The sequence below is a fragment of the Macaca nemestrina genome, chromosome 8 (genome assembly GCF_043159975.1).
Source record: "Macaca nemestrina isolate mMacNem1 chromosome 8, mMacNem.hap1, whole genome shotgun sequence".
NCBI lineage: Eukaryota > Metazoa > Chordata > Mammalia > Primates > Cercopithecidae > Macaca > Macaca nemestrina.
This window is the reverse complement of record NC_092132.1, coordinates 24,347,719-24,419,807: the sequence shown is the minus strand read 5'-3', so window position 1 is coordinate 24,419,807 and position 72,089 is coordinate 24,347,719. Positions and strand designations below refer to the sequence as shown.

Below are 72,089 nucleotides of genomic sequence, written 5' to 3'. Positions count from 1 at the left end.
ACTTGGCTCTCATTTCTCTCTTGTCTGCTGCAATTTAAGATGTGCCTTTGTTCTTCCTTTGCCTTCTGCCATGATTGTGAGGGCCCCCAGCCATGCTGAACTGTGGGGAAAAGAGAGATCAGACTGTTACTGTGTCTATATAGAAAGAAGTAGACATAAGAGACTCCATTTTGTTCTGTATTTGAGATGATGTTAATCTGTCACCCTACCCCCAACCCTGTCCTTGCAAGAGACATGTACTGTGGTGACTCAAGGTTTAATGGATTTGGGGCTGTGCAGGGTGTGCTTTGTTAAACAAGTGCCTGAAGGCAGCTTGCTGGTTAAAAGTCATCACCATTCTCTTAATCTCAAGTACCCAGGAACACGTACACTGGGGAAGTTCACAGGGACCTCTGCCTAGGAAAGCTAGGTATTGTCCAAGGTTTCTCCCCATGTGATAGTCTGAACTATGGCCCCATGGGAAGGGAAAGACCTGATCATCCCCCAGCCCGACACCCGTGAAGGGTCTGTGCTGAGGAGGACTAGTATAAGAGGAAAGAAGGCCTCTGGGCAGTTGAGATAGAGAAAGGCATCTGTCTCCTGCCCATCCCTGGGCAATGGAATATCTCAGTGTAAAACCCAATTGTATGTTCTATTTACTGAGATGGGAGAAAACCGTCTTAGGGCTGAAGGTGGGATGTGCTAGCTGTTGGGGTCCGCGTGTTTCCTAAACAAAGGAATGAACACACAAGACAACACAAGACAAGACAAACATGGCAGCCGCCTCGAATGGCGCGCTCTGCTTTATTTTATACAGTCGTTTGTGGAATGTTGCCAAGTCACAAGACACATTGTTGTTTTTCTGACCTTTCCCTGACTTTCTGGATTTTCAAGATGTTTACACATAAACAAACCCCCAGGGTCTGCTGTTTGCAGCTGGCTCCTTTGTCCTCCCTGTTTACAGGGAAGGAACGCCCTGCTTCGTTTGCAAGAGCAGGACTTATCGGAACATCTCCTTTGCGAACACGTAGTCCTCTACACTAGCAGCAATGCTGCTCTTTATGCACTAAAAAGGTTTATGGAGATGTTTGCATATGCATATCAAGGCACAGCACTTTTCCTTAAACTTATTCATGTCACAGAGATCTTTATTCATATGTCTTACTGCTGACCTTCTCCCTACTAGGATCCTATTATCCTGCCACTTCCCTTTTCTAAGATGGTAAAGATAATGATCAATAAATACTGAGGGAACTCAGAGACCATGCTGGTGCAGGTCCTCTGTATGCTGAGCGCAGGTTCCCTGGGCCCATTTTTTCCTTTCTCTACACTTTGTCTCTGTGTCTCATTTCTTTTCTCAAGTCTCTTTCCACCTAACGAGAAATGCCCACAGGTGTGGAGGGGCAGGCCACCCCTTCACTGAACTGTGAGTCAGTTAAACCTCTTTCTTTCATAAATTACCCAGTTTTAGGTATGTCTTTATTAGCAGCATGAGAATGGACTAATACAAGAGCTCCCACTGGGAAAACCTGGAATAATTTAAAAACAAATAGTGACTACAATGTTTTGAAACATGTTAAATATACAAAATCCACAAGTTCATTTGAAGGTTGTGTGGTCACTAACTCACTATTCTGAAAACAGACGAAAGAATCAGGCATTAATCTGGCTTTTGTTGTTTTCAGATAAACAATTGATGAGGAAAATTGTTCTTTGTTAAAGAGTTCCAGCTAATAAATACTGGAGGGCTGATAGAATTAGGAAATACCCGTTTTGCTAACTGTAATGAAATAATGGATCCAGGAGACGATCATCGATGGCTGCTAAAACCGTGAAGGACTGAATGACAAACTCTACAAGGAAGGGATCAGATAGATATCACCAAAACCCACCATTCAGTGCTAATGTCAATAAACATACACAGTCAGGAATCCTGGGACTCTAGATATGCTATATAGGTAGTGTATTCAATACCTATGATAGATTCTTATTACACACACAGATACATCCTTTGGACCTGACTACATGTTTATATTAAGTGGTAATAGAATAGTAAATTAAACAATATGACAAAAGACAAATCAACAAAGAATTTAGGACAATCTACAAGTCAAATAACTCATCTTGACTTGCAAACAGATGACATAAAAATCTTGGGTGGAAGTAGGAGAAAGGGAACTCTCGTGGATCACAAGAGTTTTAGGAGACTACCAACCAAATGCAGTGGATGAAGCTTATTGCATCTCGATTTAATCAAACCAACTGTAAAAATGCATTTTTGAGCCAGTAAGGTACATTTGAATGTGGCCTATTTATGAGATGATTTTATATATTAATTATTAATCTTATGTGTGATAATGACATGATCATTGTTTTTCTGTAACAACCTCTTACCTATTGAAGACACATAATCAAGTATCTAGACTTGAAAAGATGTGATATCTGGGAGATGTTTTAAAAAATATGAGGGATAGACAAAATAAAACTGGCAGGCTCTTGAAAATTGCTGAAGTTGGAGATGGGTAATGCGAGTTATCTTCTGGTGTTCTTTTGTGTATAAACTGAAAATAAGCAAAACACCTGTGTTTCTAACACATAGCAGATCTTAATGAATGTCAGAGCTCTTATCTTTTTATTTTTAACCCAAATTCTGTTTTCAAGGTCAAACTTTCTCCCTGGCTTATGTTTATGAGCATGGGTAAACCACTCGCAGCCTGGTTTGGGTGGCCATGGGAAGGAAGGAGAAAAAAGTGTTTTTAAAGGAGAAGAGTGGGACAAAACGAGGAAAACGTGCCTGGGCATGCCAAGATGATCTTTGTTATTTTTCTATTTTGCTGGCCCAGATCACTGGCTGTCTTCACAAATGTATGCAGTGTCTTCATGTAAATTAGAAATAGACTTGCCAGGATGTGTGGTGAAGAAGAGGATTTTGTAGGATTTTAACTCCTCCTTATCCAGAAAACTGGTTAAGACACATAAACAACACAGACACATGAAGTGTGGGCCCAGGCCCTGTTGTCAGGTGCAAAGAAAAACAGACCTTTGAGATTTTTGAGTGGCTGAGAGACATAGCTCACCCTTCATACACACCCTTCTTACATACCCCTGACTCTGTTTTCTACCTCTAGAGGAAGAGGCTGTTGGAGATTTCCACATTCTTTATCCCTTTTATTATTATTATTATTTGGTAAAACAAGAGGATAAATAGCAACAGAAGTTTTGTTGAAGGAATCTATCATTTTTCCATAAGTTAGTGCCTGAAATACATCAATAAGATTCCAGGAATGTGGGCCTGGTGTTGGGGGATTGTGTTGGGGATTGGAGAGCAGGGGTGGAGAGTGCTTGGCCTTTTTGCAGACATGAGTGCAAGGGGCAAACTGGGAGTTATTTCTAATCAGGAGAAAAGGGTTCCTGGAGTATAGGTTGACTTTAAGTTCATTGTCTGCGGGTATATCCCAGGCTTGGCCTGGAGTTGGAAGTAGCTGCTGTGTGATGCTCAAAATGAAAATAAACAGCAGGCGGCTCAAATATACTATGAGGGAGACAGTGTAGTAGGACAAAAATGGATTTCTCCACTGTAAATACAGAAAGGAGCATGCCCAATTATTGTGGGTATAGGTAGGGAGTAGTTGTAGAATTACTGGGTTGATTTTGGGAGGGGGTAAGACACATATTTTCCCACCATCTACTTTCTGATCCTTTATATCAGCTGAGCAGGATGGGAAACTGTCCCTTGTGTGTGCAGGGGCAGGGGCCTGGGCTGACCTCAGCATGTGTCAGTGAGTCGTTTCCCACCTTACCATGTCTGCAGCCATGGAGGAGTATCTTCCCTTGGAACTGGCAGTCCTCCACCACTTAGTAGTTATGGGATCTTGGGCATGTTATTCAATCTCTCTGAGCCTTAGTTTCCTTAGACAGGAACTATGGACTGAGGATGATAAATAGGGTTCTTGGCAGTGCCAAGTGAGATAATATAATTCAAGTGCTTAGCACATCAAATGCCTGGAGGAGCTGTCCTCAGTGCCAGAAACAACCTGTGGATCTTAGTTCATTCAAAAAGGAGAAGGAGCCTGGAGCTGTGTAGCTGTTTCTATGGAGGCTTTATTTGCATGCTCCTCTCTCTCTCAGAGGGACAACTACAATTAGTCAATTACAGCAGAATGTTGGCTAAGAGAATTCAACCCAACTGAGTAGAAGTGAATGTTGTAAAAGTGTTCTTCCATTGCCGTATCACAGCCTTTTGATTGTTCAAGCGTTATTGGAAGTTAAAAATACTGGGGCAAATACGCTGTTGCAATGGATCATGCTGATTTGATTTAAGGTAAGTGAGGTAATGATTTTAGGTAACTCACTAATTCATTTTGCTCAAGGCATTTCACCAAACTTTGACAAAAATAGCTTCATGAAACAAGACTTAAGTTTGCTCACCTTACATGGAGCCAAGCATCATGTCACAATAGGGGAAGGAGGCATTTTCAATAGTAACACTTGAACTTAAATAAAATACTTTAAGAACTCCTATTGTTCCATTTTTTTTTGGAATCGTCACACACTGAATACCCAGAGGCATTTTTTTCCCAGAGAACAGAAGGGTCTATACGAAAACAAGCTATCTTATGGGGAACGGTAGGAGAAAATTAAAATTTAGGTCTATTGAAACACTATTCCAGGAGCCTGACTCACCTTTCATCATACAGACTGCTTTACTTTCCCAAGTGCTGCTCTAGTCCGCCTAAAAAACTGAGTCATGACGACACAGTCACTTGCCATTGCTGCCATCTAATGGTGTTGGGTCATATCACAGGACAAAGTTAAGACCTAGATGGTTTGCTATTCCCTGGAATACCAGTGCTCTTACAGGTAGACTAGGTTTACATTAAGAGGAGGAGGAGACTGATTATATGGTGTGATTTTAGGGGTGAGAGGAAAGCTGGCCATTTCCTCCACTGCTGATATGGTCTGGCTCTGTGAACCCACCAAAATCTCATGTTGAACTGTAATCCCCACATGTTAAGAGAGGGACCTTATGGGAGGTGATTAAATGATGGGTGCAGTTACTCCATGCTGTTCTCATGATAGTGAGTTCTCATAAGGTCTTATGGTTTTATAAGGGGCTCTTCCCCCTTTGCTCTGCAATTCTCTCTCCTGCCACCTTGTGAAGAAGGACATGTTTGCTTCCCCTTCCACCATGACTGTAAGTTTCCTGAGGTCTCCCCAGCCCTGCAGAACTGTGAGTCAATTAAACCTCTTTCCTTTGTAAATCACCCAGTCTTGGGTATTTCCTTATAGCAGTGTAAAAATGAACTAATACAATTACCATTATCTTTGAGAAGAATAACTCCAAGTCAGTGTTATTCTAAATGTCATCTAAGCACGCGTGTCAGCTGAAGAGAGTTTCTTTAATGTTGGAAGACTAGGGTGAGAGCAACACCATGTCCTGAGGAAACGACCTTGAGAGTTCTGTGTGACACCAGAAATGTGTAAAATGACAATGAATTGTCACTCAGGGATGTGGATGATGCTGAATATAGATAACATTCTTCTGAGTTGCACATTTATTATTTATTATTTATTTGGGACAGAGTCTCGCTCTGTCGCCCAGGCTGGAGTGCAATGGCGCAATCTCGGCTCACTGCAAGCTCCGCCTCCCGGGTTCACGCCATTCTCCTGCCTCAGGTGCCCGCCACCGCACCCGGCTAATTTTTGTGTGTATTTTTACTAGAGACGCGGTTTCACCGTGTTAGCCAGGATGGTCCCATCTCCTGACCTCATGATCCGCCCGCCTCAGCCTCCTAAAGTGCTGGGATTACAGGCGTGAGCCACCGTGCTCGGCCAGCACTTTGATTTTTAGGGCTCTTTAACATGTGTCACATCATCAATTTGGCCACTAGATGGGAATTAGGATATCCTGGTAGGATTGAGGGGTCGTGGGAAGCCTAAACTACAAATAAGCAAATTAGTAATTAAAGACTATTTATAACCATGATTAATTATAATGGATAACCAATTCTGTGCTTCAAAATTTTGCATACTTTCCTTGTGGTTTATTGTTAAATAGCTGCATAACGTTGATTGCAGAATATTTTGGTTATGATGTTGAAATAGCTGAATTGTTTGATAAACTTACTCAAAACACTTGAGTTTTTCGATCTGAAAGCAAACTTAATGGAACACAGTTAATGTGTTTCTTCTGCCCACCATTTTAACAATTATAGCACATACTAAATAGCTGGTATGTACAAAGTACTATTCTAGGATCTTTGGATATCTTTTTAAATATAAAAGATGATATAGTCTGAGTTATTCTGAGAAATTGTCAAGTGACGTGATGTGTTCCTTTGGAAATCCAGAGAACGGTTTCCATTCAAAAGCATAGTATCCATCTCCTTAGGTTTAATCCGATGTTTAGGAATTAGATCCTGGACTGAATATTTGAGTAATTCCCTTCATTCCATGCTGTAGGTTCTTACTGAAAACTATAATGCCAAAAAGAGAGTTTTTACTTTTAACTTAAAGGATATTTGTGATAGCAGAAACGCTACCTGCCACAGGAGCACATTTCCACCCTTGGCTGATCAGTAGTTTTACAGCTTCCCTGAGCAGGTCCTGCATAATTAATAGGGAGCTGGCATCTAAACTCTGTCTAATGGCAAACTAGTCAACAGTGGGTGATCTACTGACGAGGGGATGTGTGTGTTTTGTTTTGAGCAGGTCGGTTGTAGAATTAGGAATTAGCAGCTAAAATGACCTTTGCCGCCTTTTATGCATTGGGCAGGACAAGTCCTGTAGTCATTTTCCTAAAAGCATTATCAAGTAAGGACAAGGTGTTTAAGCAGCTATTAGAGGGACTTCAGCAGTATCAAAGGTTCAAAATTAACTACTGACAATGTAGTCTTGGTTGGCAAGAGAGAGCTAGGACAGTGAAGAGAAGGCATTGATCAAGGGATTCAAAGAATAATATATCTGTGTTTTTAAAGTCTTCTATGGAGATACCGTCTCACAGTATTTATGGCTAAGGGACAGAAACATTATCCTAGTTACAAGGTCCTTTACTGGGAAAAAGGGCAGGGTAGATGCTGTCCTTGAAATTCTCAAGAGCAAATTGCATGATATGAATTTGTGTACATTTGAGTGTGGTTAGATTCGGAAAAAAAAATCCTTTCAGTATACGCTATCACAAATCACCAACATTCATCTCTGGGAATCCAGAGTATAACAAATGCTTTAAGAAATGTCAAGAGGTGTGAGAGGAAAATTTTCCCCTATTGTGCCATGTGTGTTCATCCCAAGAATAAAAGAGCCTGAATGGATTATCCAATGACCGTTTACTAACCTGCCGTTTCACTAGCACCTATCATGTGCTAGAAACTTTGTATAATCTCTCTAATTCTCAAAACAATATGTACCTCATTTTTTTTTTTTTTACTATGAAGACAAGAAAACTCAGAACGATTACATATATTGGGTGGGAACATGAATGTATAAGTTGCAGAGTCATTTATTCAAGGAGATCACATCAGTTTTCTGCATTTATTGTCACTAATTGGGCAGAAATCCAGTTGCTACCCCCAACCACCAAATAACCACAATATACATTCTTTAAATTAAACCTATGCCTTCTTCTAAAAGAAACTCAAATTATGTTTTCCCAGAGTACTGCTGATGTTGGGGTAAAGCAGATATTTTCTTCAGATGGTATTCTGTGCCTTTTGTAGGCATTTGCGCAAGACTACAAAGAGCAGTATCATTAATCATGCAAGTTGTTCCCATCTGTAAAGTGTCAATGAATTACGTTCTTCAGAGTGCAAGTGAGAACGGCCATCTCTGGCATTATGTATTGTGAACAGCTCTAAATTAGTGTGAAACCACCTACTCTCAGTAATCATGACAGTGTCAGGAAGTAATGGGGCATTTAATTGAAAACAGCAGACAGTATCCAGATCTTTGATAATTGCTTTTGGAAAATATTATATAATTTGGACAGGGGGAACGTTCTATTTCATAACTATTTTATTAGGCTTGTGTAAAAATGATTTTTGCACCTTTTTGATTCTAGGAGAATAAAAGAAGTAAGTGGCCCAGATACTCTGCTAAGCAAGAAAAAATGCCCAAGGTTAAAATGCTGGGCTGCATACGAAAACATAAATTATAGCCAACCTTTTATATCTTAACATCAATTTCCCCAAGGTATTTTATTGTTTATATTTGGTGTGTGCTAAGTATTTATAAATGCATTAAAGTTATGAACCATTTTTATTCAACTTGTTTGGCTGAACATCTTTAATCAGTATTTTCACTCCATATATGTAAATAAAAACACCACGTGTTCAAATAGACACTCCAAACGTATCTGAAAAAGTTTGCTCTTTTAAACAGCGTAAAGCATTCTTCCATAGTTCCCTTCTCCAATTCTCTTTTTTTTTTTTTGAGATGGAGTCTCATTCTTGTCACCCAGGCTGGAGTGCAATGGCACAATTTCTGGCTCACTGCAACCTCCACCTCCTTGGTTCAAGCAATTCTCCTGTCTCAGCCTCTCGAGTAGCTGAGATTACAGATGCCCGCCACTGTGCCTGGCTAATTTTTGTGTTTTTAGTAGAGGCAGTGTTTCACCATGTTAGCCAGGCTGGTCTTGAACTCCTGACATCAGGTGATCTGCCTGCCTCGGCCTCCCAAAGTGCTGGGATTACAGGCGTGAGCCACCATGTCCAGCCCCCTTCTCCAATTCTTGCTAACCAAATTTGCTTAATAGATATATTCTTTCTTATGATCCAAAGGCAAATGTCTTCTCCAAGTTTGGTGAGTTATTATGAATTCTGCATCAATGTAGAACAACTTGAAGCTTTACTGTATTAATTAATGTATTTGTAACAAGCACATACTGGGTATGTAGTTATGTGTGTATGCAAATGGCATATTTTTAGGTATGCGTTTGTAACATATATGTATTATATATTAAATACATAATACATATATGTATATGTGCATACACAGGTTGTTCTGTGTAGTACCTATTGAATTTTTAATTTATTATTCTTTTACTGGTAGAAGTTTTTTCCCATTGAAAAGTGGTGTTTTATAAACATGAAGTTAAAAACAATCCTGAGATGTATTGACTAGGAATTCATGAAGGTAAAATTCAAAAATTTATTTCCTAGTTTCTACCAAGTAAGTATGATTCTAATACTAGAATTACTGGGTTTTAATATTGGGAAATATGTAAATAATTACAATTTTCAATTTTTACCAAGGTGGTTGGTAAAATAATAATTTATTTAGAACACTATTTATAGAACACTAGAACTTATTCCTATCTAACTGTAATTTTGTATCTGTTAATTAACTTCTCCGTATCTCCCTGCTTCCCAGCCTCTAGTAACTATATCCTAATCTCTGCTTTTATGAGACCAAATTTTTTAGCTTCCACATATGAATGAGAACATGTGGTATTTGTCTTTCTGTACCTGGCTCATTTCACTTAACATGATCTTCTCCAGGCTCATCCATGTTGCTGTGAATAACAGGATTTTTTCTTTTAATGGCTGAATAGTATTTCACTGTGTGTGTGTGTATATATATACACATATATATGTATATATGTGTGTGTATGTAGGTATATACATATATGTACACACACACACACCCCCCACATTTCTTTTGCTGGACATTTCAGTTAATTTCATATCTTGGCTATTGCAAATAGTGCTGCAATTAACATAGGAGAGTAGATATATTTTTGACATATCAATTTCCTTTCCTTTGAATATATACTCAGTAGTGGGATTGCTGGGTCAGATGGTAGTTCAATTTGTAGGTTTTTGAGGAACCTCCATACTGTTTTCCATAGTGGCTACATTAATTTGCATTACCAACAGTGTATAAGGATTTCCTTTTCTCTGCATACTCATTAGAATTTGTTATTTTTTTTTGTCCTTTTTTAGTAATAGCCATTCTAACAGGAGTAAGATGGTATCTCATTTTGGCTTACTTTACATTTCCCTGATGATGAGTAGTGTTGAGCATTTTTTCATGTTGACCATTTGTATGTCTTCTTTTGAGAAATGTCTATTCAGGCTGGGAGTGGTGGCTCACGCCTGTAATCCCAGAACTTTGGAAGGCCGAGGTGGGCAGATCACCTGAGGTTAGGAGTTTAAGACCAGCCTGGCCAACATGGTGAAACCTGTCTCTACTAAAAGATACAAAAATTAGCTGGGCATAGTGGCCTGTGCCTGTAATCCCAGCTACTTGGGAGGCTGAGGGAGGAGGTTGCAGTGAGCTGAGGTCGCACCACTGCACTCCAGCTTGGGCAACAGAATGAGACTCTCAAAAAAAAAAAAAAAAAAAAAAAAATTTCAGATGATTGCCTATTTTTATTATATTGTATTTTTTATTTTTTGAGATGGAGAATCGTTCTGCCACCCAGGCTGGAGTGCAGTGGCGTGTTCTCGGCTCACTGCAAACTCTGCCTCCTGGGTTCAAGTGATTCTCTTGCCTCAGCCTCCCAAGTAGCTGGGATTACAGTTATATGCCATGATGCCCAGGTAATTTTTGTATTTTTAGATGAGACGGGATTTCACCATGTTAGCCAGGCTGGTCTTGAACTCCTGACCTCAAGTGATCCTCCTGCCTCGGCCTCCCCAAATATTGGGATTACAGGCATGAGCCACCACACCCAACCCATTGCCCAATTTTAAATCACATTATTTATTTTCATTTTTTTGGCTGTTGAATTGAGTTTTGTATATATTCTGGATATTAATCCCTTGTCAGATGAATAGTTTGCAAATATTTTCTCTCATTCAGCAAGTTGTCTTTTCACTCTGTTGGTTGTTTTCTTTTCTGTGCAGAAACTTTACAATTTTATGTCATTGTATTCGTGTATTTTTTTTTCTTTTGTTGCCTGTGCTTTTGAAGTCTCATCCATAAAGTATTTGCCTTGACAAATGCCTTAAGGCCTTTATTCTATATTTTGTTCTTGTAGTTTCCTAGTTTTGAGTCTGACATTTAAATATTTCATTCATTTTGAGTTGATTTTTGTACTTGTGAGGGATAGGGGTCTAGTTTAATTCTTCAGCATACAAATATACTGTTTCATACTATTTGTTCATAGACTCTTCTTTCCCCAGTATATATTCTTGGTGTCTTTGTCAAAAATCAGTTGGCTGTAAATACGTGGATTTATTTCTGAGTTCTCCATTCTGTTATGTTGGTGTATATATCAGTTTTCATGCCAATACTAGATTGTATTGGTTACTTTAGCTTTGTAGTATATTTTGAAGTCAAATGATGCGATGCCTCCAGCTTTGCTCTTTTTGCTCAGGATTGCCTTGGCTATTCGGGGTCTTTTGTGGTACCATTATAATTTTAGGAGTTTGTTTTTTTTTTTTTCCCCCCCCCCGTGAGAATGTCATTGCTATTTTGAAAGAGATTGCATTAAATCTGTGGATCATGTTGGGTAGTATGATCATTTTTACAATATTCTTCCAATCTATTCACATTGATGTCTTTCCATTTTTTGTGTCCTCTTCAGTTTCTTTCATCAGTGGTTTATAGTTTTTATTGTAGAACTCTTTCACCTTTTTGGTTAAATTATCCCCATGTATTTTGTTTTATTTTTTGTAGCTATTGTAAATGTGATTGCTTTCTCAATTCCCTTTTTCAGAGAGTTCGCTATTGGTGTATAGAAATGCTACTAATTTCTGTATATTGATTTTGTATCCTGTAACTTGACTGAATTTGTTTTTCAGTTCTAATGTTTTTTGTTTTGGTGGAGTCTTTGTGTCTTTCTCTACATAAAATTCTGTTACCTGCAAACAGGGATAATTTGACTCCCTCCTTTCTCATCTGGATGCTGGTTCTTTCTCCTGATTGCTTTGGCTAGGACTTCTAGTACTATGTTGAGTAAGAGTTGTGAAAGTGGGCATCCTTATCTTGTTCTTGTTCTTAGAGAAAAAAGCTATTTTCCCCATTCAGCATGACATTGGCTATGGATATGTCATATATGACTTTTGTTGTGCTGAGGTATGTTCCCTCTATACTTACATGGTTGAGAGCTTTTATCATGAAGAAATGCTGAATTTTATGAAGTGCTTTTTCTGCATCTATTGAGATTATCATATAGTTTTTGTCCTTCATTCTGTTGTTATGGTATATCATGTTTATTAGTTATATAGTATCTATTTTGTTTAGATCTAAAATTGAGGATCTATTGATTTGACAAAAGATTTGAGTGTTGGTTGTTCAGTGGGGAAAACACTTGAGGGGATAAGCTAGATTTCTCATGACTCGGTCATATTAATCATAACTATTTTATGCAAGAGAAGTTATTGGTTCCCTTGTTATGCAATATGCTATGACCTTATATTCTAAACCATAAAACAAAGTACATTGAATGACATTGGATTGTTGTTCTGTTTCAAGTGCCAGGGACAGTCTAAGATATAGAACTTGAACCCCAAAATGTTGATTGTAGACAATATAATGGTTAATGATAGGAAGGACAAATACATTTAATCCATGTCGACTCTATTCAGTTGGTAGTAGTTGCAGTGTGGAGGGGAATTCTGAAACTATACCTGGGCTACCCAGACAAATGTTATCTGTCACAGAAAATGGGTGGTGAATGTATAGCACAATTTTAACACTGTTTCTGGGTAATTATATTTTATAAAGAAAATTCTAAAGTTACCAAAGCATCTTTTGACCTATTACTAAAAGATCAAATTTATGTTATAAGGAAGTAAGCTATATTTTTTAAATTGAATAGGTGTTTTAAATTATGTAAGCTTAACAACAATAATAAAATTTTATTAGTGTCACACGATGTTTTGTACCCTTAAATTTCAACCACTTGAATTGCTTAAATGAATTACTTTAGGAAATAATCAGATCATAATGTTTTCATTATTGTCAGTTGTCAGTGCCTTACAAATAAATTACACAAATGTATGACATTTTCAACTCTGAAAAATGCATGAGAATGGCTGAGCATGTGGTCTATGAACTCAACTGGTTGTTGAAAACAAGTTTGTCTCTTTAAGGCAAGAGGGTTTTTTTTGTTTGTTTGTTTTGTTTTTAGTGTGTGACACAACTTTCATACTTAGTAAATTGAGGTGATATATATTTGATGCTAAAATAACTTGTCTGCTCAATGAAAGAAAATCTGACAGGTTTTATGGGAGAATCATAACCACTAAAATAGTAAAAATTTTACACTTGATCCAGGTTTTCTGACACATAGGTAAAGATGTCATCGATCCATGATAGCAACATGTTTGAACAAAGAATGAAAACTCCATTTTGATAATTTATCTTATAGGTACATGATTTAAACAGACCAGCCTGGAGAGCAAAAGGCATAAGTGGGCAACCAATCATATTTTGAAAGGCTCAAAGAGTATCCCCTACATCAGTTTGTTTCAAGGCATTTAGATTAAGACCAACTGTAAAAAGTACATTTTTACATCATAACACAGAGCATACACGGTGCTCACACACGCATGCACACAACTGAAACAAGGATTAACTTAAAAATATGTATCCTTACTGTATTAATTCATTCTTACACTACTAACAAAGACATACCTGAGACTGCGTAATTTATAAAGAAAAAGAGGTTTAATGAATTCACAATTCCACATGGCTGGGGAGGCCTCACATTCATGGCAGAAGGCGAAGGAGGAGCAAAGGCATATGTCTTACGTGGTGGTAGGTGAGTGTGTGCAGGGGAACTGCCCTTTATAAAACCGCCAGATCTCATGAGACTTATTCAATATCACTAAAACAGCATGGGAAAGACCCACCCCCTGATTCAATTACTTCCCACTAGGTCCCTCCCATGATGCATTGGAATTATGGGAGCTACAATAAAAGATGAGATTTGTGTGGGGACACAGCAAACCATATCACGAGGGATTTACTTAAAAATACTTATTCTGGGCTGGGCGCAGCAGCTCATGCCTGTAATCCCAGCATTCTGGGAGGCCGAGGTGGGCAGATCACCTGAGGTCAGGAGTTCAAGACCAGCCTGGCCAAATGGCGAAAGCGCATCTCTACTAAAAATAAAAAAAATTAGCCAGGCGTGGTGGTGTGTGCGTGTTATCCCAGCTGCCCAGGAGGCTGAGGCAGGAGAATCACTGGAACCCGGGAGGCAGAGGCTGCAGTGAGCCGAAATCGTGCCACTGCATTCCATTCCAGCCTGGGCGACAGAGCAAGACTCCATCTGAAAAAAAAAAAAAACAAAAAAAACTCAACATTATTCTGTCTGGGTGCAATGGCTCATGCCTGTAATCCTAGCACTTTGGGAGGCCAAGGTGGGTGGATCACCTGAGGTCAGGAGTTTGAAACCAGCCTGGCCAACATGGTGAAACCCCATCTCTACTAAAGACAAACAAGCAAATTAGCCGGGCATGGTGCACCTGTAATTCCAGCTACTTGGGAGGCTGAGGCAGGAGAATCACTTGAACCTGGGAGGTGGAGGTTGCAGTGAGTCGAGATTGCACCACTGCACCTCAGCCTGGGTGACAGAGCAAGACTGCATCTCAAAACAAAACAAAACAAAACAACAACAACAAAAAAAACAAAACAGAAAACTTATTCTTACTGTGTGTTATTGGCTCTAGTGTTTCCTGTTTTAATCCATTCCATGTTTCAAAAGAAGTCGATTACAGTGGACTACATGGATTTCACATCTCCATAATGAGTTGCTATCGTGGATGGAAAAACAACTGGATCAGGCAATTTGAAATCTTTACAGTGACCACTTGTTTTGGCAGCATATATGTGCAGTTTTGGTTTAACTGTCAAACTTGAATTGTAGCATGATTAAATCAAGTACTTCTGAGTGAGAGTTAAGCAGAGTGGGAAGAAATGGAGGCATGAGTTTGGGTTTTGGCTTCAGACACTTGCTTTGCATGCATTCTAATTGAGGGCTAGTTTTGCATCCTGGCAAAGAGTATAGATTCTGTAGTCAGACTGCCTTTGTCTAATTTCTGGCTCACAGTTAGTTGTGTTCATGAACATGGACAAGCTACTCAACTTTGTTGAGCCTCAGTTTCATCTATAAAATGAAAATAATGTTACCCTTTTTTGACATTGTGAGGTTTTAAGACGTACAGAGTAAGCGTTCAATAAATGTTAGCTATTATTGAAAATCCCATAAAAATGAAACAGGAAGAGTGTTCAAATATCTGTCTACATGTTCACGTGGTCAAACTGACATAGGTGTTGGCTACAGCTGCTGTACATCTGTCATGTGGCTGGCCCTGTGCAAAGCATTCTATGTGCATTTAACCTTTGCAACGTTGGATAATGCATTATTTGTCTCATTTTGTAGATGAAGAAATTGAAGCTTAGGGAGCTTAAATAACAGAGTTGGTAAATGGCAGAGCTGGGATTCTGGCTCAGGTGTGTCTGATTTCAGAGCCTAAGCACCTCGTTTATTAGCTGCCTTTGGTTCTACCTTCCCCCATAACCACATGACTCACTCCCTTGCTTATTTCATGTCTCTGCCTAGTTTTCACTAATTTATCCACCCTGTAGAAAACAGCAGTCCCTTCTCTCATCCCTACACTTCCTATCTGCCACACTGCTTTATTTAGCATTATAACACCTTATATCATACGGCACTTTATAATTACTTGCCTCTTGATCATTTATCTCTCACTGGAACAAAAGCTCCAAAAGGCCAATGCCCTTGTATTGTTCACTGCTGTGTCTCCAGCACCCAAACTGGTATCTCGCAGCTTCACAAAACAGGTAAGTGATTTGAGTTCACTCAGTCAAAGAACAACATTTGTTTGACTATAGGAGTAAATTACAATTTGTTTTTATATCATATGTATGGAATGATCTATGTGGTACACAGACCAAGCAAATATTGGTAGTCCTTCACAGAACACATTTTATTCACATATTTCAACAAGAACTGTGTACAAATACTTATTAATGCAAGTTTTTATCTATATTACACATATTCAAAAATGTCCCAATGAAGTTCTGATGCATTTTCTTTACAGATACATGTTTTGATAATAGCTTTATTTATATATAATTTATTTACCATAGAATTCACCCCTTGAAAGTGAATATTCCAATGACTTTTACTACATTCATGAGCTTTGCAACCATGGAAACCATCGATTTTTTTTTTTTTTAAAATTTTTGAGATGGAGTTTCACTCTTGTCATCCAGGCTGGAGTGCAGTGGTGTGATCTTGGCTCACTGCAACCTCCACCTCCCAGGTTCAAGCTATTCTCCTGCTTCTGCCTCCCGAGTAGTTGGGATTATAGGCGTGTGCCACCATGCCCGGCTAAATTTTTCATTTTTAGTAGACATGGGGTTTCACCACATTGGCCATGCTGGTTGGTCTCGAACTCCTGACCTCAGGTGATCCGCCCACCTTGGCCTCCCAAGCAGCCATCAATTTTAAGACCTCTTTATCACCCCCAATAGCAATCCTGTATCAATTAGCCATCATCCCCACCATTCACTCCCAAACCTCAAGCCTAGGAAATCATTAATCTAATTTCTTTCTCATGGATTTTCCTATTTAGACATTTGATATGAATGGAATCATGCAACACACACACACACACACACACACACACACACATGCACGCACACACACACATGCACGCACACACACACACATACATGCACGCACACACCCATAGTGGTATCTGGGGTATGTAACATATGCTCTATAAATATTCACATTCAAATAAATACACTAGTTAATTTAGATCAATCAAACAAGCCACAGAAAACTTAAGATTAAGACAGCCTCACAATTTCATTGCCTTTAGATTTATTCTGAATGTTTTCATGTGTGTCTCATATTTGTGATGTTTTGAAGACATTCTATGAACCATTATTTCCACTAAGAATTGGGGAACCTGCATTCCATAGATTGGGTCTGTTCCTCTACTTAATTTCACTTGGTCCATTGGAAAAGTACCAAGAAAGTGATATTGCTGTTTACAATTATTGCATAGTTGAGAAAATGAAATAAGGTGTCAGAAGCCTTCAGCTGCAGTATCCTTACCTTCCACAAGATGGTGCTCCTACTCTATAGAAGTCACTGTATCGCTCCAGGTTCTGTGATGCTTGTTTTTCTGGGTTTGACTTTTTAATTTGATTGTGCTTGTCTCTGCCTTTTCCTTAGAATTTTTGGTGTTTGTTTCTATCTCTTTCTACTTTTCTTTTTTTCTTTTATATTTAAACCTTTACCTGGGCAGTTTATTATATAGAACAAAGTAGACGTCTTTACTGTTTAACAAAATAAGGTTGAGTTTTAGGTTCCTTGATGTTATCTTTAAAATCTAATGAATGCACAATAATGTAGACTATATACTTATTTCTCTAAGGAAAATCAAATATGTAAAAGTTGTTTCTGAGGTCACTCATGTGGCTGTTGACTATTCTTTTCCCTCGTTAGATTAATTTTGTAAGATTTTTTTATTGTAGTTTTTAAAGACAGGGTTTTACTCTGTTGCCCAGGCTGTAGTGCAGTGGTGTGATCATGGCTCACTGCAGCTGCAAACTCCGGGGCTCAAGTGATCCTCCTACCTCAACTTCCCAAAGTGCTGAGATTACAGGCATGAATCATGGTGCCCAGCCCTATTTTGTAAGATTTTTACAGTTGTGGCTGGGCGCAGTGACTCACGCCCATAATTTCAGCACTTTGGGAGGCTGAGGTAGGCAGATCACCCGAGGTCAGGAGTTCAAGACCAGCCTGGCCAAGATGGTGAAACCCCGTCTCCACTAAAAATACAAAAATTGGGTGGGCATGGTGGTGGGCACCTGTAATCTGAACTATTCAGGAGGCTGAAGCAGAGAATTGCTTGAACCTGGGAGGCGGAGGTTGCAGTGAGCTGAGATTGTGTCACTGCACTCCAGCCTGGGAGGCAGAGTGAGACTCTGTCTCAAAAAAAAAACAAAAAAACAAAAAACAAAAAACAAACAAACAAAAACTTGTGAGGCTTGGAAGTATTAAATTGTTTCTGAGGTCATTCATGTGGCTAATGACTATTTTTCCCTCTTTTAAGGTTAATTTTGTAAGACTTATAGGAGTTTTAAAGCTTGGAGATACGAAGTGATTTGGCACAAACAGTACAGGTTGCTGGAAGAACCAGGAATTAAATTTACATCAGCTTGCTTTAAGTCTACCTCACGTTTACTCTGCCTTGCTCACATCCTGCTTCTTGATTCTCTGAATCAATCCTGCTATTAAAGGAAGTTTAAAAAGTCAGTTAGTTTAACAGGCAGAAGTAGATGCTTTCGGACAATTGACAAGAGAACAAGTAAATACGGGTCGGCTGATGTGGTAGGCCACACGTTTGGTATCGTAATGTCCGTCTTTTTTTTTTTTTTCCCCGGCATCCCTTCTTTTTGGGAAATGCTTCCTACCTCTCTACTTGATTACAGTAGAACCAGTAGGACCATCAATCTTGTGGCTTGATCTTCAGTTCATGAATGTATGAATGTGTGCGTGACTCAGACTGACCAAGTAGAGAAACTCCTCCCTGGAGGAAGGGATTGACTTGAGGGCACGCAGCCTGCATGGAGAGCCTCATACAGTGCTTTATGGGGCTCAGGGAGCAGTGGGGGCAGAGGTCGATATTAATAGTGGTATTAATATTGGCTGTTGGGACTGTGAACTCTCAGGACCACGTGTAACAATTTTCTTGCTAGTATTAATTGGGTGCAAAGAAAAAATAACATTATTTTTTGCTACCTGCTGCCCTCTCTGATCCATTGACTCTCACTTTCCTGTCCTGTGATAATATCTTAGGAAAATCCTATGACTACAAAGTCACTTTCAATGTCAAAAATGTCTCATTTCAGGGATTGAAAAATCTAGTGTGGTCCAAGTCAAAACTTTGATCTCAGATCCTCATTAGATTTTCTTCCCTCCGCCAAGGTCAGGTCTGAGCTGCAGTTCACGATCATGTGACCATGAAGAGGTGGGCCCTCCCATCTCACCGTACTGCTTTCCAGTTCTCCTTTTTCTTCCAGGGTATTGGGCCAAGGAGAAGAGGATGGGGAGGAGAGGGAGGGTGTCACCTATTTGGTGCTGTCTCAATCTGACTTCAGTATTTTCTGTCGTGGCAGGTGTTCAAATGTAGGTTTTGGAGGGGTAGAGGGGCGTTGGTGGGTTTATCGGAGACTTTCCCTAGGGGATGTTCACCTGGATCTCATTCAGGGGGTTCCTCCTTCTTGCCCTTGTTCTTTTGGTTCCAGCACCTCTCTCAGGACTTTCCAGGGGGCTAATAATTTCTGAATAGCTTTGGTTAAAGTAAAATGTGTACTTCTGGGTTAAAGGTTCTCCTCACCATTTTCAAATCTCTTCCCCACTTTATGCTGTTTGACAGAATTTAAAATCACTGTTCTGTTGAAATGTGTAGATGAGGTAGGTTTTAGGGAATGCTGTAATTTTTTTCTGAGTTTCCGTATATGACACAACTGATTAGACCTTGATGTTATTTTATAGTTGATGGTACAAAACATGAATTCTGACTTTCTTCGTGCGTGTGTGTGTGTGTGTGTTGTCCTATCGGTTCAGACTCAGAGAACCTTGACATCAAAGTAGGTTGTTTTTTAGCCCATGTGCAGCCACTATAATCCTATTATAGCATGATTTAATTGCATGGAATACTTTAAACGGTGGGTGAAATCACTGTTATGATTTTCATTATTATACAGAAAGTCTGACAAGGAGTAGTTCTCCTATAGCAGATGATGTGAGTCCTGTTTCTAGTACTGGAGTCATAAAAGACTCTCTAGTCCAACTGTTTGCCTTATGTTCAAGTTTCATTTCTGGGCTTAAACATTTTTCTTAAGGTGGACCTACATTAAAATAACAAAATGGGTTAAGCAGGATAATCCAGTAATCTGGTTACCTGAAATTAGAAGTCTGGAAATATTTTCCACTAAGATAACTGATTATCAGGCAGGCTATTTTTGAGTCACTGTGACTCGGCCTGACTGACTCTTTTTATTCCTGAACTCTGTTGACTGCCCTCCTAATGGATGCCAGTGACTTGCCTTTGGCATGTCACCTGCGCCAGCATGAGCTGCCATTCAAATGGTTCTGTGCTCTGACAAGCAGCACTCCATGAATTGCCAGCTGGATAATTCACAAGGTGCTGCCGTGTGCAAGCCAATACCAGCACCTGGAGGCCTTTATAGATGCTGCCACTAAATGCATGAAGAAATCTCAAGTAAAAGTTGCACTTTTTAATTTTAATGCATGTATGTAAACCTGCAACATTAACTACCTCTTTGGTTTGAAACTGCAGATGTAACCAATATTTCTTTGCCTAAATTATGCCCCATACGCTTTGGGGGAAGGGAGACCCAGTCATTAAAGATAAAATATCAAGTCATATAAAATGTCATGTAACAGTAAACTGCAGGCTTCACTGCAATTGCTTGGAACATGGGATGTTTTGCCTTCCTAACTGTGTTAAACCCGGAGGCTTGGCGTGAGTGTATCAGAAATCAGGGGTGCAATATCCATGATTATAACTTGGAGATGAGATAAATCCTGACTTGGAAACTATTCAGCAATCTGGTTGGTTCCATTCAGTTCAAAGCAGTTCAATTCAGTTCGGTTCAATTCACCTTACTCATTTTCATAAATGTTTTGGACACACTGTATGTACTGGGCACTGAGAGGATACAAGGAAGCAAAGAGCTGCAACCTGCCTCTGCTAATGCAGTGCTGGTGCTCTGAATCTACTCCTCTCCATTCGTCTCCACCCTGCCCTGCACACTGGAGGCCTGGTTTATGTGGACCCATCACTGTTCTTCTGCTGTTGGCTTTGGATTGACTCAGGCCATGGAAGCCACCAACAGGAGATACCAGTGGGTAAGAGAGAGAGCTTGGAGTATTTATTCCCCTAACTCCCTCCCGAACTGCAGGCTCATGTCTCGTTTGCATCTGGCCAGTTGTCTTTCTCCATCCAGCTCTGTCTCTGGGTAGATCCTGACTACCCACGGCTCCCTTCTCTTGCCCTTTACACCTAAGGTGTGGTGAGTGCTCCCTGGTGTCCCTGTCCCCAGGATGCTACCCCGGCCTTGTTGCCTTCCTTAAGTTCTGCTCACTCTTTTGAAAATACTCTTTTTTTAATGTAACTCTTTCAGATTATTCAGTTTGCCTGTACCCATCAGTGCCTTGCAGAGGAGCCCAAGAGATACCCAGAAGTAAGCTTCCATATGAATTAATTCATTCATTTATAGTTAAGTGCTTATTATGGATCAAGTGACTAGGTGCTAGGTCCTGGGGGTATACCCCTCTGTAAATATGAAAGATACAATCCAGCTTTCAGTGAAAGCATTGCCTTTTAGAGTGCACGGAAATTAGTGATTGCAAAATGGTAGTGAGTGCAGGGCAGGTGATGTTAGGGTATGTGACAGCTTGCCTTGTGTTCGGACGGGGGTCCTGTGAGTGTAGCTTGAATCGAAATAGAAAGCAGGAGGGGGGTGTGAATTAGGTAAGGATGTGACAGCGCTGGGGTGGTAGAGAGTGCGGTGGGAAGAAGGAAGCACCTCCGTGGAGACCTTAGGGTAAGCAGGAATGGGGCCCCTTGGAGGGGAGTGAACATTCAGTCTGGCTAGAACTGGAGAGGATGCAACAGGGAGATGGAGGTAGAGGATGTGGTGAAGAGAGGCCAGATGCCAATCTCGTATCCCCTGTGGGCAGGTCTGGAGCTTATTGTAAGGGGATGGGAAATCATTGACAACAGGTCTTTAAACAATTGGATGTGTGTTTTAGGAGTCTGCTGGCTTGCAGGGTCGAGATTGATTGGGGTTGGGGGATTGGGAGGCAGGGAGCTAAGAGGTTCTTTGAGTAATCCAGGCAGAAGATAATGTTGGCCAGAGTTCACAGTGATAGGAATTAAGAGAAGCAGATGTGTCAAGAGGGATTTAGTTGCCTTCTCTTTATTCTTTCTTAGCTACCCACATGAGATTGTTAAGTTCAGTCTAAAGCTGCCTCCTTTCATATTTTAAGCTCAGCCTAAAAGTTTCTCTGTACATAGTGAACTATAACTTAACGGAGTTGTAAACAGACTGTAACCTACTATTATGCCAATCACTGAGTTTTGGTCAACGGGGGTCAGTTGTTCAAACAGCATTCTAATAAAGTAAATCAGAACTGTAGCCAACTGGAGGTTTCTGTACCTCACTTCTATTTCCTGTAGGCCTCTTTCCTTTTTCTGTCTATAAATCTTCCACCACGTGGCTGTGCTGGAGTCCCTCTGTGCCTACCAGATCTGGCTCGAGAGGCTGCCCCATTGAAAACTCGTTTTTTGCCCAGTTAAACTCTTGTTAAATTTAACCTGGGTATGGTTTTCCTTTTAACGTGGTCATCTCCAGAGGTCTTTTTCCAGAGCGACATAGTTGCTTGGGTAGAAATTCCAGCAGCAAAAGGCTCCGAGGGAACATCAGAGTGGTGGGAGAGAGGCAGGGATGTGGGGGAGATGGATGTACCGCTGAGTCTTGCTAACAGGAGCCCTGGGGAGGAGTCCTACAGGGCCCGCTGAGCCTCTGGAGCACCACGTAGGGCACCACTGCCCCCTAGTGTTCCCAGGGAAAAAGTACCTAACAACCAAGTGAGGCTGGGAAGCCCAAGTCTTGGTGCTTCCTTCTGCTCTCCTCTCTTTTTTGTTTGGACGGAGTCTCGCTCTGTTGACCAGGCTGGAGTGCAGTGGCAAGATCTTGGCTCACTGTAAGCTCCGCCTCTAGGGTTCACGCCATTCTCCTGCCTCAGCCTCCCGAGTAGCTGGGACTACAGGCGCTCGCCACTGCGCCCGGCTAATTTTTTGTATTTTTAGTAGAGACGGTTTCACCGTGGTCTTGATCCCTGACCTCGTGATCCGCCCGCCTCAGCCTCCCAAAGTGCTGGGATTACAGGGGTGAGCCACCGTGCCTGGCTCTGCTCTCCTCTTTTTAGCCCCCAGGGCGGAAGCACTAGGTCCAGAAAGGAGGGAGCAGAGAGTGTCTGAGGCCCACCATGCTCTGTTCCCACCCAAGCTTTAGAAAGAGAAAGCGTAGACCACACCCCCTTCCCTAGTTTAGGTTCCAAGCTAGGATGCTGCTTGGTGCTGAAACAGGAGGTTGAATCAGGGGAGAAAGACTCTTTTAAAACAAAAGGACTGTGTTTTTAAACAACTGAAAGTGTTCAGGAATCCTGGAATATGCCTAAGGTGTCAATATGGAGGGGAAAAGGAAATTTGACAGAGTAGAATGAGAATAAAATGGTTTCTTGTGTATATCCCAATGAGTTTAAACTTCTCAGCATGCACACATGCTTAAATGTATATAAACTTAAATTTGCACAAATGTTAAAACCCTTATATATGTATTTACATGTAAGTGTATATACACAATTTTATGCTTATACATTATTTTTACTTATAATATGTACACACACATACTTCCCTGTATACATTTATTGTGAAAATTTGGAAAATATAGATATATATATATAAAAAAGACGAAAATTATCTTGTCACTCAATAACTTCATAGCATTGTATTGCATAAAACAAATGCCTTTTAAAAAGTTTTCCCCATTGAGACAAGTTGTATCGACATTGTTTAAAGCATTTGGTAGATAATATGAAAGCGTTTTCTGGAGAAGTTGTACCAATTTACATTGTTTCTGGCACACTTCACAGCATCTGGTATTATAATAGTGTTGATACTGTGTCCGGAATTGGTGGGTTCTTGGTCTCACTGACTTTAAGAATGAAGCCTCGAACCCTCGCGGTGAGTGTTATAGTTCTCAAAGATGGTGTGTCTGGAGTTTGTTCCTTCAGACATTCAGATGTGTCTGAAGCTGCTTCTTTCTGGTGGGTTTGTGGTCTTGCTGACAGGAGTGAAGCTACAGACCTTCACAGTGAGTGTTACAGCTCTTAAAGGTAGCGTGGACCCAAAGAGTTAGCAACAAGATTTTCTGCAAAGAGCGAAAGATCAAAGCTTTCAGAGTTTGGAAGGGATCCTAGCAGGTTGTCACTGCTGCCTTGGGCAGCCCGCTTTTATTCCCTTATCTGACCCCACCCACATCCTGCTGATTGGTCCATTTTACAGAGCGCTGATTGGTCCGTTTTGACAGAGTGCTGACTGGTGCGTTCATGATCCCTTAGCTAGACATAAAAGTTCTCCAAGTCCCCACTAGACCTAGAAGCCCAGCCGGCTTCACCTAGCGGATCCTGCACCTGGGCTGCAGGGAGAGCTGCCCGCCAGTCCCCAGCCGTGCCTGCACCTCTCAGCCCTTGGGCAGTCAATGGGACCGGGCTCCACGGAGTAGGGGGCGGCGCCCGTCGGGGAGGGCGCGGTGGCTGGGATATGGCGGGCTCGGATTTGGCGGGCTGCAGGCCCCGAGCCCTGACCCACGAAGAGGCAGCTGAGGCCCCGCGAGAACTCAAGCGCAGGCCGGTCAGCACTGCTGGGGGAACCTGCGCACCCTCTGCAGCTGCTGGCCCAGGTGCTAAGCCCCTCGCTGCCCTGGGCCGGAGGCGCAGGCCAGCCGCTCTGAGTGAGGGGCCCGCTGAGCTCGCGCCCGCCGGCCGGAACTCACGCTGGAATGTGACCGCGGCTCGCAGCCCGGGTTCCCGCCCGCGCCTCCACACCTTGCTGCAAGCAGAGGGAGCAGGCTCTGGCCTCGGCCAGCCCAGAGAGGGGCTCACATAGTGCAGTGGCGGGCTGAAGGGCTCCTTGAGGGCCACCAGAGTGGACGCTGAGGCCGAGGAGGCGCCGAGAGTGAGGGCTGCTAGCACATTGTCACCTCTCAATATGACTAATGCAAACTTTTGTCAATATGGTAAGTTAAAAAATAGAAGCCTATAATTTCTTTACTTTGTGTTTTTTTATTAGTGAATCTAAATTTATCATTAGATGTATTCTGCTCATGCATATGACTTTTTCTGTAATTTCAGTGGTCATGACTATTGCCTATTTTTAAAACTTGAAGGATGGGTATGGTGGCTCATGCCTGTAACCCCAGCACTTTGGGAGGCCAAGTTGGGAAGGACTGCTAAACCCAGGAGTTCAAGACCAGTCTGGGCAACATAGGGAAACAAAAAATTTAAAAAATAGCTGGGCACGTTGGAGCACACCTGTGGTCCCAGCTACTTGGGAGGCTGAAGTGGGAGAATTGCTTGATTTTGGGAGACTGAGGCTGCAGTGAGCTGTGAATACACCAGTGCACTCCAGCCTAGGTGACAGAGTGAGACCTGTTTTAAAAACAAGAAAGGCCGGGCACCTGTAATCCAAGCACTTTGGGAGGCCGAGGCAGGCAGATCATGAGGTCAGGAGTTCCAGACCAGCCTGACCAACATGGTGAAACCGTGTCTGTACTAAAAATACAAAAATTAGCTGGGTGTAGTGGCGCACACCTGTAATTTCAGCTGCTCAGGAGGCTGAGGCAGGAGAATAGCTTGAACCCGGGAGTTGGAGGTTGCAGTGAGCCGACATGGCACCATTGTACACCAGCCTGACAACAGAGTGAGACTCCCTCTCAAATAAATAAATAAATATAAAAATATTGAAAGGTTTGTTCTCTTTTTGTTTTAGAAAAAAACATTTATACACTAAAAATACTCATCTTGTGTAATGTACTCTGAAAATATTTTTCCTGTTTGTCTTTGAATTCAATTTATGTTACTTTTTATTTGACAGATGTTTTCTACTGATAGGTAGTCAAATACAGCAATAATTTTCTTTAAGATGCTTCCTTGTTTTTCTGCTTAGAATGGCTTTCCTTACCCTGAGATCAGAAAAATTTTGCCTATATTTTATTCTATACTTACTTTGTTTCATTTTTAAACATGAAACACTTCAAGCTATGCTGAATTAATTTTGATTTAGGTTTTGTTGTAGGAATCTACTCCCCCGTCTCCCACCGTGGTGTTACATCAATAATTAAGTAACATTTATTGAATAATTTATTCTGCCTTAAATCCATGAAAAGTTTGTTTTCATAGAGAGTCAACATGATGTAGGGTGAAGATCACAGACTTTACAGTCAAAACTGCCTGGATTTGCATTGCTTTACTTTGTTATTTACTAGCTGAGGACCAAGGCACTTAAAATCCCCAGTTAACTTGTGATGTAACATAGGCCTAATAATAGCAGGTTTTAAAGAGGATTAAATGAGGTAAGTAACCTGTAATACTTTGGTAGTATGTGTTAAAAGATTTAGTTTCATTATTTTGTGTTCTGTGTACTTGAACACATTCTGAACTGGGAGCCAGAAAATATGAGGATTTTTTATAACCCTACTATTTTTTTAGCAATCCACGTCACTTTTTAAAATTTCAGTTAATAATTTCTATAAAGTATAAGCAGTAGTTACAAAAGAACAGTTTTTGTCTCAAATAAGATTGTTTTTCTCTTTACTGTATATAAAATACATATATATTATCTCTGTGTGTGTATATAGAGACATACACATGTATATACATATATACACACATATGTGTGTATATATATATAGAGAGAGGATTTTTAAAGACTGTATAGTAAACAAGTCTAAAATACATTTATTAAGAATTTCTTGAAGGATTGGAAACATAGTCCATCTTTAGAGGCCAGATTCTTAGTTACATCTTTGAGTTCGCTTTATTAAACTGAGAAAAATTGAACTTATGATGCAGCTGCTTGGTTTCAAGTAACAGAAACTGAGTCTGCTTAACTTATGCAGAGGGAGTTTGGAAGGCTATGGAGTTGCTCATGGAATAGGAAAGAGGACAACAGCTGTCTGTGTGTGGTTGGGGGCAGTGGGAGCTGGGTAAGTGGATTCTTTATATCAGGAACTGAAAAAAGAAAACCTTCTCCTAAACACTTCCCCACCCCCATGGAAAAAAAAATCTATTCAGTTTTTGTTTTGAATCATTCTGCTGAAGATGAAAACTTTGGGTATGAGAACATACGTGGCCCCAGCTTATGTCCTGTGCTCACCTTTGGCTAGAGGTGGGGAGGGTGATTTAATGACACTTGCAAGACTACGTTTAGAAAGGGTAGAATAATTCCCCAAAAGGAAATCGAAGTGACGTTCAATATTTAGATGGGTGTGATATCGGGTGGCAACATACAACAAATGTCACAGTGCAGTGTCAGGCCTGTTTTTTTTCCTGCACTAGCTTTTCGGGAGCCTGAGTGAAAGAAGCCATCAGGAGAGAACTTCTAGGATAGAAGCCGACTAACTCTTAACTTGTCTAGACAGCTTCACTTCCTAGGATGGTAGCCCAACGTTGCCTTGCTGGGCTCGTAATGGTGATCTACCTTTTCAAGATGTATGAGGACGGGGAGAGGGTTCATGATGCTGCCGCTACAGGTTCCCTGAAGGTCTGAGCTTAGGGAAGATTCAGTGTCTGACTTAGCCACAAGCAAGTGCCACATTCTTCAGAGACAATAAATGGCAGAGGACGAACACAACTAACTGCTGTCTGTCTTGGTCCTAAGACTCAAGACTTTTTTGTTTTGGCATAATTAAATCTCCTGAAGTTTGTTTCTTAAGAAAAGAAAGGAAATGGAAACATGAATTCATAAGGCTGCACCTTTCTCTCTGTGCAAATTCCCCAGGGAAGGTGATCCATTAGAAACAGGCAGACATGCCAAGAGCAATAAAGGGGCAGGCTCTCTGGGCTAAGCAGCTGTAGTTAAAGGCTTTCCCTGAGAATCTTGCTCATTCATTAATTCTGGCTTTGGAAGTGGGCCAAGCTGTGTGGTTTCCCCACAGCAAGGGGCAAGATCCTAATGATTAAATGTTCTTTGTTGCCTTGCATTTTACTTTTTCTCAGTAATGCACTTTGAAGAATGGAAAATTGAGTTTTCAATACTTTGCTACAGCCAAAACTAGGAGTAATTGAAGCCAGTTGAAAGCAGAAGGGAATGGCCAAGGTAAAATGTACAGCGTGGAGGAGGCCAAGGATTAAAGTTTGGTGCCTCAGTGGATCATGCTCTCTTCTTCTGTGCCATTTCTATCTTTATTGTGCTCAAAATCTTAGTTGCAATTTGCTTTTGGAAAATCAGGTTATCGTTTGGAAATTACATGCCTTTCCACATTCTGTTCGGATTAATGATACTTCAGTGTAAGTAAAAGACGTAAGACCAGAGTAGTAAGAAATGGTTTCTTAGTGGACGGTAAAGTGTCACCATTCTTTGCTTGAACATCTCAGGCTGTGTCTAAGTAACGAGAGGCTCCTTTTTTACTTTATTTGGATGGTTGGCTAGAACCTTATTTAAATAAATTAACATCCCTATTGAATCTTTATGAGCACATCTGAGTCATCTTGAAGAAATGAAATGTTTTTGTTTGGTAATGCTGAAAATTAATAACTTAAGTAGATTTAATACCTGGACTAGTTCTTGGTACAGTGTGGGTGATCTATACATATTAATTAAATGAATGAATCAATTAGGTTACTTTCTTCAACCCATAACCATGGAGGAAAAATTCATTCTAACAGTGGTGTGGCTGAATAAATAAAATCTTTTAGTCTGGCGACTGTTTATAAACACAGTTCTAGTCTTCAACTGTTTGTTGTGGATGAAAGAGAATATATTTGTGGGTGGGAAACGACTGCTCTTTTGGGTCGAAGAGCCAGACCTCATAAGGTCTAGTTCCTACACCAATATCTATTTGCAGCAAAAAAGTTGGCTACTTTTAACTTCTTTAGGCTTATTTTGGCACTTGATTCAGCTTGATTTAGGGCTAGGAGAGAAAGACTGTGACAATGACAGGAAATTTCAGTGGAAAAGTTTGACTTTTCCACTGAATAAAGAACAAAAATGTTCTTTATTGAATAAAGAACAAAAATGTATTTTGTTCTTTATTCAATAGCTACTTTTTAAGTGTTGATAACATGCAAAGCAATATGGAAGCTGTTAGGCATCCCAGCCAAGAACTTACAGTAGATACAATTACCATTACATATATTCCTTGAAACACCTTTATTGAAATATAATTTATATACCGTGAAGTTTACCCATTTTGACTGTGTAATTCAATTGTTTGTAGTAGGTTTACAGAGTTATGCAGCCATCATAATTTTAGAATATTTTAATCAACCGCCCCGCAAATAAGCTCCTTACCAATTAGCTCCCCATCTCCTCTCCCCCAGCTCCAGGAAACCATCAGTCTACTTTCATTCTCTGTAGATTTGCCTATTCTGGATATTCTGTATGAATGGGATCGTATAACCTATGGTCTTTTATATTTGGTTTCTTTCACTTAGCATAGTTTTTCAAGTTCATCCGTGTTATAGAATGTATTAGTACTTCATTTCTTTTTATTGCTGAATAACATTTGATAGTGTTTATTCATTCATCAATTGATGGACTTTTGGGTTGTTTACACATTTTTGAATGTTACAAATACAGCTGTTATAAACATTTGTGTGCAATTTTTTTGTATGACCATATGTTTTCATTTTTTGGGTATATACCTAGGAATGGAATAGTTAGGTCATATAGTGATCTTATATTTACTTTTTTGACGAACTGCCAAACTGTTTCCCACCATGACTTTATTTTACACTCACATTTACCATGTATTTAAAGAAAAAATGAGAATCTATTGCAAAAGTGAAAAGATTATTGTACTCACTGAAGACAGTATGCTTATAAAGTGTTGAGCACAGTGTCACATCAGACATAATCCTCATAGTAGGCCTCTATGGATGATATTATCAAGCCCATTAGGGATAAGAAAGCTGAGGAGTGAAGAAGTTCAGGACTTATCCAAGATCACACAGAAAGTTGTGGGTAAATCTGAGACTCTTAAAATGTATTCATCTGGCCCCAGACTGGCATTTTTAAGAGCTGAATTTCCCTTTTAGTTATAGAGATGAAAATTAGCATTTATACTAAGCATATACTAGGTAAACAGCATAGATCTAATCGAGGAGATATACATTCTGAAGCCATGGGGCTACCCTTCTGATCCAGGATGAGATGGCAGATGCCACCCAGAACTTGGTCATCAGTGTTACATTGATTAATGGGTTCATGACATTAGAGCAAATTCCTGTTTGATCCATTTTAAGGGGTTCTAAATCTAAGAAAATGGGGAAATACCTAATTAGCTTGGTTGAGTTGTACCATAATCCCAAAAGACACAATCCTAAATGCCATGATCCCAAATGTTGAAATCCCTAAGGATCAAAATTCCTAGTCAGCAATCCCTCAAATCACAATCCCAAATTATCAAAATCAGAAAAGTATAATTACAAAATAAAATTTTTTAAAATACCCTTGTTTACATTTTTAAAAGGCAATTTACCTGAGAAATATATAAAAACAAAACAGAACACTTCATAGGCCACTTTACAAATAGAATAGGCAAAAATAACTTACATATTATACTAATGACAGTCACATGGATATCAGAGTTATAAGGAGATGAACTGTATTCATAAAGAAATAAGTCAAAAAGAGAAATGTATAAACACATGTCACTATAGTTGGTAACTGTGTGCAGCCACCGTTATAACTGTGGTCATCTGGAATACCATGATGGAAAACCCAACTCTTGATAAAATGAATCAAAAACCATGATGTCACCACCACCTGTTGCTGTTGCCCAAAGAGATAAGATCTTGAGGAATTTTATCATCTTTCACAAATGCCGATATACAAACAGAACACCTCTTCATTAAGGAAGTTTCAACGCTTTTACATATACATACAATGCTTACAGACAGAGTCAGTGTTGTGATAATGTACTATTGTGGAGTCAAATTTACAAAAACTACATAAAACAAATTAGAACTTTTTAAGAGTCTACACATTTTCACGCTGCTGATACAGACATACCTGAGACTGGGAAGAAAAAGAGGCTTAATTGGACTCACAGTTCTACATGGCTGGGGAGGCCTCAGAATCATGGTGGGAGGCGAAAAGTACTTCTTACATGGTGGTGGCATGGGAAGAATGAAGAAGCAGAAGTGGAAACCCCTGATAAACCCATAAGAGCTTGTGAGACTTACTCACTGTCATGAGAATGTTTATAAAGTGTGTAATTCAGTTGTTCGCAGTAAGACCAGCCCCCATGATTCAATTACCTCTTCCTGGGTCCCTCCCATAACATGTGGGAATTCTGGGAGATACAATTCAAGTTGAGATTTGGGTAGGGACGCAGCCAAACCATATCACTACGCAATTTATACCTCCAGTATTGGAAATGATGTGAAGATAAAATATATAGCATAGTGAATTGATGCTTTGGCAAAGGAAATTTCTTCTATTTTTTGCCCTGTGTTTTCTGTGATCTTTGAAACACTTGCTGTATTTCGAAAGCAGTTACGGTCTACAAGTTTTATAAGTATAGACTGTTCCATTCGAAAGCCTGGTTATTGTTTGGCTCTTGGAATTAAGCAATTTCTTTTCTTTTTTTTTTTTTGTAGCACCAATAATAATCAGCTTTTAAACTTTCTTTAAACTACCTTTCACCATTAAGAAGCCTCATACACTTATAGCCTTTTGGCAAGGAAATAGTTTCACTGATTTCTTCCGTTATGTTGTAAGGGATACAGTAGGAAGGAATAATATTCAACCTCCTGAATACCAAATCAGTATTAGTCAGGGTTCTCCAGAGAGTCAGAATCAACAGGATATGTGTATAGATCAATAAGAGAGGATTTATTAGGGGAACTGGCTCATGCAATTACAGTGCCTGAGAAGTTCCAGGACAGGCCATCTGCGAGTTGGAGACCCTGGGATGTCACTCGCATGGCTCAGTCCAAGTCCAAAGGCCTCAGAACTGGGGAAGCTGATTGTGTAACTCCCAGTCTCAGGCCAAGAGCCTCAGGACCCGGGGGGCCACTAGTGTTAAGTCCTAGAGTCCAGAGGCCGGACAGCCTGGAGTTCTGATGTCCAAAGCAGGAGAAAAAAAGGTCTGTCCTAGTTCTCAGAAAGAGACCAATTTGCCTTCTGTATTTGTTCTTTGGCCTCCAGCTGATTGGATGGTGTCTGCAAGCCTTAAGGAAGGATTTTCCCCACTAAATCTACACAGACTGACACTTTCATCTTCTCTGAAAACACAGACCCCCAAAATAATGCTTTACTGGGTTTCTAGGCATTCCTTAATCCAGTCAAATTGACACCTGAAATTAAGCCCACAAGTTCCCACCTTGTCAACATGGCACCCCAACACATCATCTTAAACTTAATTTCCAAATAAAAACAATAACAAGGTAATAGTTCTGCCTACCATGATGCAACTACCTGGAGAATAACCCCAAACACAAATTCCTTCCCCAGAATTTGGTTTTCAGGACTTCAACCTTCGGGATTTTAATCCTTCAGGATTGTGACTTTTTGGATTTTAGATGTTAGAGATTTTAGCCTTTAGGGATTTTGATTGGGATTTCAACTTTGGGATTATGGCATTCAGGATTGTGTCTTTTGGAATTGTGATGGGCACTGAGTTAGTTCACACAATCTGATGAGTGCTTACTGCAGACCAAGCATTTTGCTGAGTGATTACATTAGACACAGTCTAATCTTCACAACAGCTCTCTGAAATAGGCACTGGAATTGGCTCCATTCAGCAGATTGGGAAATACTGGCCTAGTGTTAAGTGCTTTTGCCTTGGTCATATATCTACGGGAGGTGACACAGCTGGGACTTACACACATGAAACCTGGCGCCAAAGCCTGGACTCATAAGCTTAATGTCATGAAATCCTTTTAGAAGCAGCAACCACTATGAAATTTACTCTGCTGTAAGACCTCACTGTAAAAGATTGGTCTGTGGTTACTTTGAAAATAGAGGATTTAAAATCTATGTCCAGTAAATGCAATTTTAGTTTTCAACTTCAAAGTAATATATGAATAGAATTATAGCTTTTTAGTCTTGACAAATGTCACCATTCTATGGCAAACTTTTGAAGAGAAATGTTGTGTTCCAGAAGCTGCAAGTACATTAAATCTTTGTGTACAAAGCCAAAACCTTTTTCTCTCAGTGGGGTGTTTTGTTGTGGGATTCCTGGATAACCCACATTAAGGACTCTCTGTAAAGTGAGAAAATCAAGTGATAGTATCATACAGGCCAAAATAACTGTCCATACGATGTCTTGGGGCCTTTGGTGGCATCCTGTGGGAGACAGCTCAGTTCTGCTCCTGGGATAACTGGTAGAAGACATTCTTCCAGGCAGCTCTCAGAGCTTGGCTTTCAGGCTGCACACAGAGCTGGAACAGTACTGGGAAATGGTCAAAACTGTATATTTTAAAACAGCTGAAAGAGAATTTTGAATGTTTTTACCACATAGATACGTTAAATATTTGAGATGAGAGATTTGCTGATTAGCCTGATTTGATCATCCCGCAATGTATACATCTATCAAAACACCACGTTGTACCCCATAAATACATACAATAACTGTCAATTAAATATAAAGAGTACAAGAAAAAAAGGAAGCAAGATCAGGGACTGGGGTGATGTGAGCCCTGATCAAACACATACTCTCATGTAATTTTCATGAAGGAACTGAACACACTGTTTAATCCTTCTGGGTTGTGTTTTCTTAGTCTTTCACTTCGTAGAGTTGTTTTGAGGATGAAATGATTTGAAGCATATACAGCATTTAGGAGCAGTACTGGGACCATCAGGAGCTCTTATGGTTACCAGTGTTTGTTTAGAAGCTTGGGCTTTGTAGTCAAATAAACCTGAGTTTCACTCATGACTTTGGTACTTACTTTCTCATCTAGAGAAGGCTGAAGATACACAGATATTTATGCTCCCTGTTCGACAGCAAGGAGTTATACATGAGAAGTATCTACCTAGCCAGATTCCACATTTCCCATTTCTCCCTGGAGTTAAGCGTGGATAGGTGACTGCATTCTAGATTACAGAAACTTTGCACAAGTGATGTGCACCACTTGCAGGCCTGGCTCCTTAACCCTCCCAGATACTCTCCTGCATCTACTTTCTCCTCTTTATTCTGCTAGAATTATCCAAGTTGACAGAGCTTCTGGCAGCCAGGTCTGTGCCTTCCTCTTCAACAACCTAGTAGGCAAGAAATGAATGTCTATTGTGTTAGTGCAAGTGTGCATTTTTGGGTTTGTTAGAGTAGGTAGGTATGGCCACAGTTAACATATGACCTTGGGCAATTGTTTATCATCTGTGAACTTCCATTTGTAAAATGCAGGTAATGGTACTTATTTTGCAGTTTTGTTGCAAGGATTAAATGAAATCAAATATAAAATTTTCAGTATAATCAGGTTGTTTTTATTATTTATGTATCACTAACATCTAATAGTTAAAGTGTTATGAGACATTTGATGGAACTTTTACATGGCTGCGGTGTAAATCCCTTTTCTTTCAGTTATATGAGAGAAAAGTTATGTTGCTTTCCCAGAGCTCTGGGAGAACAAAGAGGGAAAGGCTGTCTGTCCTCTTTATCATCTATTCCCTTGACAGCTTTACACTGAGATTCTGCTGAGAATCTAAACTCCATGAGGATTGGGACTGGGTCTTATCTAACATTGCTTCCCCCAGAGTAGCTAGCCTAGTGTCTTGTATAGAGCAAGTGATTAACACGTTTCTTGGATTTTTTTCCTAATATTTATTGAGTATTTGCATACTGTGTTTCCAGCACTGTGCATGTGCTTAATTTTCTTGCATTATTTTCATACAGAGTATCTCATGTGAAATTCCTACAGTATTATGAGATGAGCAGTACTTTTCTCCATTATAGAGAGAAAAGTCATATCACATAGCAGTAACAGGAGAATTAAGATAGGAATCAAGGTAATCTGACTTTAGAGCCACTACAGTTCCTCTTATGGATGAATAATAATAATCTTTAGTTTACTGAGGACGTATCATGTAAATGCTAAGCTCTTTACATGTGTAAACCCATTTAATATTCACTAAAGCTGTGTGAAGATGGAATTTGTATATTAGGTGAAATTTGTTATTAAAAACAACAAAAAAAACTAAAGGATGCCTAACTAAGGCATCCAACTCAGTCTTTGCTATCTTTGGGGAAAAAATTGATAACAGGAAAAATCTACTCATGAATATTTGATAATTATGAAAAAGAAAATCTGGCTGTGCATATGGTAAGATAATTATTTAATCTTCACTCATTCCTTCACCATTGAGTTAGCACCTACGGTATGTCAGGCACTGAACGAGGAGCTGAGGTTATAGAGAAGTCAGCCCCTGCCCTCAAGAGCTTTTCTTTCTGGTGAGTGAGGGAGAAACACAAATTTCATAAACTTAAGACATATTAGAGCAAGAGCCAGCTGAATTCTTGATGCTAGGAACAGTTGGACGTAACAGGACCAGTTTGCACAGTCAGAAGCAGCCAAGTAGGAGGTAATAACTTTGCTTTTACATAAAATGAATGATTTATGAGTGTTTTCTGTTGGGGGCGGGCAGGGAAGCAAAAGAAATGAGACTTACAAGTATTGGTTGGGTTCATTTATTTTAACATTTCCCATATGCTCAGAAGACAACATAATGAAATACATTTTCTTTGTTAGACACTGAAGAGCTTGGGAGGCCTTCCTATTTATTCACTGTATTCCTATCTCTTGTTATGATGTCTGCTAATATTTCCTATAAATTTGTCTTATTTCACTAAAACAAAAATAAGAAAACAAATAACACATACACAACAATAACAACAATTCAAGTAGGTTCATTCCACATTTTCTTGGGACCACGTTGGCTATAAGGAAGTAAATTAAAACTGTAAGATAAAAAGTTGTAGACCACTGAGATCTGTAATACTGCTAATAATACCCAGGATTTCTAGAGTCCATTGGAGCCTTCAAAGCTTGTTTCTCTATCTGCTTATCTTTGCCTGATTTAATACTCTAGGGAAGTTGGCAAAAGAAGTAATCTGATGCTTATATTCAAGGTGACGAAGTAGAGTCTCAGAAGCATAATTACTTGTCTCAGGTTAAATCAACAGTGTATTACAGAACCATGTCTTGAACCAGGTTCTTTCTATACAATTGTTTCAGCTGCAGATATCTTGACTTTGAATTAGAGCAAGAAACCAGTGTTTTAATGTTTGTCATCTATTTTTTGGTATCAAAATGTTATTATTCATTAGAAGTTTCTCCTAAATAAAATGATGCTCTAGATATTTAAATAGATCCTAAAAGACAATTTTAAAAATTATTTTTCTGGTTCCTACCCATCAACCAATTTTTTTTTTTTTTAGACAGAGTCTTGCTCAGTCGCCAGGCTGGAGTGCAGTGGTGCAATCTCGGCTCACTGCAGTCTCCGCCTCCCAGGTTCAACTGATTCCCCTGCCTCAGCCTCCCTAGTAGCTGGGTTTACAGGCATGAGCCACCATACCTGGCTAATTTTTTGTATTTTTAGTAGAGACAGGGTTTCACCATGTTGGCCAGGATAGTCTCCTCCTGTTGACCTTGTGATCCGCCTGCCTCGGCCTCCCAAAATGCTGGGATTACAGGCGTGAGCCTCCACACGCGGCCCTCATCTACTAATTTTTTTTTTTTTTTTTAAATAGTGCTTCCAGTGTTTTTATAAAAAGTATGTAAAAATAATTTCTGGGCTAGTTTTCTTGAGCTTGCCTAGCTGTACTGAACTTGAACTTTTGATAAGAACTACATGTTTCAGATCTATCTATGCCTCAACAGCTCAGAAGTTTGACTGGAACAAAGACACAGTGCTGAGGGCAGCTCCAGGTGTGTCCTTCGGTCCTCGACCATGACATTTTTGAGTTTACCTTGGTGACAGCTCCCCAGCCTAGAATGTGTTAGCTTGGGTCTGTGCTTGTTCTTTGCTTGGCAGGGCCCAAGAACAAGCTTCCTGATCCTGGCATTGAGTTCTTTAAGGGTGCTACATGAATTTTTATAACCTATCCACCCACCTTACGTCATTATTTCAGAAATATATAAATTCCTGGCAATTCTCCTTTCTTTTTTTTCAAAGAAGGAAGGCCCACTGCAGTATCTTTTATCAGTCTCCTTTCTGTCTATAACACAGGGCCCCATTTTCTCTCCCTAGGCATTGGTGACTATTTTCTCACAATTTTATCTGTCTCTGGCTTTTCTTCTCTGATCCATTTGCCACATTAGCACTGGTGTTATTTTGTTTCACTGGAATTTTAGGACTGAGCATGTCATTCTTCCACTTAAAAATCTCAGAAGGCTCAGTATATCCAATGCAAGATAAAGTCAAAAGTCAGGGAATTCAGGGTCCCAGGAACACCCAAGTAATTGACCCCAAGTGACCTTTCCGGATCCTCAGTACCAGTGCCAGGTCACCTACACTACCTTACCTTCCAGCCCCTGGGGCCTTTCTGCTTGTTCTGTATTAAAGCAAACATTTCACACCACCGTATTTTTCTTCTGTTTCCCAAACAAAGATACACTTAGTCTCACGGTGTACCTATGAAAGTGTCTTCACACATTTAACGTCCAGTTTAAATACCTCCTCCTGTGGGGTGCTTACCCTGATGATCCCCTAGAATTACATGCTGATAGCACATTACTTGTGTGAACATTAAACAATCTTTCTTGCTTATAAGGTAGCTGCTTTTGTGTTTGTCTCATCTACTAGATTAGGAGGATTGGCTTCATCAGCATGAGACCTGTGAAGCCGCATTACCATTACCGCCTAGCCCATGTTTAGACGGACCCACGTTTGACTCAATGCTTTGCTGTTGCCATTTTGAAATTCTTACTATTTTTCAAATAAGTTGCTCTCCATCTTCATTGTGCACTGAGTCCTGCGAATATTATAGGTGGTCCTGTCTTAAGAACAGGGGCTATTTTGAATGTATCTTTAACTATACCAGCTCTATGCCTTTCACCTAGTTGCTGCCTATTTTAAACTTCTTATTGAAAGAAAATGGAAATGAGTAGCCAAAAATTTGCTTAATTACAACATTTCAGAGCAGGAGCCTGGCTTGAAACTTATTTGAGAAGTTTGGGTATCCAGAGACATAAAGTTTCTCAAGGTCCTGTGTCAATGGAAGTAAGTTCCAGGATTTTCCACAAACCACATTTACTCCTTATTGGGGAGCGGCATGTTTCTACCAGATGTAAATAACAGGTTTGACGATGAAGCCACCTCTGAGACTGCCCAGTGGAGCTCTGAGGCGTGGGATTGGAATCTGTTGTAAAGATGAGAGGCAATGGATTCCCTTCCAAGTTCACATGATGTGAGATTCTTGGCATTCTTCTGGTAGTAACCACAGAGGCCAGCCAGACTAGCCCATGCATTGGATTTCTTACAGAGTCATCTTTGTTTTTTTCTAGACCAAGTTGCCCCACAGAGGGGCAAAGGGATTGTTTCTAGAAAGGATCACCTCCAGCCGGGCGTAGTGGCTCATGTCTGTAATCCCAGCGTTTTGGGAGGCCAAGGCAGGTGGATCACCTGAGGTCAGGAGTTCTAGACCAGCCTGGCCAACATGGTGAAACCTCGTCTCTACTAAAAATACAAAATTAGATAGGTGTGTTGGCGCATGCCTGTGATCCCAGCTGTGTGGGAGGCTGAGGCGGAAGAATTGCTTGAACCTGGGAAGGCGGAGGTTGCAGTGAGCTGAGATTGTGCCATTGCACTCCAGCCTGGGCAACAAGAGCAAAACTCCATCTCAAAAAAAAAAAAACAAAAAAACCACAAAGGACCACCTCCAAGGAAGACCAAGTTTGAAGGACAGGAAGAGGAGGTGAAAAGCCATCAGGGAGTCCCTCTTTTATTCCAAACAGTATTCTTTACTTTTGTTCCTGCTAGACAGAAAGAAGCTGTTACCACTAGGACTGAACACAGTGATCTTTGTTTACCTTTGCTTGTATTGAAATTCAAATTTCTTGCCTTCAGGAAAAGAAAACCATGTTATAGCAGTTGCTGACAATTTAGGCTGTTTCTTTAATTATAAATTAATTTTTTTTTTTAAAAAAAGAGAATACTGGAGCTTTTTTAGTGGAAGGATGCAGAATTTTTGTGTTGAGGACTGAGGAAAGGAGGAGCCATTTAGGAGGACAGGAGGGATCTTGTGTTATTGTAGTATGAAAGCTGCCATAGATAATATGTACATGGATGGCTGTTTTCCAATAAAACTTTATTTACAAAAACTGATGGCAAGCTGCATTTGGGCCTTGGACTATATTTTGCTGACCCCTGCTTTAGAGAAATTGACAACTTTATACTGAGAGAAATTTTGCAGAAACGCTTCTCTTAACATTACTTATAATACTAAGCATCTTAAATGGTCATTGTTCATAGAATGAGGCTGCTATGTTGTATAGTCAATCAGTGAAATACTATATAGTATTGAAAACTAATGATCTCTAACTACATACATCAGTGTTAACTGATTGTAGACACAATGAAAAACAAGTAGAGTAAGGCACAGAAGACAGGTACACAACATGATCCTAAAGTTCCAAACAGGTAATCACCATATAAATATATTTAGGGATACAGATACAGGTGGGTGAAACTGAAAAGAAGAACTACAGAGGAAAGGAAGGGGATAATTAAAAGAGGCATGGAGTTATCATTGGGGAGAAAATGGATATGAAAATGGTTAAAGTCCTGGGACTTCAAGAGTACTACATGTCAGTTTTATTTCTGAAGCTGATCTGATGAACATAATGATGTTTATTTTATTTTGTTTTATTTTTTGAGACAGAGTCTCACTCTCTCACCCAGGCTAGAGTGCAGTGGTGCAATTTCAGCTCACTGCAACTTCTGCTTCCTGGGTTCAAGTGATTCTCATGTCTCAGCCTCCCGAGTAGCTGGGACTACAGGAGTACACTACCATGCCTGGCTAATTTTTTTTTTTTTTGTATTTTTAGTAGAGACAGGATTTCACCATGTTGGCCAGAATGGTCTCAGACTCTTGACGGGAAGTGATCCGCCTGCCTTGGCCTCACGTAGTGCTGGGATTACAGGTGTGAGCCACTGCATCTGGCCTATTTTTTTTATTATTATTTTATTAGGTTAATGCAAAAGTAATTTAGGTTGGTGTAGCAACCTAATATTTAATAAAAATACATATTTTAGGGGTACTTTTTGGTAGATACACAGTTAAAAATGTAAGTAAGGCTAAGTAACTTAGCAAGACCATTCAACTAGTAAGTGGCAGAATTGGGATTTGAACTTCAGTCTCTTTGGCTCCAAAGCTCAAAATCTTTCTAATCACTTCTCATGTGCCTGGGTTTAAGCCAGTGTTGTGTTATTGTATTCCTTTCACTTAATTGCTTCTCTATACTGAGATACCACAAAACAGATTTGTACAGCCTCCATTTTTACCCGAATCAGTGGAGCCTGTCAAGTTAATTGGTTGTGACATGCAGCTTCCAGAATGTGTAATTATCAGCTACATTGAGTGGGAGGTTCAGATGACAGTGAATAGTACATGTAGACAGAAATCTGTGTGTTGCTACAACTGAAGAACAAGCCAAAAATGTAACATTAATCAAAATGCCAATGTAGTAGTATACCAGAAAATAGTTCTATGTGGAAATGAAAGTCAGAGCAATCTATAAGCATTCATATTTGTAATCCACAATTAGTCTCTGTGCATCATAGTTTCCTTTTTAACAGCCAGATATGGAGAACCAGTATATTCTACTGGATATAAATGGAAGAATGGTCCCTTTCATTGTACAATAACCACAGTTTCATCCCCTTCTGTCTATAGCAGCTGATAGGTGAGTCTGACTGATTACTCGGTCAAGTCAACTTTCAAATATGAGCAGCAAAATCTGTTTCAATAGCCTCAGGCAGCTCCAAGAGCTCCTGTACCATCTATAGTGGAAGTAGTTATGTAAGCTAGACAACCAGGGTTTGTATCCTGGCTTTGTCGCTTACAAGCTATGTGATTTTGGACAAATAACTTCACCTGAGTCTGTATCCTTATTGGCAGAAACTTGTAAAGTAGCTCAATACTTTTAAATATTGGCTGATCATTTGAATACCCTGGATAGCTTTTTAAAAATACCAATAAACTGGCCCTACCTGCCCTGGACCAATTAAACTGGTTTGTTTGTAGTTGGAGAGAAGAGTCTTGGATCCTGGCTTTTTTAGAAAGCTTAACTCATTTTAAAAAGTGGGCTAGAACTACTGCCTTATGGATAGTTGTGTGATTCCTAAACTGGAAAAAGGAACCTTATAAAACCATCCATTTGATTCTCTCCTTTATAATACAGAAAGTGATATACAGGGAGGTAAAGTGATCCACCCAATGTCCAATGGCCAGTTGTGTAGCAGAACCAGCACTACACCAAATGTATCTTAATCTCTAGCCTTGCACTCATTAGAAAGACATTGAATCTTCAAACTAGAAACACCAAAGACTCTTTTCTCTATTTGGAAGAAATAGTATTCCCTCTTAATTTCAAAAATGTCTAGTTTATATGTTAAATTGTTACCTAGAATATAAAAATGCATCACAAGCAAACAAATGAAACCACCAATGAAACCAACCAGGGGTGTGTGTGTGTGTGTGTGTGTGTGTGTGTGTGTGTGTTTTCAGGGGTGGAGGTGCTTGCAGTGATAAATAGGACCCAGGGCATTCTGAAGAAAAATGACATATTAGTCTACTCAGACTGCCATAATAAAACACCATGGACTGTGTGGCTTAAAACAGCAGAAATGTTTCTCACAATTCTGGAGGCTGGGAAGTCCAAGATCAAAGTGCTGGCAAGGTAGGCTTTATTCTGAGGCCTCTTCTCTTGGCTTGTAGGTGGCTGCTATTTCACTGTGTGCTCAGATGTCATACGACTTCTTTGTATATGTGTATGAAAGGAGTGGAAAGGAGAGAGAGTTAAACGAAGGAGGGGGACTGAAAGAGAAGGGGAGAGGGAGATAAAGGGAAAAGGGAAGGGGAGGAGAGAGAGGGAGGGAAAAAGGGAGAATGGGCCAGGCGCAGTGGCTCACACCTGTAATTCCAGCACTTTGGGAGGCTGAGGCGGGTGGATCATTTAAGGTCAGGAGTTCAAGACCAACCTGGCCGACATGGTGAAACCCTGTAACTACTAAAAATAAAAAAAATTAGCTGGGTGGTAGTGGTGCGCACCTGTAATCCCAGTTTCTTGGGAGGCTGAGGCAGGCGAATCACTTGAACCTGGGAGGCGGAGGTTGCAGTGAGCCGAGATCACACAACTGCACTCTAGTCTGAGCCATAGAGTGAGACCCTGTCTCAAAAAAAAAAAAAAAAAAAAAAAAAAAAAGGAGAGTTCTAGTTCTCTGATATTTCTCCTTATAAGGCCAATTATCTCAACATGAACATCCTACCCTACTAACCTCGTGTAATCCTAATTACTTCTTAAAGTCCTCATCTTGAAATACCACCACATTGGGGGTTAAGAATTCAACATACATATTTGGGGTGACACAGTATTCCATTCTTAAAATCTAAGTGACATTTGAATCTCCTTGTAAGAGTGACTAGACCAAAAATAAGGTCTCTTATTATGGTCTGTGGGCTACTATAAAAAATCCTACATTAGTGGTTTTCAATCCTGGATATAAATTAGAATAACCTGGGAGCTTTTTACATAATACTGATTCCCTACACCTCTTCTCCCAAAAACTGGATCAGAATCTTTGGGGATGGCAACCAGGCATCAGGGTTGAGAACCACAGCAGCTGGGCCCTGAAGCACAGGGAGGTCATCAGGTTACCTAGTGCCAAGTAGGAGATAAGACTCATATACCATACATGTCTGAATATAAGCTGAGGACTTTCTCTGAAATTATTTTTCATAAAAGAATAACCCATATGTTGCATTATGTTCAAGTTCTAACGACGTTTCTCATGTTATTGGACGTTCTCTCATTTACTGTGTGTGTACCACACCATTTTTAACAACTATCTTAATGCCATGCAAATTGAGTAACTTGGGATTGCTTCATATTTAGACATATAGGATTACGCTATCACTTAACTTCTTTTCCTTCCATCAGACTCTGAAACTCCCATATTAGCAGGTCCATGGACTTTTAAAACCTTGGGCAAGTTACTTCCCCTCCTTAGGATTCAGGGTTTTTTTTTTGCATTTAATAAATTGAGAGCCTTGGACAAGACTGAATAACATTGTATAAAGCCCCTGAATTACAGTATCTCTAACTCTACCTCTTCACCTATTTTGCATACACACTTTGGGCAAACCACTTACATCACTTTATTTTCTCTTTAAGTTTGCTTTCATTCGGTGTAGTAGGTTGTATTTGGTTCAGAATATTTGCTGCCCCTCCGTGGAGCAATTATCCTTTCTTACTCCACTGGACTCAGAAGTACATACTTGACTTAGTTTAGCCAATGAAATGGGGCCAGAAGTGATTCGAGTCATTTCTGAGCAGAGACTTTTAACAGCCAGTTTGTGTTTTTGCCGTATCTTTCTTCTTTGCCATGAAATCATTAATGTCTCACAGAAAAGATGACATACGATTTATCGTCTAAACTAGGAATGTTTAAAAACAAGAGATTACACTACTGAGAGTGAAAAGATATGCTATTTATTAATAATTGCTCTGCAACAATGGGCATCAACTAGCACTGTGTTGGATAAACTTGAGATGTGTAGTCACCCTTCAGAGACAGAGACCTTTTAGCCAGCGTGGGTCCCAAGGTAGAGACAATGTGGAGCAGAACCAAAATCCATTACAGTGGACACACATGAGAGAGCAGTAACCCTTTGTAAGCCACTAAGATTGTGGGGACCATTGTTACTACAGCATAACTTAGCTAACTAATAACAGAAATCTAAGCAACACAGCTGACTGATGCAGAAAGTTCGTTGTAAAGTGGCCTTATGTTGTCAATACAACTAAGTGGGTCATTCAAGTGGCTGCTGATACTGAAGATACGTTCAGAGGTATCTGGAGGTGCTGTGGCTTCTTCCAGTTTAAATATAAGGAAAGCTACCCCAATTATCATAATGGGCCTTGTGATTCTGCCTCGGACAGGCCTAATCTCCAAGTGCCGGCCTCACCCAAAATATTCTTCCAAGGGCTTTCTTTTGTAAATATCAATGTTGATTCATTTGACCATTCTACTCTGGCCAAAGATGATAGAACCAGGGTGGAGCCCTAATTAAGTGTGAGCAATCTGTAGGCTGGCCAGCAACCTACTTGGTAGCCTTGTATAAATGCTCTGATTTACACAACAGTGGTGTGTTTTAATACTCTCTCGAAAATATCTGATCCAGAGATATGAGACAACATACTGGTTTGCAGGATTTGAAAATCACACAGAAAAAGGGCGTGGGGTATAACTGAGTCATGCTAACAGTGGATAATAGAGTATGAGTTAACAAACTTGGGCCACTAAAGATACAAACAGTTTACTTGGTTACAAGAGATGTTGCCAAGCGAAATGTGTATTCCCCAGATTACATTCTGGTCTTGGTGAAGCCAGCATGACGGTGGTTCCTACATTCACATGAAATTTGACTTGTATTGTTCCTGGCTCTCCCTAACATGGACAGCACAGACAACGTTCTTACATCCAGCATCACTGTTCTTCCATTCCAAGAAAATCTTCCAACATTGGGCAAGAAGGACAACCAAAGGCAATTAACAAAAAATTGGTAACTGGCAAGAGTAAAACCATACATGAAGTTAAAATGCCTCTCTGTTTTAAGTGTGGAGCTTCTAGGTCCAACTCAGCAAGACCTTTGCACTATTTGACTTGCCTTAAATGAAACTGCTTTGCATTGGAATGGACTTTTAATTTGTCTGGATATAATGATAGTTTTTTTTTTTTTTTTCTTCTTGAGGAGGTTGGCTTGGATCTTCTCATAAAAAAAGCATTTCCTCTTACTTCATGTGGTTTGTTTCACAACCAGTGTCCTTTGTATTTTGTTTCTGAGCCAATATTCTTTTTTCTTATGTCTTTAAAACTGTTGCTTAGAATTACTGGGGCTAGTTCCTCCCAGCCTCAGTTAGGAAAGAGATATGTATATAATAAAACTTCTTTAGTATCTGAATTAACTCCTTCAATACACAGAGAAAGACTTAGGTTACTGGTTAGCTTTTGTTTTCTGTCAAGGTTTATAGTATCTTAGAGTAAGAGCTGTTGTCACAGATCATTAAGTCTAAAAGTGCTGACAGGTAAAATTACACCTTTATAGCCTCGTGGCTAGTGAGTGTCATGGATGGAGTAATATCCCAGGTATATGGAATCTCAGTTCAATGTTCTTTCTCCAGATCAGATTCTCATTCTCCTTTGCAGCTTTTACACTTGTATGTAGCTTATCCCTTCAAATGCAATACTTTGACTTGGGTTTGTAAACACTTCATTCATTCATTCATTTTGTGTCTTCTTTCCTTTCTAATATCTTTTCTAATCCCCACAACAGCTGTATATGCCAGGTATAGTGCTGAGCGCTGGGAATACACAGAAAAAAGATGAGGCAACTTTTACTCTTGAGAAGTGGCAGCATCAGAAATCAGCAATTTGATTTAATTTTGTTAGCAATAGATAACACAATTTAATATCTTAAGTGCTGTGGGAACTCAGTAGAAATGAACCAGTTGGGCTGCAGGGAATGGGTAAAAAAGCTTTCTCATAGGAAGTTACATTTAACAGCATTTTGGAGGATGTATAGGAGATTGTCAGATGGGTAGGGTTGGGAGGAGAACAATAACAACAAAAACCCTAGCTTGCACAAAGAATCACGAAATGAATGGAGATAATGTCACAGCAGCAGAAGTATAGGATGTGAAGAGATATGTGTGCTAGAGGCACTTAGAAAGGTAGGTCTAGAGAGTGCCAGGCCTTATTGGCCATTTAAGAAGTTTGGAGTTTCTTTTAAAGGTAGTGGAGATGAGAGAGGAGGGAAGGAAACAGAGGGACTAGGTGAAAAGATGCCACACACAACTAAATGGCTAAAAATCCAGATGACAAGAACTACCTGAAGTAGGAAGGTTTTGAGACAGTAGGCTAAACTCAGAATCTATCTTGAAACAGTGACTTTATGGGCTGAAGGGAAGTGAAGAACCATAGTTGACTCTGAGGTTACCAATTTGTAAAATTGAGTGGATAATGATGGCAAATTGTGAAGAAGGTAATAAAAGGAGCAGAAAGGTTTTGGCCAAAAATGATTGCATATTTAGACGTGTCACCAAGAAGGTGATGCTTAAGTAATAACTGTAATTATTTAGCTATGAATTATGGAGAAGGGTCAGGACGAGATCCAGAAGGAAGGAAGCAGACATTTAGCTGCTTTCTCCTTTTAAATTTAGTATGCATTCTAAATTTCAAAGGAAACAAGTACTTGAGTGTTCTTCCAAATGGTTTAGGCCAGGTCACATAAGGAGGAATGAGAAAAGGAATTTAGAGCAGTTTTGTGCAGTGGATAAGGGTTTGAGAAACTTTAATTTAAACACTGTTAACTTTAAGTTAATCACCTCTCTGAAATACATCCCAGGACTATTGTGAGGATTCAGAGACATCTCAAAGGAATGTATATCAGACCACAGAGGTTATGCTCCCCTGTGGTTAAAAAACAAAAGCATGGCCCAGTGCAGTGGCTCACACGTGTAATCTCAGCACTTTGGGAGGCCAAGATGGGAGGATTGCTTGAGGCCAGGAGTTCAAGACCAGCATGGGCAACAGAGCAAGACCCAGTCTCTACAAAAAGTAAGAAAATTAGCTTGGTGTGGTGTCATATACCTGTAGTCCTAGCTGCTCGGGAGGCTGAGGTTGGAGGACTGCTCGAGCCCAGGAATTTGAGGTTACAGTGAGCTATGATCATGCCATTGCACTCCAGCCTGGGTGACAGAGATCAGATACTATCTCTAAAACATAAAATAGGCTAGGTGCAGTGGCTCACACCTGTAATCCCAGCACTTTGGGAGGCCGAGGCAGATGGATCACTGAGTTCAGGAGTTTGAGACCAGCCTGACCAACATGGTGAAACCCCTCTCTACTAAAAATACAAAAATTAACTGGGTGTGGTGGCAGGCATCTGTAATCCCAGCTACTTGGGAGGTTGAGGCAGGAAAAATTACTTCCTGAACCCAGGAAGCAGAGGTTACAGTGAGCCAAGATTGTGCCATTGCACTTCAGCCTGGGTGACAGAGCAAAAGTCCACCTCATAAATAAATAAATAACATAACATAACATAAAATATAATTAAACTCTAATCCATCTTGAATTAATTTTCGTATAAGGAGTAAGGAAAGGATCCAGTTTCAGCTTTCTACTTATGGCTAGCCAATTTTCCCAGCACCATTGATTAAATAGGGAATCCTTTCCCCATTTCTTGTTTCTCTCAGGTTTGTCAAAGATCAAATGGCTGTAGATGTGTGGTATTATTTCTGAGGACTCTGTTCTGTTCCATTGGTCTATATCTCTGTTTTGGTACCAGTACCATGCTGTTTTGGTTACTGTAGCCTTGTAGTATAGTTTGAAGTCAGGTAGCGTGATGCCTCCAGCTTTGTTCTTTTGACTTAGGATTGTCTTGGAGATGCGGGCTCTTTTTTGGTTCCATATGAACTTTAAAGCAGTTTTTTCCTAATACCATAAAAATCCTAGAGGAAAACCTAGGTAGTACCATTCAGGACATAGGCATGGGCAAAGACTTCATGTCTAAAACACCAAAAGCAACGGCAGCAAAAGCCAAAATTGACAAATGGGATCTCATTAAACTAAAGAGCTTCTGCACAGCAAAAGAAACTACCATCAGAGTGAACAGGCAACCTACAGAATGGGAGAAAATTTTTGCAATCTACTCATCTGACAAAGGGCTAATATCCAGAACCTACAAAGAACTCAAACAAATTTACAAGAAAAAAACAAACAACCCCATCAAAAAGTGGGCAAAGGATATGAACAGACATTTCTCAAAAGAAGACATTCATACAGCCAACAGACACATGAAAAAATGCTCATCATCACTGGCCATCAGAGAAATGCAAATCAAAACCACAATGAGATACCATCTCACACCAGTTAGAATGGCGATCATTAAAAAGTCAGGAAACAACAGGTGCTGGAGAGGATGTGGAGAAATAGGAACACTTTTACACTGTTGGTGGGATTGTAAACTAGTTCAACCATTATGGAAAACAGTATGGCGATTCCTCAAGGATCTAGAACTAGATGTACCATATGACCCAGCCATCCCATGACTGGGTATATACCCAAAGGATTATAAATTATGCTGCTATAAAGACACATGCACACGTATGTTTATTGCAGCACTATTCACAATAGCAAAGACTTGGAATCAACCCAAATGTCCATCAGTGACAGATTGGATTAAGAAAATGTGGCACATATACACCATGGAATACTATGCAGCCATAAAAAAGGATGAGTTTGAGTCCTTTGTAGGGACTTGGATGCAGCTGGAATCCATCATTCTTAGCAAACTATCACAAGAACAGAAAACCAAACACCGCATGTTCTCACTCATAGGTGGGAACTGAACAATGAGATCACTCGGACTCAGGAAGGGGAACATCACACACTGGGCCTATCATGGGGAGGGGGGAGGGGGGAGGGATTGCATTGGGAGTTATACCTGATGTAAATGACGAGTTGATGGGTGCAGCACAGCAACATGGCACAAGTATACATATGTAACAAACCTGCACGTTATGCACATGTACCCTACAACTTAAAGTATAATAATAATAAATAAATTAAAAAATATATATATATAATTAAACTTATGTTTATAAGACTTCCCAAATGCATCGGTTTAAGACAATAGACATTTTCCTTTTTAATTCACTGAATAACTTTATGAAAAAGATCTATTTTCATTTGATAGATGGGGCAATGGATTTGTCCAAGAGCACACAAGAGGAAGAGCTCTGAGATCTCTCAGACTCTAAAGGCTGCATGCTCTCTTTCCATTCCATGATGGAAAAATGCTTTCCATAGAGTGGGCATGCCCAGATAAAGGACTAAGTGTTCCTGGCCAGAATAGGAACTCTGAAAATGAAATGTCTGCATGATTTTCCACGTATTTCCTTACTACAAAGTTCTTCCTTGGGCAGAGAGGAAAGAGAATATATTTCCCACATCCTCAGTTTTATTGAGGGCAGGGTAAGCTAGTGTTTAGTATCGTAGTCCATGGAGTTGACATGGTAAATTGACACATTTGGGTTTAAATCTTGACTCTAGCCACTTGTCGGCAGTGGAAACCTAGACAAGAGATGAAACATTTCTGGCCCTTAGTTTTCTTACCTCTAAAATAGGGATAATAATGGTATGTATTTCAAAAGTTTATTGTGAAGATTAAATTAATTAATGCACTGAAAGCACATTGTTTAATATTTAGTAAGTAATCTATGCATGTTTCCTGTTTTATGAGTGTTTTAGGAACTCACCTCTTGCTTTTCATTTCTGTCCATGATGGCACCCACAAACCATCACTCAGAGAAGGCTCAATTGAAAAATGGAAAAAGGTAGCCTTGTGGGTATGGAGATTGGGAATGTTCTGTGTGGATAGTTGCATTCTAGTCATATTTCCAAGTTTACTCTAAAGCCACAGATTTGGTTGTATGGAATTCAGAAGTTCTAATTAGAAATATGAAGAAGGATATGAACTTCCTTGTATATTTTTAAATTGATATACCAACTACATTTGGTAAAGGGAACAAATCTTAAGTTTAAAACTTAATGAACTTTACAGAGTGAACACATTTGTATAACCCCCATCAAGATAAAAATAGAGAACATTGTCAATAGTACAGAAATCATTCCTGCCTCCTTCAGCCCTTCCCACCTGTGCCAAAGATAACCATATTCTGTCTTCTGTTACCCTAGGCTAGTTTTGTCTTTCTGAATTTTACATGAAAGGAATCATAGAATTTGTGTTTTTTGCTCAACATCATGTTTTTGAAATTCATTTATACCATTGCATAGAGCAGTTGTTTCTGCCTTTCATTGCAGTATTGTATCCCATTGTGTGAATATATTACCACAATGTTATTTTCCACTGTTTGTGGACTTTTGGATCATTTCTCATTTTTGGTTATTCACCATAATACTGTTTTAAGCATTCTTGAATATTTCTTTTGCACAAATCTATACACATATGCATTTCTGTTGGAAATGTACTCAGGAGAGGAATTGCTGGGTCATAGGATTACGTATCTATTCAGTTTTAGCAGATAGTATCTAATAGTTTCTGAAGTAGTTGTACCAATTTGCAGGACCACCAGCAAAATAAGAGTGTTCTAGTTCTCTGCATACTCTCTAACACTGATCCATTCAATTGTTATTTTTTAAATTTTAGCCATTTTAATGGATATATAAATATTTTATCACTGTGGTTTTAATGAGCAGTTTTCCAATGCCACATCGCGTTGATCAACTTTTCATGTGCTTATTTTTAGCTAAGTATCCTTTTTTTGTGTGAACGGTCTATTTAAGTCTTTCACCTACTTACAAAAAATTGTATTGTCCTTTATTTTTGATGTAAAGTAGATCAAACAAACAAATTTAAATACAAGTTCTTTGTCAGATTTATTTATTGTAAATATATTCTCACAGCGTTTTCACTCACTCAGTGATATCTTTGGATCTTAACTTTAGTAAAGTTCAGTTTATCACTATTTCCCTTTATGGTAGTTTTCCTTTGTCCTGTTTTATATGCTGGATAGTAAGAACTCATGAGACACATCTATGGCTACTGATTGGTGATAGAAATCAAAGGGGAAGGGATGAAAGCGTTTGATTAAACTGAAGAAAGGGAAGCCATACTTTCGAGGCCACGGGGGGAGAACATCACAAGGGTTAGAGGGGTCATGACTTGGGGTTAAGGAGTTTCCATTAGAACACAAAAACATCGAAGAGACTGTAGAGGTTTGACATAGGCAAGGATGTGATTATTATTTTGCAGAAGAGAGACGTTTTATAAGACTTTAACCTCAAGATAAAGTTTCCTGGATGGAGTCCAGAGTTATGGCTTGATTTTTCTTTTCCTTTTTATATTTGTGTCCAATATATGGCAAGGTGGTGCAGTGCTGATTCAAAGCTTCTGAAGTCTGAGAGGTTGCAGATGGTGTAAAACCAAACCTAAATTGCTTTCAGGATCCAATGAGTTAACTGGGCCCATATTTTTACGCATTATATGCTTAGTAAATGCCTCTTTCTTTCCTTGTACATAATTATATTAACTTAAGTAACAGCATGGGAGTGATTTGGAATTGTGCTTGGGGGAAAGACAGAATAAGTTGTGTGTGTGATTTTTTTTTTTTTTGATGTTTCATTTTGTTTTCAAGAATAGATCTTGGTTTCTATTTTATTTTTTAAAAACATATAAATTTAATTAGTTAAATTTTAATTTTAGTTAAATTTTAAATTTAATTGTAAATATGTCATTTAGGCACTTCTCACATAGGTTATTTTATTTAACATTTTTAATAAAGGACGTATTTTTATCACTATTTTGCAAATGAAGAAGTGGAGGCAAAAAGGGATTAAATAACTTACCTTAGGACTCTTGGCTAGTAAAAGAGTTCAGATTTAAGCTCTTTTAATTTTGAAAGTCTCTGTCACAGTTTTAAATTTTAGGATTAAAACTTATTCACAATACTAAGTCTCATTTTAATGTACTTAATTTTTAGAGCACAATAGGAATGGATACCCAAAAGTTGAGCCCTTAAGCTAAAATAATGGGTTGCTGACATTATGAGAACTTTACTATTCAGCCTCTGGGCTTCATTTTATTTAATTGTAAAATGGGATAAATAATGCCTACCTTAGAAAGTTCTTCATTTGTTTATTCTTTCATTCATTTCATACATCTATGTATTCATTCAATAACCTACAATGAGTGAGTGAATTAATGATGTCTTTTCTCAGCTCAACTAGTGAACCGTCCAGTTACCACTTGGCAAAACTTACTCCATGATGCAACACTTAGTGACTGTTCTGTGGTCTAACATATTTAATGTCCTCCTTTCACTCGCAGTTTCCACCCCCAAACCGATTCAGTCGAGGGTCAGTCCTGGCCAGGTCACATTCAACATGCTTTCTCATATTTTCAGCTAACGTTTTTCCTATCCCCTTTACGATTATTACTTATCTTTAGCATTTCTCATTGTAAAAGAAACCTCAGATTTTATATAGGGAATCAGTCCTCTTCCAGTCTCGGTCTAGATCATTTGGGCAGAGAAAATTCCATCTTTCGATTCCAACCATAGTTACGTGTCCCAGTTCTAACCAATCAGAGAGACACATGATTTTGATTGGCCACAGTGATTGGCTCAGGGATGGACAAGTTACACAAGCTGCACCAATCAGAGGACATTCAAGGATTTATGAATTATTGGAAAAGTGGCTTTACTGTCCATCAGTTTTGCTAAGAAGGTAGCATGTAAGTTTGAAGCTGCTGGAATTTTGCTGACCCTAAATGAGAACCTGAGAACGCAGCCAAATGAACAGAGTGCTGAGGCAGGAGTTGGAGAGACAGGCAATGTTTTAAAGACATTTTTTGAGTCTCTAGGTCTGGTGGTTCCTGAAGCCATGCCCATTTATTGAACATACCAATTACAGGAGCTAATCATTGTTTCCTCCATTTTGAGAAAGATTTCCATTGCTTGAAACTGAAGGATTCCTGATAAATACATGGGCCCAGTGCTCTCACCTTCATGAACCCTGTGATGTCCCTATTTCCAGGTGTGTGTTTGTTCCCTTCACCATAACCTTTAGGAACTCAGTGTCTTCTGAAGTCGCTGTGCTATGCTTCCTGGTGTGGACGCCCGCAGGCTCTCTGGGTGAAGAAGCCCTGTCTAAATAATTATCAGCAAAGCATTTCTAGCTGGAATTGGTAATAGGTGTAGTTATAAAACTAGACTTAAGCAAGACAGACTCAAACTGTAACTTGACTTAGCCAAATGCAACTCCTTGCTCAATTGCCTGTTTAAGATTCATATAGCTGAAAACAAAAGCATCAACTGTTTGGCCTCATGTACAATCTGTTGTGCAATCTGTCCGCTAATGGTACTTTTTACCTTCTAATTGTCAACAGGATATTTAAAATGCAGTCAGAGTCTCAGATCATCTGTTCATTTATTCAGTATCCACTATATGCCCACACATGGTATACTGGAGACACAATGGTGCCAAGACCTAGTGCCTGCCCATATGGGGCTCATATTCTTGTTATAGCCTCTTAATTTCATAGTCTCATGAAGCATTGTTATCTCTGTTTGTGTGAACGTGTGTGTGTGTGTGTATGTGTGTGTGTTTGCAATGTCAGAAATCTGTTGAGGCAGGGATTGGCAGATCTCTGTCTTAAATAATCATGGCCACTTTAAAGCTCCAGGATTCCAATGAAAGGCCTGTGAATAGATTATTAAGAATCCTCCTGCTGTTGCAATAGCTCTGTCTCTGGATTTCTGTTTCTACCTTTCATGGAAGAAGTATTGCCTAGTCCTTAAGAGGTCAGTTTCTCATAACAGACCAGCTGAGCTCAGCTCTCATATCCACTGCTGACTAGATATTGCTCAGTAAATTATCTAACCTCTATACATCTCAGTTTCTGCCTCTGCACAATAGGATAAAATTTTGGCTAATTTTGATGGTTATAAGGATTAAGTGAGGTCCTGCATTTAAGCACTTAGCACTGTGCCTCATAGGCAGGCAGTCCCCAGTAAGTAACAGTGATTGCATTTTTTTTTAGTATTCTTATTTTACTGAAAAAACAAAGATGTCGTTCTACTTATGTTTTAAAATTCAGCTTAAATGCTCTCATTTTTAAGGGAGCTAGTTGCATTGTTTCTCATCTTTTGCTCTTACCTTTAATATAGTAGTTACTAATTTTTTTCCATAAGCTTTTCCATTTTGTTCATAAAAAGGCACAATGTCTTTGTTATGATCTTAATACTTAACAATCAATACTTAAAACGTGTATGGCTCATTCATTTTTAAATTTAATGGACAGATATTTAAGTGATTTACATTTGAAAGAATTCTTTGTTGTTGAACATAGACTGTAATGGGTCAAAGGCAGAAGGAGGCAACTAGTCAAACTATTGCATTGGTCTAGGAAGAAAAGATGGTGGCACCAGCTGGTGGTGGAAGTAGTAACCACTGTTAATACTCTGGACATACTCTCGAACTAGGGTCACAGATTTGGAAGTAGGAGAATAAGATTAATGATAAATAAGCATAAGAACAATAAGAAGTTAAAGTAAAAAGCCTTGTTCTACGATAACTAATTCAAGAAATGAGTTTTGTTTGATGGTAAATAGATTTGACCTGTAGATGGCTCCATTTTCCTTAGCTAATAAGAAGCTAAGATTTTGTGTGTGTGTGTGTGTGTGTGTGTGTGTTCGTTCTAGAATATTTCTAGGTCTTTTTGGCTTTCCCAGGCTGATGTCATGGCTTCACTGTAAATTAATAAGAGGTTTTGACTTTTTTTGTTCAGATAAAATTATGTGCTTTGGCTCACATTTCTAACACAAATTCTTCATTTTTGAGCCGCTACTTAAGAAATTTGAGTCTGGTGAAAGCTGGGGTAGTTTGGTTAGTTTAATGGATCTCAGGGTGTTCATTCACTTTTTCCTTCCTTTATTGAATGAACAACTGCTGTGTTCCAGGAACAATGTTAGAGGCAGTGAAGAATATTACTTTGAATAACAATGGATTTCCCATCCTTTGCGTATTATGATTTAATAAGAGCATGTTTTTAGAAAACATTTTTTAAATTTATGTATAAGGCACAATGCCTTAGCATTTTATATACACTCTCTCATTGAAATCTTCAAAATAACTCACGAGGTAAGTGTTATCCACATTTTATAGATGCGGACACTGAGGAACTGAGCTGTTAAGTAAACAGTTCAAGTTCAACCTGGGATTTGTATTTTGGACACTAGTCCTTCTAATTTACTTGGCTCCAAGTCATTCTCTCTGAAGTTGCGTAGACCTGTGAAGTCCGAGTAGCAGAGAGAGACAACTTCTCTGATCAGTCCTCACAGAAGCCTGGCTCTCTTCCTCTGTCCTCCTCCTTTATTCCTTTTGCATTTACCTCAGCTGCTGCTTCTCTTGTAAAACTGCTTCAGAGAATGTGAGGTTTCCCCCATCCTTTTTTTCTGAGCTACTAGTGCACATACAGCAAATCCTCTTTCTTTGTGGTGAATGTGTATAACAAAACAATGGAGAATAGGACTAACTGAAACCTTGAATTGGCAGATGAGCTTCTATATAGTTTTGAGAAGTATCCTCTTAAAAGACAAAAGGTGGACTCAGCCTAGAGTGAGCTCTTTCTAAGGAACTAACTAACATCTTCAGGGTATCAAACTTAAAATCAGCTCGGGATAAGGTTCCTATCTAATCTTTTATGCTGTGTCTCAGTGAGTTTCTTACCCCACTCCTTCTCTCTCTACTTATCGTATTCTGACCTTCCGTGTAATTATAGTAGAGACTACTGATTGTCTATTAATATCAAGTCCTTCTTCTTAAGTATTAGAATGCCCAAGCTTTAGCTCTATGCATGGCTACACAGGAACTCATTTTCCAGCTACTTTTGCAGCTTGGTGTTGCCATGTGAATAAATTCTGTCCCATTGGATGGAAACAGAAAATATGTGTGCTATTTCTGTATTTTATAAAAAAACGAATGCATCATTGCTCCTCTTGCCCTTTCCCTTGTTTCTACCACTTGGGAAATGAGAAGGGGAGCAGTCACCTTTAGACCTAGAATTGAAAGATCCACATTGAAAATGTCGAATTTGCTCTTAAAATCTTGAACTGCTATGTAAGAGAGAAATAAATTTGTCTCTTGCTTAAGCATTGTATTTTGGATCTTCTGCAATTGATTTTATTTTCTACAATTAATACAGAGTTTATCACTTCGAGTTGGACCACTGTCCTAACAGGTATGGAAAACACATGCCATTGTCTTAACATTTGGTTCTAAGGGGTAAGACACACACATTTTAGGGTTGAAAGCCAGAGATCCCTGTTATACTTGAATAAGACATTTGATAAACTCTCATCCAAAATACTTTAAAAAGGCAGACCATATCTAGCCATGCTTGTTGGAAAAAGTTACACTGTTGTGAGCTAGCTTCTTTTCTTTTTTTCTTCCTTTAGCAAAACGCTATCAGAGAATTGAAGTCAGGCCAGCTATTAGAGGTAGTGCTGATGAAACACTTTTTACAAAGGTGGGGTCTCAAGTCTGTATTGCCTCCCTCTCTCATCATGTGTTATTATTGTTCAGAAAATGGGAGAGAACTCAGTGCCAAAGATCAGATTAACAGTGTTTTCTTCCTACATAAGCCCATTGTTTCAAATTATTGCAAGATAGATATAATTAAATTGAGAGAGGAAAAAAAAAAAAACAGGAGAAAACCTTTGACTGTGATTACTTACACAGGAACTAAGCTGAACGAAAGTAGGTCAAATGTCTACAAAGATTTTGAGGGAATATTACTACCAATGAAACTGCAAGCATGGCCTGCAAAAGCCTGTGACTCTTTTTTTTTTTTTTTTTTGAGACGGAGTCTCGCTCTGTCGCCCAGGCTGGAGTGCAGTGGCGCGATCTCGGCTCACTGCAAGCTCCGCCTCCCGGGTTCACGCCATTCTCCTGCCTCAGCCTCCCTAGTAGCTGGGACTACAGGCGCCCACAACCGCGCCCGGCTAATTTTTTGTATTTTTAGTAGAGATGGGGTTTCACCGTGGTCTCGATCTCCTGACCTTGTGATCCGCCCGCCTCGGCCTCCCAAAGTGCTGGGATTACAGGCGTGAGCCACCGCGCCCGGCCGCCTGTGACTTTTTGATGAGTAAGCTCCCAAACATATGCAATCTGTGTGTGGGGTTGGAGCTCGCATAAATAGAAATCTTTATAATGCATAGAATTTAAAAATTATAAATCTAGTAAACAACATACTAAATAAATTATTTTCTATCTTCTTACCCTGAGAAACGTACTGTATTTGTCAGGATTCTCCAGAGAAACAAACAATAGGATACATGTATGTGTGTGTGTTATATATATATAGAGAGAGAGAGAGAGTTTTTTATGAGGAATTGGCTCACGTGATTATGGATACTGAGAACTCCCATGATCTGCTAACTATGAGCTGGAAGTCCAGGAAAGTGTGTGGTGTAGTTCCAGTCCAAGGACAAAGGCCTGAGAACCAGGGGAGTCAGTGGTGTAAGTTGCAGTGTGAATCAGAAAGCCTTAAAACCAGGAGCATTGATGGTTGAGGGGAACAGAAGATGAATGTTCCAGCTCAAGTACAGATAGCAAATCTGCCTTTTCATTCTATTTAAGTCCTCAGTGGGTTGGATAATGCCCACCTGTTTTGATGAAGATCTTCATTGCTCAGTTTACCAATGCAAATGCTGATTGCTTCTGGAAATGCCCTCATAGACAAAGCCAGAAATGATGTTTTACCAACTGTCTGAGAGTCCCTTACATCAGTCGAGTGGACACATATACCTTTACAATGACCTTAATATCCAAGTTAAAATTTAGAATTCTGATACTCATTGGAGTTTCACTGCAGCAGTGCATGGGTGGCTACCTTGTGGTTCATGGCTCATTGCCCTTCTCTCTCATTCTTATTTCTATCCTGCATCAAAGGGTCTTGAAAGACATTTAGAGGTTTCTGCTCGTTATGCTTACTTCTAAGATCCACAGACAACTCCTGTGTATGGATGGGCTCATCCACCATCACAAACAGCTGACATGCTTAGCAAATTATCATTAATGGTACTTGTATCTGGGTACAGGCATATGGGTAATATATATCAGGGTAACCTATTACACTTGGGTTCTTCCTTCCTCTTTCCTTCATTTTATTTCTTTCTTGTTGGTACCACCATAGACATAAGTAGCACAAAATGCAATTATTCTCTAAGGAACTATACATTTACCATTCTGTATGACAATAATTTGTTCACATTTCTTTAAAACCCATGAGTTTTATAAAAAGAGGGCCAATGGGTATATTCATGCTTGAATTTTTCAGCAGGAATTGCCTTGTCTTCAAAGTACATTAGTGTGTCTTAGTTGAGAATACATGAATGACTGAATGAAGAAATGAATGATTGTATTTTTATAGTGTTTCAACTCTGCAGTAAATTGAAAAGCTATCAAGGCTTCAAACAGTTCCCTTCTAAAGGAGACCACACTAACATTTGGATAGATGGATTAGAAGACTCAGAAATGTGTCACCTGTGCAAAGACGTGAAAAATGGTCAGCCCTGTTTATATTTACAGTTGACCAGAAATATTTCATTTTGATTCATTTCTAGGAAGAGCTCAGGTTTAGAGTGAGGACACGTTTTTATCAGCAACAGTTCACTCAGTATTGCCTAAATAAGCTTGCTAAAGCAATGACTAGAGTGTATGTTTAAAATTCCCCAAGTGTTTGGGCTAAAGAAATCATCTATATGTTAGTGTAATGATTCTCAGTGGTTACTCCAGAGGTTTGTAAGATAAGAGGGTAATATTGTAGGGTTTAGTAACACCGAGAGTTTTCTGTGTCCCCTTGTCGTTTTATCTTTGTTCCCTTAGAAAAACTCAGGATGGTACAAAACATATCTTTATTTTTACATTTTCGACATTGCTTTCTTTATGCACATATACTGAAACCATCTGTCTAAATTGTGGCAAAATCTGCCAGTTCCAGATTGGCCTCATTAGTCATTTGAGAACACATAAACAGACGGATTATGGAAAAATAAATAAATCTTGGATGGATCATCCTGGTCTGGGAAGGTTTTTCTCATCATCAGCCTTGTTGCCAGAGATGAAAAGGAACAGGTTTACATCTTTAAAACACTTGGAGGAGTTCTTACTCTAGAAAATGGGTTAAAAAATCTCCCAGTGACCCACTTAATATTTTATCATATGGCTGAGTTGAAACAAAGGAAAAACTAGCATTTTAGGAAGCTGGCAAGGTCTTTCAGGGGTGAAATTCTACAAGTGTTGTGCCAATAGAGAAGCACTTATCTAAGGAATGAGAAATAATTAGAGTGAAAGAAAATTAACTTTGGACACTATCTTAAAGGTAGTGTTTTTCTAAGTTAGTCATGAACTCACCCCGCCCCCCGCCGCCCCTAAATGTTTGTATTTGCTCCTAGTAGTAACCTCTTCCCTATGAATATCAGTAGTCTAGTTGTGGATTGAATCATAAGACATGTATCTACTGTGCAAGCAAATTTCTGCCACAGTAGGAAGTCTCTTCATTTATGTTTTCTTTGGAACTAACAGAGCCTAAAAGACTAATGAATATCATAGGAAAGATGTGCTAGTAAGTACAAGACTGCTAACATGGCACAAAATGAGGTGAATTTTTTCCCCCATTTCCCAACAAAAACAGCAGCAAGAAACTCTCTACTACCAGCTTTTCGCCATGTCCTACATTGCATTATTTGAGTTCATTTTTTCAGTTCTCAAAGGCTGATTAGGGTATATTCAATTGTGGTGTGTTTGAATCTCAGTGGTTAAATGCACTAAGAGCTTATTTCTCATTCATGTCAAAGGCTAATGAAAATCAGATGGCTTTTCTTTAAAAAAAAAAAATGCCTCAGGGACCCATGTTTCTCTTATTTTGCGATGGTGCCATTTTCAGCTCATACCATCACTGTTGCTGGCACAGTGGAAGACACAGCACAGAGTATTGCCCAGGGAGTTTAATGCTGCACCTGAAAGTGCCATGAATCCATGCGCTTGGACTCAACTTGCCTACAAAGAGACTCAGAAATGCTCTTCTGTTTCGTGTCCAGGAAGTGGATGTAGGATTGATGAGCATGTAGCTGGTTCCAGCTCCAGAGATAAAGTTGAGTTTATGGTAGATTGAAAAAAATGGCCACACTATTTTGCAGCTCTTTCCTTTAAGAGGTAACAACCATAACCCTACTTCTTCCACCTGGGCTAGCTTGGTGTTTTGCCTTCACCAGTAGAATGCGACTGAAGTGACATTTGCTGGTTCCAGAGCCTAGTTTTCAAGAGACCATGCAGCATATATTTTTGTCTTCTTGGAATTCTGTCCTAAGGCTGCCATTTAAGGAAGCTAATTCTAGTCTCCTGGATGATGGGAGGCCACATGGAGGAAAATCAAGTCACCCCAGCCAACAACAAGTGAAACTTCAAGCCCACTGACCCTTCCCCTGAAGGTAACTCAACTGCATGAGTGGGCCAGGTGAAGTGAGGAGAATTGCACAAAGAACAGAATTGTGATAAGCAATAAATGGTTATTTTAAGTCACTGAGTTTGGGATTTCTTACATAGAAATACAAATGATACAAGTTTAAAAACTTTAAGACTAAAATGGGAGAGTCAACCTTTGTAGACCTGAAGCTGGTGGCTTTCAAAGGGGTGAGTTTGTTAGGGCTTTTTCATCCCTACTGCTAATCTGAGCAAGGCTTAGTAGGAATGTGGTGTTAGCTAGTATCCTAGAGGATGGAGGTGGCGGCGGCGGTGGTGCTGGTGATTGTGCTGGTGGGGTGTTAACAAGGGAAATAAAGAATTCCACATAGCAACTTACCAAACTCGCAAACTGCTTCTGGTTTATGGCTTGGAAATACGATTTATAAAAACCTAAGTAGTGAAGAGGGCATTTTTTGGCCTGGGAGACATTTTGGTTAATGTCTTCTGGAAACTTTTATAACTTTGTCACAATGGAATATGTTCCTTTTTAACAAATAGCATTATTTCTTTTATATGTATTAATTATTTTTTCCATATTAAAAATATTTTTTATAGCTTTATGTATTGGAATATTTTACTTCAAAATTTATTTTGTTCTAACAAGACTATTAAGGACTAATTTCATGTGTTACAGCACTTTTCATTTGAATTATCCCATTTTTGGAATATGCCTAAGTGGTTTTAATTTCAATTCATTTTCTCTTTAATGAAAAATACTTAGATGTTTTAAAATTTATGACTATGTGTATATATTTTACTTTTGTTCACTTTTAGTTTTATTATATAGTGATTAGAAGATGTGGCTAGCGTAATTTCTGCCTTTTTGAAATTGTTAAAACCTTTTTGTGGCCTAATTCACATTTATTTTTTTTCTGACTATGTCTGAGTAAAAACAGAGCTAGGCTTAGTTGAATAAAATACATATATGTATATATCTCCATTAAATCCAGCTTATTAATGTTATCTTCATGATTTTCTTCATAATTTATTCATTTATGTGAAACTAATGTTTAAATTTCTTTATTTGACTATAGATATGAAACATTTTAAAATTACATTTTTAACATGTGTTTTAAATATTTAGATGCTTCATGACTAAGTATATATCAGTTCTTGAGTTATAGTGTCATCTTCAGGGATTAAAGCATTATAGTGAATTAAAAAAAATTCTCTGATTAACCTGAAGGTTTTTCATTTCTATTAATATTATCGTGTCTGGTTTTTTAAACCACTTTTTATTAGAACATTCTTTTCAATCTGTTTGCTTTCCATCTTTCCATGTCATACTGTTTGGAATGTCTTTTGTGGACAGCATATAACCACATGGTTTTCTCGTTCAGTTTTGTTCTTGGTGATTCAGTAAAAATCTGATATTGGACTTTATCTTTGTCCTTGGGTTTTGAAAGGCTGAAGAGCCAAATGGCCTCTTCGATACCATTTCTGGTGTTCCCGAAGTTTGTACAATCACATGATTATGCAAAGCCGACCCTGAGAAAAGGATGTGAGTTATTTGTGAGGTGAGTCTATGAAACACTAGTTGGTGGGTGGGAAATGATACAAGAAAAGGAAGAAAGCCAGTAAAGGTATATTATTGAATCTGTTATTATGGTAACTAGATCTCAATTGCAGTGTAGACCTCTGGTGGACAGAGTAGACCACACCTCAGAGTAACCCCAGCTGAAATGTGAGTAGCTGAGGCATTTGTCCACCAAAACCCATCAATTGTTGATGGAGGACTTTCTGAGGGTGTGGAGGGTATCTTAACATTTCAACCCTTGTGGCCTACCTTGTGCACGAGTTGAATAGGCTCCTATGCTTGGAGGAAGCTTTCAGGGGAAGAGTCACAGGACTCCTATCAGAAAACTTTCTGTTGGCCTTCCCTGGAGCATGAGTGCTTATGGCATTTGGGTGATGGACCAACATTGACATTTGAATTTATTGTCAATATCTGAGTATTCTAAATATTAATGGCTGATTATTTAATGTTTTAGTATCAAAAAACAAGCTATATGCAAAAAATCTTAAGAGCTCTACTTGCTGAAATGTTAAAAGCTCACTGAAATAAAATGTATATCATTATTAAAAAATTAAAATTGTCATTTTAAAGATTTAGAAGTATGTTGATTCTACGTTAAATATGATTAAGAACTTTAAAATATTTTTAAAATATAAAAGTTTTCATTTAATATGAACATTGAGAGTATTTTGGCTAGAAAAATTGGTGAAATTTATTACTTTTGAATCAAAAATGTATATAAAATCTAAATTATAAAAACCAAATAATAGAGATTGTATCTTAATTTTAAACTTTGTAAAATTATTTTATTAGTGTTCTTAATGATAAACACTTAACCCCTGAGAACGTCACTTAAGTTTTAATTATTTAATTTGATATATGAATATTTTAAACAAAAAAAATTTAGAAATTATTCACATGTAAAAATATAATATCAATTTAGCTGTCTTAAAATATTAAGAGTTGGAAAGCCTTCAAACTCATCCCTAAAGCTTCTAAGATAGACATCTTGGGCCCAGGCTTCAAAGACTTTCAAGGGCAAGGAAAAAAGTTTTTTATTTGTTAAAATTGTAACAGTCCATTGAAATATAAATGTACATTCATTATTATAAAATACAACCTGCAAGTATTGGAGAAAAGGGATTAGAAGAAAATATACCAAAATACATTTTGTTCATTCAAATCAAACTTTAAAAGAACAGGCTTTTCAAGAATACTTTTAAAAGAAAATTCCTGGCTGGGCACAGTGGCTCATGCCTGCAATGCCAGCATTTTGCGAGGCTGAGGCAGGAGGATCCCTTGATGCCAGGAGTTCAAGACCAGCTTGAGCTGTAACATAGTAGACCTTGTCTCTACCAAAAAAAAAAAAAAAAAAAAAAAAAAAAAAAAAAAAAATAGGTAGCTGGGCCTGATGTAGTCCTAGCTACTGGAGAGGCTGAGAGAAGAAAATTCCTTATTGTTTTGAGTCTAGGATGCCTTTATTTTGGTTGTGATGAGGCAAAAGAAAAGCTTAATAACTTTAACTTTTTGGCAATGTGTCATTTGCAGCAGTTTGTATCACGGAGCCAAATTGTTCTCCTATGGAAGGCACCGAAAAATAAACTTTATTTTGTATTGCAAAGTGCAATTCACCAATGACTGTGTACAAAACGAGCTAGCTGACAGGGCTGCACAATCATTGTTCCTGCACTATAATGTCAAATCTGTAAAATTTGGCCCCACTTAACTTCTGCTATGAATATTCACACACATCCTGTTGTGTGTGTGTGAAGGTTTCTGACAACAAGCATTTATTCTCATGTTACATGTTTGCAACTGATGTGACCTAGCTTTCACTTCTGGGTTGAAGGAATAACTGGAGTTACTCAGCTCCTTCCAGGAGTTATGGAACATGAAGTTCTTGTTCTTGTCTTAACAGTTCTGGAGGCTAGCAGTTCAAAATCAAGTTGTCAGCAGGATTGTCCCTCCTGAGGCCTTTCCCCTTGGCTTGCTGATGGGCACCTTCTCCCTGTCTTCACATAACCTTTCTTCTATGCAGGCTCCTCCCTGGTGTCTCTGTGTGTGTCCAAATTTCCTCTTCTCCTAAGGACACTAATCAGATTAGGTGGGAGTACCCTCTAATGGTCTCCATTTAATTTAATCACTTCTTTAAATGCCCTGTCTCCAAATACAGTCACACTCTGATGTACTGGGGGTTAAGGTTTTATCATATACATTTTGGGAGGACACATTCAGCCCACAACACTCTCCCTTGGAGGTGGCAGATGTCATGCCCGCTCAAATGCTTTGGTCAGAGCAAGACACGTGATAATGAATGGGGCTGTGTAATCCTTTGAGAGGGGAGGGAGGAAATTCATTTGAGGAATAAAAGTGCCTTCTACTCAAGAACTGATATGTTTATACTTTTGCCACTCTGTCTTATGCAGTTTAATTAAGCATACACACCTATCAACACACCTACAGAGTTAACAGACAAAACAGCATAGAATTTTTGTAGTTTCTATATTCACCTTGGGATGTCCAGGGATGCGGACTGCAGAGTGGTTGTAGAGGGTCTCTGACTCCACATTTACACAGGTTTTTTGTACAGCACTTAAGTAACACATGGTTTAGCATATATATTTGTAATTATAATATAACTCAAGAATGTAGGAAAATACAAGTACACAAAAAATAACATAAGACACCCTCTGGTGCCTGCTACTATCCAGATTTAACACTTTGCCATATTTAATCTAGATATCCCCTAATCTCCTGTATCTTAACGTATTTCTATATTTGATTAATCATGTATCTATTCACCTCTCCATGCCTATATCCACACATCAATTTACCATTTTTGAAAACACACCCCAATGTAAGTTTGGGTCATCAATACATTAGCACTAAGCACTTCTGCATACAAATCCTGAAATAAATTCAATTTTGGTTTTTCATTCTATATTTTGACATAGGATTTAAATACAGTGAAGTGCACAAATCTTAAGCATGCTATTTGGTGAATTAAGATCAACATATAACATATAAAACTGTCCCCCGAAGCCCACCAAGTCATAACCATCATTCCAGAAAGCTCCTTTGTGTCCTTTCACAGCTAAGCCCAACCTTCAGTCACTCAAGAGATGATCATTTCTGAATTTTTTCATTACAGGTTTTTATTTTGCTGTTTTAGAACTTCATATGAATGGGATCATGTAGTATTTAATTCTGCCTAAGGCTCCTTTCACTCAGCATAACATTTCTAAGATTTAGCCAATTTATTCCATTTATCTGATAGTTCATTTCTTATTGTTGCAGAGTAGCACTTCATTGTTTGAATGTACTACAATTTATTTACCTGTTTCTTATTAATGGATACAGGCTATTTCCAGTTCTTGGAAATTATGAATAAATATGTTACGATTTTGGTAGACATATGCTTTCATTTCTCTTGGGTAAACATTTAGGAGTTAATACCTAAAGTCATAGAGGAAGTACATGTTAAGTTTTCAGAAAAACTGCTAGATATTTTTTCCAAATTGGCTGTATAATTTGACCCTCCCACCAACAATGTTTGAGAGTTCAGATTGTCTACGTCCTTGCCAGCATTAGTGTTAGTCTTTTCACTTGGGGCCATTCCGGAGGGTGTATAGCAGTTTCTAATTATTTTTTAAATTTTATTTCCCTGATGACGAATAATGTTGAATAGTTTCTCATGTGCTTATTGGCCATTTGTACATCTTCTTTTGTAATTTATCTGTTCAAATATTTTATTCTTTGATACCTCTAATTTTAACACGGAAACTTATTTTTTTTTACCGTACTCTAATGAATTGATGAGTTTTTATTTGTTTCTCCCCCAGTTTCTATTATCCATGATTTGGAAGCAATATATCCTGTCTTAAAATCACTAGGGGTTATACTATTGCAATGCTGGTTCTATAGTGTTTTCAGTCTATTAGTATAACAGTCTGTTTCAATACAACTAAATACTGTTTTGTTGTTGTTACACCGTTTGTTTTATATTTTAAAATCTATATGCTTAATCATTTGTATCTTGAGATACAACTGAAAAGTTGTATAATGAATTAAAATTCTGTTTTATATTTTGTTTTATATTTTAAAATCTGTATGCTTAATCATTTGTATCTTGAGATGCAACTGGAAAGTTGTAGAGTGAATTAAAATTCAGAATCAAATCTGTATCTGCCTATCCTTCTTTCTAAAGCACACTCCATTTAAATCTTTTCAGGAAATATTATTTATGTTTTAATTACCATTTCCATAAATCCCCTGGAGGTTTAACATCTTTTCTTTTGTTAATTAGCCACTTGTATTTTTCTCAAACATCTCTGATGAAGTGATCATGGAGTGGAAATACATAAAAGGAAATAAGAGGAGGTGATAGCAGGATTAGAGGATGATAGAAGGGGAGGGACAGTCCTTGGCCAAATTCTTAGTCCTTCCACTAGAGCCTCATTGTTTTCACTAATTGAAAGCTAGATTTTCTTCACTCAACTCCCTTTTGTTTTTCTTCAAAGACCAAATCCATTATTTTAAAAGGAGCAGATTCTTTCTTCCCCTGGGATAATTTATTTTACATTAAAACATCTTTGACATAGTTTGGATGTTTGTACCCTCCAACTCTTATGTTGAAATGTGATTCCCAATGTTAGAGGTAGGACCTGGTGGGAGATGTTGGATCATGGGGATGGATCTTTCATGAATGGCTTAGCAACATCCCCTTGGTGATGAGTGAGTACTCATTCTGAGTTCACAGGAGATCTGGATGTTTGAAAGACTGTGATACCTACCATGTATTTCTCTGTCCCCTTCCCTTACCATGTAACGTCTGCTCCCCCTTCACCTTCCACTATGATTGGAGACTTCCTGAGGCCTCACCAGGAGCAGATACAACGCCATACTTCCTGTACAGCCTGCAGAATCATGAGCCAAATGAAACCTCTTTTCTTTATAAATTACCCAGCTTCAGGTATTTCTGTATAGCAATGCAAAAACAGACCAATACAGTCTTCCCTAATCAACCTGCCTGGAATGACTAAAGGAAGGAGGATAGAATACCCTTAAATATCAACTGCGTTTGTCCTTTTTAAGGTGGAGCTGTATCTGAAGGCAGAATTATGACCATATTGCATATATTTATGAATTATTTAAAATATTTATTAGTATTTAATACATTAGCATCAATACATTACAGTTAAATAATTCTGATGCATTTAATGTCTATCACCTTGTATGTGCATTCTGCAAAATAGGTATTGCCTAATGTGGAGGTATTTTTAGTTTATATAAATATGTTGTGAAATATGTGTGTTCTGCTTATTGTTTTTCACAAGCACAATGATTTTAAGATCTGTTCATTGGATTATGACCTTTTACCACATATCTATTCACCTTCCTAGTGCCAGGTAATCTGGTAGCCTCCAACTCCCTCCCATACACAACACTGTGGTACACATTCTCCGATGTTTCCATTACAGGTGACAATATCTTTGGGATATAGATCCAAGAGTGGAAATTCTGAGTCACAGAGTGAATGTCTATGTAATGTAACTAAATTATGCCAGATTTCGTCCAGAATGACTGTACTAGTCTTCAACTTACATTGTCATGGCTCAAGGACACTTATAATCCGTTAGCATTAAATGGCTTTCTCATTTTGTTAGTGTACTGTGTCTGGCTATTGTCAAAAATTCATTGTTCTTGGGAGGGAGTTTCATGAACATAAAGCAAAAAGAAAACCACTGAAGAGAAAAAGCATGGCAAAGTGCCATAGTTTGTCTATTTGTCTTAGAAATATAATTTAGATGTTTGCTGATTGTCATAGGGACACAGTACATTTATTTGAGTCAATAACTAAAGTGAGGCATTTCCTTGTAGAAAGTGAGTCTGGAATCAATAAATTGGTTAGACAATGAGGGCTGCCTTTGCCAGTTAGGTTATTAATGGATATTTTTCATAAGCTGAGTGAGTTCAATGGTAGCACACAGGTTTTGAGGAAAGTATATTTAAGCCACATGATGAGACAAAAGCATTTTATTAAAAATTAATATTGCCAGAAGTGTACTGAAAATAGCAATATTTTGAGTTTCTTAAACCTTTCTGAGGACATTGGGTTAAATGGGGTTCCGCTGTGTGAAAGACCAAGAGTCATTTAATGAGACTTGGTAATATCTTTCTGGTGTATTTCCCAGAAAATGAATAACTTTAATGACTGGATAACAAATCACGTTGCAGGTCAGATCCTTTCCAGTTTTTGACTTTCAACAAAATCAAAGGAAGAAATAACTAAGTTTTCAGTTGAGAAACTAATGAAAATAATTTTAAGTGGTAAATGATAAATCACTATATCAATTTTGGCATTTAACTTGGAGGAAATTCAAAAAAAGGAGATGATATTGCTATAGAAAATTTGTCCCATCTCATTCTATTTATTGTGTTATCTGAGAATTTACACCTATAAAAATGAGAAACAGGAGTAGATGTGAGACTCAAAATAATCTTATTCTAGTATTAAGTCATACTCAGCCCTAATGAGCTAATTGCAAAAACAAATAAAAACTCAGCTCATTAACAGACAAACTTCCACAAATTTTTTGTTTGATGAGTTTCAAAAATGTTAACATACTTGTTTTTTTAAATTGTGGACTAGTGCCTTTATGATACTTTCCAGAAGAAATTTCTTACTACTTAAAATCTAAAATTATCGTTTTATATTTTTATAAATATTTTTGCTATAGAAAAAAATATGGTAAGATGATCTTTTAAATATAAAAATGTTATACCAGCATACTGTGTGTGTGTGTGTGTGTGTGTGTGTATTGGTCGGGGGGATGGAAAATAAGTTCAAGGAGAAAAAGAAATGAGATAAAATTCCTGTTAAGGAACATCTTGTTTATATATTTAAAAAAAAATTGATGGCAAGTATGTATCCCTATGGTATTTAGATTTACTGGGCATATTTAAAAGAGTGATTAATCATATTATTTTAAAATATCAAAATTTATAATACACCAAAAGTCACATACAATATACCTATTTAAACTTTTGATTTAAAAAAAATTGAGACATCAACCTAAATACATGTGTTTTAGGGAGCATGTAGGTAAAACATTTTGAAGACCACCAACCTAATTCACACAGGCAGTAGAAAGCAGAGGAGGCCTTTGAAGCCAGGTGTTTTGATTTCAGGTTCCCCTGGAGGGAAAATCACAGGGCAGCAGGATGCATCTTAGTTTCAGTTATTTTTCTTCACCAACCAATTCAGAACTTGAAGACAGGCAAGGATAGAATCAACATGCCCAGAGAACTGGGGAGAAAGACTGTCAGCGTCACAAATTGTACGCATGCTTCTGCCTGGCGCAGTGCCAGTCACATAATATGTGTTAATAAAGTTTGTTGAATGAATAAAGATCACATGCCTCATTGGTTAATAAAGTTTCCTTAACAAAGTAATTCAACTTATGATTGTGTTATGATCTAGGATCAATTTTGAGATTACTACAATATTTGTATTATAAATTTCAATGATGAGAAAAATTAACAAAAATCTCCAAAATTTTCTTTGCCAGACTGACACCTGTTCTTAAACTCAATCTGATTCAGAATTGCTGTTTGAAATGTTAGTGACTAATATGAAATTACCAAATGTAAGCCATATCCACATTAAATTCAGAACTGGGTCAACTCAATCCTTAAACAGTAAGACAGCAGCTTCTACCTTTACCTAATTTAATAGATAAGAGGGCTCTAAAATCAACTTTTGTTTGTGGTATATAAAAATGGTATAGAAGTGACTGAAATCAGTGAATAAACTCAATATAATTTAAACCATATGTCTGTGCTTTTACTCTTCTGCTTCACTGCTTTTTCTGCCTCCTCCTTTTCTTTTGATAAAGCGAACATACTGGGTTCAATTTTAGCGATTTTAATTTTTCAGAACCATCTTTGGGATTAGGAAGGTTTGAGATGGAAATGGATTTACTGTGATGATACTGAAGCTTAAGCTTTAGGACGCCTCACTTACAAGTGGGTCTTTCCAACATCCTGGGAGGATCATGTTCACAGGGTTATGTGTCTTCATAAAACTTGAAAAAGTAAGATATATTTAAAGTTTGGATTTAATGAGCTACATTTATGTGGTTTCTAGTTTCTTCCATGTACTGTTAAATTATTGCTAGCCATATCTATAAAAATGGTTTTCAGGAATATTTTTACCAACCATCTTTCTGACTCAACCAAGGTCATGTCACAGAGGTGCCAGGAATATTGCTGCATCATGAATGGGTCTATGGCATTTGGCATTAGAAGTATGAGATTTTTGCACATGTTAGTGGAAAAGAAACAAAATTGCAAATATATGGAGGCAGAAGTTTGTCTATAGAGAATTCTACTGAATCTTACAGCTTATGTAGAAAGACAGGATAGAGATTTTCCATAAATTTGGCAAGATACTAAATGTTTACGTGAAATTACCAGTAATAGGTTGTGAAACTAAAAGGAACATTTCTAATCTATAAACAATACAAAACAAATTTTGATCAACCATACTAAAGGAGAGACCAATTTTTTTTCTTTTCTCTCTGTAGACAGTTATAAATTATTGTCAAGTGAAGAAGCAATCAAGAGTGTGCAGCCAAAATATACAGGCAGGCGGGGCCCCGTGGCTCACAGCTGTACTCCCAGCACTTTGGGAGGCCGAGGTTGGTGGATCATCTGAGGTCAGGAGTTTGAGACCAGCCTGGTCAACATGATAAACCCTGTCTCTATTAAAAATACAAAGATTAGCCGGGCGTGGTGGCAGGTGTCTGTAATCCCAGTTACTTAGTAGGCTGAGGCAGAAGAATCGTTTGAACCTGGGAGGTGGAGGTTGCAGTGAGCTGAGACTGCGCCACTACACTCCAGCATGGGTGACAGAGTGAGTCAGTCTCTCTCCCCGCCCCTCTCTCTCTCTCTCTCCCCCTCCATATATATATATGTATGCAAATAAATATAGAGATGTGCCAGGCAGCTAATTAACATAAATGCTATTTTAATTTTCCCTATTTTCAGGTCTGTGGTATTTGTCAACCTTTTAAAATTAGTAATTTGATATAATTACTAATTTCTTACTGTAAATATTTTTTTAAATATCCAATTCGGGCTCATAATTTTGAATTCATTTTCCTTATAAAGGGTTCCCAAAATGTATATACTTCAGGCTTCATAAAACCTAGCTTTACCCGTGGTGCAACCATGGTATTATGTAGATGAGAAAAAGGCTGAGAGGTAATTTTTTACTTCTTGGAATCATATGTTAAAGGCAGGATTGTAGCAGCAATCCAGGTCCCTGGACAGTGAATCAAGCCTCTTTCCATTAATCTATGGATAGAATGATTTAAGTTTTCTGGTATATGATTCTACACCTAGAATTTTAGCTGAAAAATAGAAGTGTGATGCTGAACTCTTAAGTCTCAAAGCCTACTACAGATAGGGAGATTATGGAAAAAAGATTTAAGCAGTTGTGTGGATTTTGTTGAGAAAAATAAGTGTATGTTGTAAAGTAGCTGGAAAAAGAGGAATCCCCTTTAGGGTTATACCAATTCTTACCAGCTGAAATGTTCTAGCAATCTTGGCATCACACTCTGAAATTAAGAAATGAAAATCCAAATGAAGTTCAACAGTGTTGTTGAGTAAAGCAGGAAAGAACTAGACAATGTGAGACTCTTTTATTACTGATTAAAACGACATGGCCTGTACTTACATTCCTTAGGGTTCAATTGTCTCTGAAGAATACACAGCAGAAACCAGAGGATGTTTCTGAGCTTGGAGAGAGAGAATTTCATTCATTCATGTCCATCATTGCAATCTCACCACAAATGTGGTCTAAGGAATCCATTTTAATTATGTTTTGTAAGTTTCTCTGAAGAACTAAAATGAATGTGTATTTGGGGAGTTCCAATTACTGACCTTGTGTGGAGGGCAAATAAAATAGTGATTTTGTCTTCTAGTAAGACAGAAACTGTAAATCTGAAAACCAAATAAATCAGACTTTCTCATACTGATGAGGACTAACTGGACCATAATAAAATTTAAACTCATAAGCAGCAGTGATTTACTAAAAAAGCTTACAGCAGCTGTCCCAAGGATATTGGGCTGCCATTAAAGACTTGTTCTCCAGGTTAAGCAAAGACTTTATGGCAAATGTACTATACGACCTTCTCAAATTTCAAAGGCCAACTGAAAGTACATTTAAACACTAGGTCAGCCATAGCACCTGATAGAGGCAAAACTGTCTAAACTGTGTCTTTGAACTCGGGGAGGAAAAATGGGTATTTACTCTGTTGCTTTTGGTTTAAAGACAACTGGGCTTTCCAAGTATCTGTTCTGAGAAGTTGCTACATCCATCTTCGGGCCATATCTATGTCTTGGGTGTTCTCTAAATACTGAGAGGTCTCCTTGCCCATCTTCAGTTCGAGGTTTTGTGGGAGTTCGTGCCTAGGACATCAGTGAAAAGGAGAATAAGGCAAATCCTA

At 38.7% G+C, this 72,089-nt stretch overlaps 1 long non-coding RNA gene across 1 annotated transcript; it reads right to left on the bottom strand.

Annotated features, from left to right (window-relative positions):
• Window positions 1–43,425: 43,425 nt before the first annotated feature.
• LOC139355649 (uncharacterized) lies at window positions 43,426–52,043 on the bottom strand. Its single transcript, XR_011606463.1, has 2 exons — window positions 51,649–52,043; window positions 43,426–45,313 (listed from the first exon to the last, which is right to left on the bottom strand). It is a non-coding gene; the product is annotated as an uncharacterized lncRNA (long non-coding RNA).
• Between the last annotated feature and the right edge of the window lie 20,046 nt (window positions 52,044–72,089).